The sequence below is a fragment of the Bufo bufo genome, chromosome 7 (assembly GCF_905171765.1).
Source record: "Bufo bufo chromosome 7, aBufBuf1.1, whole genome shotgun sequence".
Taxonomy (NCBI): Eukaryota; Metazoa; Chordata; class Amphibia; order Anura; family Bufonidae; genus Bufo; species Bufo bufo.
In genome coordinates this window covers 27,188,959-27,261,047 of record NC_053395.1, presented here as the reverse complement: position 1 = coordinate 27,261,047, position 72,089 = coordinate 27,188,959, and the positions used below count along the sequence as shown (strand labels likewise).

The 72,089-nt window shown below is 46.9% G+C and overlaps 2 protein-coding genes across 6 annotated transcripts in view; both read left to right on the top strand.

Annotated features, from left to right (window-relative positions):
* Positions 1 to 1,706, top strand: part of DECR2 (2,4-dienoyl-CoA reductase 2) — an 11,896-nt gene extending 10,190 nt beyond the window's left edge. For all 3 annotated transcript variants that reach the window (XM_040441042.1, XM_040441044.1, XM_040441043.1), the window contains exon 10: positions 1,406 to 1,706. In XM_040441042.1, the coding sequence (XP_040296976.1) occupies positions 1,406 to 1,479 (74 nt within the window). In that variant the 3' untranslated portion in view covers positions 1,480 to 1,706. The remainder of the gene's footprint in view (positions 1 to 1,405) is intronic.
* Positions 1,707 to 14,253: 12,547 nt separating this feature from the next.
* On the top strand, positions 14,254 to 69,983 carry RAB11FIP3 (RAB11 family interacting protein 3). Of its 3 annotated transcripts, XM_040441885.1 has the most exons (18): positions 14,254 to 15,770; positions 15,801 to 19,992; positions 34,099 to 34,192; positions 41,803 to 41,891; positions 57,647 to 57,801; positions 59,123 to 59,299; positions 60,712 to 60,852; positions 61,653 to 61,688; positions 62,094 to 62,181; positions 62,856 to 62,959; positions 63,053 to 63,193; positions 66,043 to 66,124; positions 66,273 to 66,410; positions 66,731 to 66,886; positions 67,083 to 67,223; positions 67,684 to 67,793; positions 67,916 to 67,998; positions 68,159 to 69,983. In XM_040441885.1, the coding sequence occupies exons 1-17, from the start codon at positions 14,638 to 14,640 to the stop codon at positions 67,995 to 67,997; spliced, it is 7,059 nt and encodes a 2,352-aa protein (XP_040297819.1). In that variant the 5' UTR covers positions 14,254 to 14,637; the 3' UTR covers position 67,998; positions 68,159 to 69,983. The 3 variants fall into 3 exon arrangements, with proteins under 3 accessions (XP_040297819.1, XP_040297822.1, XP_040297820.1); XM_040441888.1 differs by lacking the exon at positions 60,712 to 60,852; XM_040441886.1 differs by lacking the exon at positions 67,916 to 67,998.
* Positions 69,984 to 72,089: the final 2,106 nt, after the last annotated feature.

Genomic DNA, 72,089 nt, shown 5'->3' with positions numbered 1-72,089 from the left:
GATCACAGACATTTAAACCCGCAAATACCGAGGTCAAATGTGATCACGGCGTCTGAACAGTGAAGATACGGGAGCTGCGATCTCCTGCACCCGTAACAGTCTTTTCCAGCTGAGATCGGGTGAGCTGTTACATTACAGTGATAACCTGGAGCCTCAAGCAGGATCCAATACCAATCACTGGTATATACCAATACTGGCCAGCAGGTGGCAGCATTGTATTGGAGTACAGTGAATGGTGTGTTCTGTAATTGAGGCCATTCAATTCTGTGATCGATATACAGTATACCTATCACAGAATACAACTGACAATCTAATGATATAGTTGCCCTTCAAAATAAAAGTTCAAATCACCCCCCCTCCCCAAAATAAAAAAAAAACCTCATAGACAAACGCCCGTGTGTGTGTGTGTATGTGTGTGTATATATATATATATATATATATATATTTCTCACAAATGGCCAATTTGCCTTTTTTTGTCACTTTACCTCCCCAAAAAAGTGATCAAAAAGTCACACATACTTCAAAATGGTATCCCTGAAAAGTACAGATCAACCCACAAAAAATGAGCATTCACACAACTCCATACACATAAATGCAAAAAAAGTTAAAGGGGGTCAGAATATGGTGATGAAAAGAAAAAAACATTGTTTTGAAAGGTTTTATTTTTCCCCCCGTATTAAAACGCAAAAAATAAATAAAAAATACACAAATGTGGTGTCGCCGTAATCGTACTGACTTGGAGAATGAAAGTAACAGGTGATATTAACCACATAGGGAGCGCCGTAAAAACAAAACCCATAAAACAGTGGCGGAATTGCATTTTCTTTTTCCAATTCCACCCCATTTGGATTATTTTTTCCTGCTCCCTGCTACACCATGTGCAATATTAAATGGGGCCATTAGAAAGTACAACTTGTCCCGCAAGAACAGGAAAATAAAAAATGTTATGGCTCTGGGAAGGTGGGGAGTGAAAAATGAAAACTCGTAATCACATGGTCTTCTAAGGCCTCTATTGCACACGACCATAGGTGTCCTGTGCCCGTGCTGCGGACCGTATATGCGGATCCGCAATACACGGGCGCCGTTCACTTCAATGGGTCCGCAAATCCGGAGATACGGAACGAAAGCACTACAGAGTGCTTCCGTGGGGTTTCGTCCCGTACTTCCGTTCCGCAAAATGATAGGACATGTTCTATCTTTTTGCGGAATGGGCGGATCGTTGGCCCATTAAAGTCAATGGGTCCGCGATCAGCTTCGGCTGCCCCACCGTGGGTGTTCATGCATTGCGGGCCGCAGCACGGCCACGGGGCGCACACGTTCGTGTGCAGGAGGCCTAAGGGTTAAACTTGACATGGCCTTAATTTACACCTCCTGATCTAAAAAAATTTTTTTTCCCTTTTCACAGATCTCTGGTCTGAGATGAGGAAAGCAAATGAAGCGACTGCAGCCACTGATCAAGCAGGACCTGATCGACACTGATTGCCACCCTGAACATTCCCCCTTCACCCTAAGCTGGTGCTAATGTGACAATGGGTGACTGCTGGTCATAGCTGGACCGTGGCAGTATGTGCGGACACAGAATGGTTAGTTAGAAGCCCGCTTGTAGTCACTTTGGGGGGGGGGGGGGGGGAGGTGCAGGGTGACACGCCCTTGCACTTTAGATTATGGACAATGATTACCGGTAATTATAAAATTTGTATATTGTATCATTGCTTCCATGTGTGTTTAGTCATGCCGTACAGGATTGGTATATGCCAGTGGTGCCCACCCAAGCAGCTGCTTGTAACTCCCTGCTAAATAGCATAGGGAGCACGGTTGGGTACGTTTTTATTGGGGCTGATAACTATGGGGAGCTGTGGCTGCCTGTCAAGGGGAGAAGGGGCACTTTGGCTGTATGTCATGGGGGATCAGTGAGGGTCTGATCACGGGGCCCTCCACCAATCCCAAAAACGGGGATCCCCTTCCCTCGTATGCAGGTGTATGCGCTGTCCCAGCGGCGGACATGCCACTCCGTTCATATAGGGGGAATGTGACCCCCTGTTCTGGGGATCAGTGAGGATCACACTGGTCAGACCTCCACGATCAAATACTTAAGGTATTCCTTATGCTGTGGTGAAAGCAACCCCTTTATGTAGTGAACATATTACTAAAGATAAGCTCTACAGAAGACGTGAGCACCATACAGAGAGCGGATCATGTCAGGAGCACTTACCTTATCGGCTGAGTCCAGGGAGATACAATGTGTAAGCTCAAGAGTTCATTGCCGTGAAGATAGCGGAGAGTGAGAGGGCCCCATGCTGCTTATCTGCTCTGTCTGTGTGTAATATACCGTTTAGCCACTAGGTGTCTACAGCTCTTCATCCATTACTGGAAACTGACTGAAATTGCGGTAGGTGGCGATAAACATTAGATATCTGTTGGCCCAACGCTCATTAGGCGGACAACTATTCCTTGCCTAAGTGTGCATGTGTTCTTAATAGGAACAGGGGCACCTTTTAGCGGCGTCTTATTCAGGGGATCGGAGATACTGAAATCCAACATGCCCGATCTTTTAAATTACTCCGACACCTGCCATCAGAGGAGGGTGGTGGCACCTTCATACATATTAGATGGGTGGCTGCTGCTGTTGAAATCGGTGGGTTTGGCCAATGTTCATCTAATGCAGGGATGCTCAACCTGCGGCCCTCCAGTTGTTGCAAAACTACAACTCCCAGCATGCCCTAATAGCTGTAGGCTGTCCAGCCATGCTTGGAGTTGTAGTTTTGAAACAGCTGGTGGGCCACAGGTTGAGCATCCTTGACTAATGTATATGGCCACCTTTTTAGTTGCAAGTTCTTAAAGGGGTTGTCCAGCCTTGGACTTGTGCCCCTGAACATAAAGAAGAAGCCTCACCTGTCCGCGGTCCCGCCGCTGTTCCAAGAAGAGGCTGGGTCCTGTGACCGCTGCAGCCAATCACAGGCTTCAGAGCGGCTTGAACGGTACATCACAATAATGTTCAAGCTGATGTAACCACTGAGGCCTGTGATTGGCAACAGGACTAAGGCGCCTCTTACCAGAAGCGTCTGGGAACGGAGCAGCAGTGGGACCATGGACAGGCGAGTCTTTTCAGGGTCACACATCCATAAGCATAGTGGTTGTCGGCCAGAAAACCCCTTTAAGGCAGCCATATACATATCTAATGGGTATGGAGGTGCCCCGACTCGGGTGTCGGGGTAAAGAAGGACTGGGCATGTTTTAGTTGATCATACCCAGTGCTGTGTAACCTGGAGGAGATTGGCCTTCTATTCCCCTCTTCCCATTGAAAACACGTGCACCCTTGACGCGCTGAGCATGCATGTGTCGAGAGGAATAGCCATCGGCCCATCAGTCGCGTCAGTGGAATGGCCTGCCAGCTTGGACATAATGATTTCTATTGAGGCGCGGGCTGTGTGTGACCTCGATAAAATGTGGAAACCTTTACCTGCCAGCGCTAAAAATATAAGACTTCAATTATCGACGGGCGTGTCAGAGCCAATTACAGCACATTTACCTCTAATCATAGAGCGGATCAGGGCCCAGGCAGCGAAGCCTGGCGACTTAGTCACTAGCAAAAGTCAGAGGCTATGAGGGAGCAGAACTCCAGAATTATACCTCTGTGCCCTCTAAGGTTGGGGCACGACTTTCCAAATTACGCAATGGGGTCGCCTGAGCTGCATGCACGTCGGTAGGTAAAAAGTGACGCCATATCGCAACCTGTAGGTTATCCACCCCAAATCGCAAGCGGAATACAATCTCAACTCGCCTCCCATTGTTTTAAATGGGAAATCGGCGCTGTAGTTCATACAGAACGATTCACATTCGGATTGATAACCTTCATTGCAGAAAAAAAAGCGCAAGACGTTCATTCTCTGTGCCGATTCTGCATGGAAATAAATGGGAGTCCTAAAAACCGCATTAAAGTCTGCGTGAAAAAAACAGTATAGGAGAACCATGGGATTTGGAAGCAGATTCTAACATATCCAGACCTAGGGAAAACCCTCTAAATAAATCTACGCCCCGTGCACTTCTTTGCCTCCATTCTGTAGCTTGGACCATGAAGGTCCTTCTTCAGACAGACCTGATTTGCAGGCAAAACCACCATAGGACTGCAATTTGCATAAAGTGTGCCGCCCTAAACTGCCCATATTCTAATCCGCCATTGCTGCGACAGGACGACATTTGCTCTGCCTGAAATGGCTGATAATAGAGAACAAAAGATCCTTCTGTTCAGAAAGAAAGACCTTAGTCCACACATGAAATCCCTACTGTGACTGTATACTGTATTCTTCCCCAGGGGCCATGCTTCTAGGGAGAATGCCCCTTTTACCATAGTGATGGAGGGTATCTGTCAGCAGTTTTGTGCCTATGAAACTGACCTGTTACATGTGCGCTTGGCAGCTGAAGGCATCTGTGTTGGTCCCATGTTCATATGTGCCCGCACTGCTGAGAAAAGTGATGTTTTAATATATGCAAATGAGCCTCTAGGAGCAACGGGGGCGTTGCCATTACACCTAGAGGCTCTGCTCTCTCTGCAACTGCCGCATCCTCTGCACTTTGATTGACAGGGCCAGATGTGATCTCGTTTGCACTGCCTGGCCCTGTCAAAGTGGAGAGGTTGCGGCAGTTGCAGAGAGAGCAGAGCCTCTAGGTGTAATGGCAACGCCCCCGTTGCTCCTAGAGGCTCATTTTCATATATTAAAACACATAATTTTTCTCATTATTTTTCTGCCAAGCGCACATGTAACAGGTCAGTCAGTGTCATAGGTACAAAACTGCTGACAGATGCCCCTTTACATCCGTCTTTCCTCCCTACATAATGGACGTGTGAAGCAGACTGGGCGCTGACCTGTGAGCTCTCTGCATTGTGTCCAGATCTCATTAGACGAGGTCCTCTAATTTCTGTAGGTGTCAGCTCCACCTGGACTCTATTCACTGCAGCTCAGCATGGAACAATGGGTGCGAGTACAGAAAGCATGGCGGGTTCAGGAGGTGACATTGTGCCCTCAGCTTCCCTTAGAGAACGGTCACCTGGAGGAGACGCGTCTCACTAATGGCCTCCTCATCCTCCGCTCGGATGTGCTGCAAGTGTCACTCTAATTAGAACGCGGTATCCGCTTCCAATAATCAATTTCACACATGTAATTCTTCTAAGGGCTCGTGCACATGACCATACGTGATTTGCGGTCTGCAAATTGCGGATCTGTAAAATACGGAGACCGTCCAGGTTGCGTCCATGTTTTTTGCGGACACAATGACTTCAGTAGGTCCGTGTTCTGCACTTTGTGGCCAAGAATCACCGCGCAACAATGATTTTGCTACTGAGAGAAAAACATGTGATTTATACTAAATAAGAAATATGAACTCGGAATTTGCCTGACACGTCTAGATTTTAGCCCCTTAAGGACCATGGGATTTTCCATTTTTGCGTTTTCCTTTTTCCACTCCCCGCCTTCCCATACTCCTAACTTTTTTCTTTTTTCGTTCACATAGCCTTATGAGGGCTTATTTTTTGCGGGACAAGTTGTACTTTATAATGGCACCATTTACGGTTGCATACCATGTAGTAGAAAGCGGGGAAAAAAGATCCAAATGGGGTAGAATTGGAAAAAACACAATTCTGATAAAGGTTTTTATTTTTTTTACACTCTACACTATGCGGTAAAATTGACCTGTTATCTTCATTCTCCAGGTCAGTACGGTTACAACGATACCACACTTGTATAATTTTTTTTGCGCTTTAATACTGCAAAAAAAAAAAAGTTAAACCTTTGAGGGAAATTTATATATATATATTTATAACTATATTCTGACCCCTATAACTTTTTTGTAGTTATGTGTATGGGGCTGTGTGAGGGCTTAATTTTTTGCGGGACGATCTGTTCTTTTCAGTGATATCAATTTGAAGTCTGTGCAACTTTTTGATCGCTTTTTATAAAAAAAATGATTGGGTATTATTTTTTTTACCGTATGCCATTAATATTGTTATATTTTAATTGTATGGGCATTTTTGCACGCGGCGATGCCCATGATGTTTATTTTATTTTTTTATTGTTTGTAAGTATTTTTATTTTAAGGAAAGGGGGGTGATTTGAACTTTTTTTTTTTTTTTTATATATATTTGCAATTATTACTGCGCCGGTGCCGTGGTCACATATGACCACAGCATCTGAAAGGGAAAATGTATGTGATCAGCCTTAAAAAATAGCAGAAACCTGGCAGCTATGGCGCCCGCTGCACATGCCAGTGGGCGCCATGTTTGGGGACCGGACTTTCGTGTACATGTACGGCGAAGGTCCTTAGAGGGTTAAGTTTTACATGCAAAGCCTATTCAGTTATAATATTAATGCATTATATTGGAGATATTCCAATGGACATGTCCAGACCCGTTCGGACGCACTCAGGCCGATGTCAGCAGTAAGTACATGAGGCAAGCTGGACAGATTTTGATAAAGTGATCTGTTATAGTGCTATCAGTTTTGAAACTTAAGATGGATAAACACAAATGTGTTAACGATTCAGACAATTTCTGCTACATATGTGGCAAATACACTACTTATGATCAGCGCAAGAATCTGACAAAGCGAGTGCGTCTTGCAGCTTGGGAGGCATTTGTGCTAGTAGTGCAGAACTTCCTTGGGAACAGACGAGCTGCAAACTGCTGAATTAGTAGACAACGTGCTTACAGCATATGAACAACTTGGCTGCCGAATGTCATTGAAAGTGCATTTCTTACATTCCCATCTTGACTTTTTCCCACCCAATTTGGGACACGTAAGTGACGAACATGGAGAGCGGTTCCATAAAGATATTTCTACAATGGAGAACAGGTATCAAGGCCGCTGGAATCCCAACATGATGGCGGACTACTGCTGGTTTTTGAAACGGGAAAATATGACCGTTCACAAATGCAAAAGCAGATGCCTGAAGCGGTAACAGTATTGGGCCTTGCTCAAGTAAGACTGGTAAACTAAAAAACGAGACTTTTTGAAATGTTGTTATTCCATTACATTTTCATACACTGTTTACTGCGCAAACTTTGATGTAGATCCGGTAATTGTTGGAGTAAAACTTGTTCTGGTCAAATTTATTCCATGCTTTCCTTTTAGGCATACTTAGGCATAGCAAAATTTAGTGACGTGTTACAACAATTCTGACTATAAAACGGCTAGGGCAGCGCTAAAGCCCACCCATCAGAGCCGGTGACGTCACGGAAGCCTCCGCCCGGCAGTGTGTTATTGTAAATAAAAGATCCTTTGCCCTGCGCGATCCAGCGCAGGGCAAAGGAGAGCACCGGAGCATGAAATGCTCCGATGCTAACATCAGGGGGGGCTGCCTGGGTGAAATTATGGGTATGTCTGAACCTGGACAACCCCTTTAACTGGTAGACTTTATTATGCCTACTGCAGGGCCTGAGGGGGCGGAGCATGACAGGGATTCTCTCTCTGGTGTTCTTTAAATCCTTGTCAAGCTCCACCTTCTCAGTCCCTGCACAAGGCATAACACAGTGTTATGAGGCGTCCTTTAACCCTTTAAGGCCCAGAGGTTTTTTTGCATTTTCGTTTTGCGCTCCCTGCCTTCCCAGAGCCATAACTTTTTTATTTGTCTGTTCACATCGCCTTTTGAGGGCTTGTGTTTTGTGGGACAAGTTGTACTTTCCAACGCCACCATTTAATATGGCATATGATGTACTTTATAATGGCCCCATTTATGGTTGCTTACCATGTAGTAGGAAGCGGGGGTAAAAATTCCAAATGTGGTGAAATTGCAAAAAAAATTAATTTCACCACAGTTTTGCAGTTTTTATTTTATTTACGACGTTCAATGTGCGATAAAACTGACCGGTTACTTTTATTCTACAGGTCAGTACGAATCCGGCGATACCTTTTTATATGTATAGTTTTTCTTGCCTTTTGATAGTGATAAAAAAATTAAAAAGTGAGAAAAAAATCAGTTTTATTTTTTTGTCGCCATATTTTGACCCCTATAACATTTCTGTAATTATGTGTATAGGGGCTCATTTTTTGCGGCGCGATCTGAACTTTTCATTGATACCATTCTGGGGTGTGTATGACTTTTTTTTTTTGTAGAAAATGAAGCGACCAAAAACGGTGAATCAGCCATTTGGACGCTTTTTTTCCCGTGTTGCTTTTTGCCGTATGGGCGTTTTTGCACATCGCAACACCCATGATGTGTATTTTTTTTATTTTGGGAAAAGGGTGATTATGAATTTTTATGGGGTTTTTTTTGTTTTGTTTTTGTGTTTTACACTTTTTTTTTATAGTTCCCATAGGGAACTATAACATACAATCATCTGATTGCTATTATTATAGACTCCAATGCACTTGCATTGGAATCGATGAGGATTTTACTACTTTCCTATGGAGCCCTATTACAGGCAAGGGCTCCATAGGAAATGTTATGCAGCAGCCTTGTGTCATTCACAAAGACAGGGGCTGCTGCTGTATACACGCTCCGGCTCCTCCGATCGCCACACAGGGGAGCACTTTTGGTTTCAGCACGCTCAGATGCCGTGGTCAGGTTAAATGTCCGCGATCGGCATTACTGTCGGTTGCGGACATAAGCCGCGGGTGTCTGCTAAAAGAAGCAGGCGGCCACCCGTGGCTATGGCGCCCGCAGCGGGCACCATCTTTAAACACCCGCCCAGCGGCGTACATGTACGACTGGGCGTGAAGGGGTTAAAGGGGGAATTCCTATGAACTGCAATGTCTTGTGACAGATGCCTTGATTCCCTAACACAAGAGGGAAGGAATTTTAACCCTTTCTGGGCTGCTTAAAGGGGTTTTCCATCTTTTAGATATAGATGACCTATCCTCCCAATAAGTCATCGATATCGGTGGGGGTCCTACACCTTGAAGCCAAATAGGACGTGCAGCCTAAATGCTATATTTTATATGTATTTACACCAGACTGTGCCCAGATAATGGCTACATACTGTTCCCACCATGGTGCCCATGAAGGAATGTGGAACGAACTGCCTATCCCCTAGCAAGATGGCAACCTAGGGTTGGGTAGTCCCAAGCTCCCTAGGCACCTTCTTGCCACCCTGGAATGTATACAGTCAGATAGCGCCATCCTTGTGCCGTGATATGTCATTGCGCCCTCGTGCTGCCCATCCACGGGCCTCTCGGCCTCCACGGTGTCCAGGCCTATGGCCGCCCACTGTAACCTGACCGCCTCTGGCAGTGAAAGCATCCTTCACAGGCGAGGCTGATGTACGCAGGCTCTCCGCTCCCTGATCCAGAAACCAGGAACGCGCTGAATAATTGATGTGACATGTTGGAATCAATTATTTCAGCCCGGTTTGGCGGAGTAGTAAAACGTGGGAAAAAACAAGTGTAGACATTTTGGTGGTGGGTGAAGTGGGCCGTGAGGGGAGCGACGCCGTCACTGAGGGAGGGCTAAAAAAAAAAAAAAAAGGACAAAATGGCAACTCCTCAGATCAGGATAGAAGGCCCAGCTAAGATGGCTGCCTGCCGCAAAGCATTATGGTCCCATTTTCATATAGGCTGATGATCCATGGTTGCCGGAGGCCCAGCAGGAGAAGTTTCTGTGCCCAGGGCAAGGACTTTTTTTTGTTTTTATGACACCCACTAATGGCAGTGTCTGACAACACCCTGGTGACAACTGAATGAAGATTGTTTGTGTTCCTAGGTCCAACTGTAAATGAGATTATCCCCTTTAACCCCCTGCTGTCCTACCAGCACCTGCCCCTTAGCACTATAGGAATCACACAGTGCCCCGTCTAAGGCCCTATTCACACAGGTCGGGGAATGAAACTGGAAAACGTCGCCTTAGGCCATCGCCTCCCGATAGGTGGATCATCTGGAGGACCTAGCCTGTCCATGAATTACACGCTGCCCCCGTCTCTCCTAAACCTGTGGAGGCCCGGAGTGGCCAAGAAGACAAATGTAGTGCCGGCGCCGCTTATCTCCATAGAGAACAAAGCATAGGGCAGATTCAGACTAGTAATAGAGGCTGGATGACAACCTCTCATTGCAGCCATTACAGCAGCTTGTAGGAGTTGTCACCCAGATTTCCACGGCGTCTGAAGGACAGAAATGGACACTGTTCTGCAGTGACATCCCACTGCTTATGCTCTCTGCTTTTGTGTCAGTCTTCACTATAGTTCTGGCATTCTGTTCCTGGAGTAGGATGAGGAGTTCTATAGGTCGAGCTCAGACAAAAAAAAAAGAAAACCTTGACACTGAGGTGCAGAACTTTTTGGGACGGATTAGATAAGCCTGCTGGATAATAACGTGCAGGAAGGTGGGGGATGGGTTACATAACAGCGCAGGTATTAAGACACACAGAAACCTCCTGGGAAATGATGTAATGGAATTTCACACTGAAGCTCCAGCTGCTCCACTCCCAGGTGTGTGCTGCGGACCCAGGAAACCAGCAGCGGCAGGTGCACGCCCCACGCCTGGATACACCCCTCCATCAGCAGCATGCCTGCTCTACTGGATGGTTATAGGGAAGATGGCGGCAATACAGCGCCACAAAGAAGCTCTGACAACTTACATGGCCTGCAATATCGCAATGCTATATATATATATATATATATATCACTTTCCATTTTTCCATCCACAAGGAAGGGGGGGGGATATTTATCCAGTTTTTATGCCACTTTTTGGTGTGAAAATGTTGCACTTTGTGTTGCACACGCTTAGCTACGCCAAATTGTGCAATATCTTCTGGGTTGCACCACTTTCACTGAAAAAGGAGCAACTAGACTGCGCTTGCACCAGATTCATTATTACTGTGCGCCATTTTCATAAACTTGGCTCTGGTACGCATCGCAGCTCCAATCTAAAAACTAAACCTTAAATACACCCACAGCGAAACGCCCCTCAGGATTCTCTGCGAACAAAGAGCCATTGTCCTCCATCACTACTGATCCAGAGGATACTGGCACCATCTATGGGGGAAATGTTGCAGTAACACCCCCCCCCCCCCCATTTCCGTGCTCATCACCCCTCCATTACTACCCCCATTTCTACACTCATCACCCCATCCTCCTCTCTTGATACCCCCATTTCTGCACACCACCCCCATCCTCCTCTCTTGATACCCGCCGTTCTGCACTAAACACCCTCCTCTCTTGATACCCCCCTCTCTGCACTCATCATCCTCTCTTGATACCCCCCCTCTCTGTGCTCATCACCCCCATCCTCCTCTCTTGATACCCCCCCTCTCTGCGCTCATCATCCTCTCTTGATACCCCCCCTCTCTGTGCTCATCACCCCCATCCTCCTCTCTTGATACCCCCCCTCTCTGCACTCATCATCCTCTCTTGATACCCCCCCTCTCTGTGCTCATCACCCCCATCCTCCTCTCTTGATACCCCCCCTCTGCACTCATCACCCCCATCCTCCTCTCTGCGTTCATCACCCCCATCCTCCTCTCTTGATACCCCCCTCTCTGCGCTCATTACCCCCATCCTCCTCTCTTGATACCCCCCTCTCTGCGCTCATTACCCCCATCCTCCTCTCTTGATACCCCCCTCTGCACTCATTACTCCATCCTACTCTCTTGATAAGCCTCTTTCTGTGCTCATCACCCCCATCCTCCTCTCTTGTCCCTCCCCCTTGCGGTCATCACCCCCATCCTCCTCTCTTAATACCCCCCTCTCTGCGCTCATCACCCCCATCCCCCTCTCTTGATACCCCCCTCTCTGCGCTCATCACCCCCATCCTCCTCTCTTGCGCTCATCACCCCCATCCTCCTGTCTTGATACCCCCCCTCTGCACTCATCACCCCCATCCTCCTCTCTGCGTTCATCACCCCCATCCTCCTCTCTTGATACCCCCCTCTCTGCGCTCATCACCCCCATCCTCCTCTCTTGCGCTCATCACCCCCATCCTCCTGTCTTGATACCCCCCCTCTGCACTCATCACCCCCATCCTCCTCTCTGCGTTCATCACCCCCATCCTCCTCTCTTGATACCCCCCTCTCTGCGCTCATCACCCCCATCCTCCTCTCTTGATACCCCCCTCTCTGCGCTCATCACCCCCATCCTCCTGTCTTGATACCCCCCCTCTGCACTCATCACCCCCATCCTCCTCTCTGCGTTCATCACCCCCATCCTCCTCTCTTGATACCCCCCTCTCTGCACTCATCACCCCCATCCTCCTTTCTCGATACTCTCTCTGCGCTCATCACCCCCATCCTCCTCTCTTGATACCCCCTTCTGTGCTCATCACCCCCATCCTCCTTTCTCGATACTCCCTTTTCTGCGCTCATCACCCCCATCCTCCTCTCTTGATACCCCCTTTCTGTGCTCATCACCCCCATCCTCCTCTCTTGATACCCCCCTTTCTGTGCTCATCACCCCCCATCCAACTCTCTTGATACCCCCCTTTCTGTGCTCATCACCCCCCATCCAACTCTCTTGATACCCCCCTTTCTGTGCTCATCACCCCCATCCTCCTTTCTCGATACCCTCTCTGCGCTCATCACCCCCATCCTCCTCTCTTGATACCCCCTTTCTGTGCTCATCACCCCCATCCTCCTCTCTTGATACCCCCCCCCTTTCTGTGCTCATCACCCCATCCTCCTTTCTCGATACCCTCTCTGCACTCATCACCCCCATCCTCCTCTCTTGATACCCCCTCTCTGCGCTCATCAGCCCCATCCTCCTCTCTTGATACCCCCTCTCTGCGCTCATCACCCCCATCCTCCTTTCTCGATACCCTCTCTGCACTCATCACCCCCATCCTCCTCTCTTGATACCCCTTCTCTGCGCTCATCACCCCCATCCTCCTCTCTTGATACCCCCTCTCTGCGCTCATCAGCCCCATCCTCCTCTCTTGATACCCCCTTTTCTGCACTCATCACCCCCATCCTCCTTTCTCGATACCCCCTTTTCTGCGCTCATCACCCCCATCCTCCTCTCTTGATACCCCCTTTCTGTGCTCATCACCCCCATCCTCCTCTCTTGATACCCCCCTCTCTGCGCTCATCACCCCCATCCTCCTCTCTTGATACCCCCTTTTCTGCACTCATCACCCCCATCCTCCTTTCTCGATACCCCCTTTCTGTGCTCATCACCCCCATCCTCCTCTCTTGATACCCCCCCCTTTCTGTGCTCATCACCCCATCCTCCTCTCTTGATACCCCCCTCTCTGCACTCATCACCCCCATCCTCCTCTCTTGATACCCCCTCTCTGCGCTCATCACCCCCATCCTCCTTTCTCGATACCCTCTCTGCACTCATCACCCCCATCCTCCTCTCTTGATACCCCTTCTCTGCGCTCATCACCCCCATCCTCCTCTCTTGATACCCCCTCTCTGCGCTCATCAGCCCCATCCTCCTCTCTTGATACCCCCTTTTCTGCACTCATCACCCCCATCCTCCTTTCTCGATACCCCCTTTTCTGCACTCATCACCCCCATCCTCCTCTCTTGATACCCCCTTTCTGTGCTCATCACCCCCATCCTCCTCTCTTGATACCCCCCTCTCTGCGCTCATCACCCCCATCCTCCTCTCTTGATACCCCCTTTTCTGCACTCATCACCCCCATCCTCCTTTCTCGATACCCCCTTTTCTGCGCTCATCACCCCCATCCTCCTCTCTTGATACCCCCTTTCTGTGCTCATCACCCCCATCCTCCTCTCTTGATACCCCCCCCCCTTTCTGCGCTCATCACCCCATCCTCCTTTCTCGATACCCTCTTTGCACTCATCACCCCCATCCTCCTCTCTTGATACCCCCTTTCTGTGCTCATCACCCCCATCCTCCTCTCTTGATACACCCCCCCTTTCTGTGCTCATCACCCCATCCTCCTTTCTCGATACCCTCTTTGCACTCATCACCCCCATCCTCCTCTCTTGATACCCCCTCTCTGCGCTCATCAGCCCCATCCTCCTCTCTTGATACCCCCTCTCTGCGCTCATCACCCCCATCCTCCTGTCTTGATAACCCCCTTTCTGTGCTCATCACCCCCATCCTCCTGTCTTGATACCCCCCCTGCACTCATCACCCCCATCCTCTCTTGATACCCCCTTTTTGTGCTCATCAGCCCCAACCTCCTCTCTTGATACACCCCCCTTGCGCTCATCACCCCCATCCTCCTCTCTTGTCCCCCCCTTGCGCTCATCACCCCCAGCTCTCCGTTCACACATCCCCGGGCTGCTCTCCTCCTCTCCCCGGCCGCCATCCCCTCCTCCTTCCTCCCTCCCCTCGCTCCTCCTTTTTCTCCCAGCCTCCCCATCTCAGTATCCCGCAGTCTATCGGATGGAGGTGCCGCCGGATTCCGCCTCTCACCCGCTGGACGCCCGTACACCCGCCGCCAGGCCCCATCCACCGGCGCTGTGACCGCCCCCCTTGTCTGCCCGGGGCTGGGGGCTCCTATCTGTCGCCATCGCCTTGTGGATCCCGCTGCACCTTGCACTAGCCTGGATTACTACTGCCCTGCTGCAAACACGATGGGCCCCCAGGACAGGTGAGGGCCCCTGGCACAGACACCCTTCTCTTTGCATTGAGACGAGGGGGTTGCATCTGCTGAGGAGCTACTGTTTATTACCGAACATGGAGTATGATGCAGAGGAGCAACTGCTGAGGACATGATGTGCTGAGCCCAAGACACCAAGCTACTGATGAAGATGGAGGGGGACCCTCAAGTGACTGCCTGGGGTGTCATGAGGGGGCAAGCTCTGGACCTCATTGCCCCCCAGCAGGTAGTGGGGGGCTTGTTTCTCATGAACGCGGAGGAGAAGGCTTGCATTGCACTAGAAATCCTGGAGGAGCAGGGTGAGCTCATGTCTGTTCCCCACCCTCTCCTGTCCCAACATGAGGGGGCAGGAGAGGGGCAGCCGCTGGGGGCAGGGCGCTGCCAGCCTCGCCGTGCTACCGCTGAGCCATGGACAGGGGAGGAGGATGGTAGACTCACTCTTTACACTTTGAATTTAGCACCCCCAGACCCTGCACAGAACACCCCTATTTATAAACCCCCCACAGATGACCAGATGCCACCGCTGATCATTGTGCCACCTGAAAATGCCCACCTGCCCCCTTGCCCGCCTCCCTTCAGCCAAGAATCTGAGCAGAATCTTGAAGTGACAGATCCCCCGACGGCTGATTACATCCTAGGTGTCCACTCCTCGCTCTCCCCTGATAGCAAATCTGACCGAGACGCCTGCAATGACTCGCTGGTATCTGCCTTAGGTTCTCATCAGGTTCCTCTGCCCGTCAAGAGTTTGTCCTCCGATCTGGAGCAGAGGCTGCAGATCACAAGCGACGTGCACCAAGGTAGCGCGGTCGCAAATGACCAAATTGACCCCCTGGAGTCATGTCTACCTCTTAAAACTGACCAGCCCTGTTTTGTTGACCTTGACGTAGGACTGTTGCCCCACTTAAGCACCAACCATTCCCTACCCCAGTTAGAACCCAGTTTGGAACAATTGCCCCACTCTGAAACGTTGGTGGACAGGCAGGAGACTGAAAATTTAACCATTGACCAAGATACCCCACCAGAGTCGCCCCAGGGTGACCTCCATTTAGTCCCTGTCCGGTTACCCGAGTCTGAGTCCAATGTGGAACCCTACCCTAAACAGTTGCGCTTGACTGACTCTTTTTTAGACACCCAAATAATTCCCAATCATTCCCTGCCCCAGTTAGAAGCCAGTTTGGAACAATTGTCCGCCTCTGAAACGTTGGTGGACATGCAGGAGACTGAAAATTTTACCACTGACCAAAATTCCCCACCAGAGTCGCCACAGCATGACCCCCATGGACTAAATGGGGGTCATGCTGTGGCGACTCTGGTCGTTCAGTTACTTGAGTCTGAATCCGTTGTGGAACCCTACCCTAAACAGTTTCCCCTGACTGAATCTTTTGTAGACACTCAAATAAATTCATGTTTGGTTCCTGACCCTGATTTGGCCCAGCCTGAATCAGTTTTGGACCCTGAACATTTGCCTCAGCATGAATCAAATTTGGACCCTGACCCTGAACAGTTGCCTTCACCTAAGTCCACTGTGGACAATGAAGAGCTATCTCATCCTGACCCTGATAAAATGCCCCAGTCTGAGTCCCAATTTGACCTAGATCCTGAACAATTGTCCCTCCCTGTGGTCAACAAAGAGTTGTCCCAGTCCATATCCCATTTAGACTGTGGAACTGAGAAGGTGGCACAGTCTGAACCTTATTTTGACCCTGCGACTGACCATTTTCCTCAGTCTAAAACAGAGTCCTGCTTGACCCCTGACCATGACCTCCCTCGTCCTTCTGAGTCCTCTCTCAACCTCTGTGTAGACACAGTGGAGTCTGAATTGTTGCCTTCACCTGAAATATCTGTGACCCCTGACCTGTTACCCCACTCTGTATCCTGTTTGGACGCTAGCACTGACTTGTTGCCCCTCTATGACCAACTTTACAATAGTGAGACCTTAACATATTCCCAACCCCTTCGAGACTGTGAGTCAGACCTATTAGAATATTTTTGCCCAGAGATAACGCAGTCTAGTTTAGAAACCAGTGAATTTTTGGAACTTGATTTGGACCTTTCCGTTGACCATTCACATCACAGTTTAGACTCTGACATTGAAACTTTCAATCTGGCTGAATCCTTCATGGCCCATGATACAGAGCAGTCTGTAGTGTCCTCTTTGGTCCTCACCACTGACCAGTTAACCCAACCCAAATTGTTTCTGGACTCTAACTTACCTGACTTAAACCCTGGACATCTACAGCAGGACTTACCCCATCCTGAGTCCGACAAGGTTCCCAGTAGAGACCCGTTGCCCCACTCTGAATTATCTCTGGACCTGTTGGATCATGATCCGGACCAGTTGCCTTGGTTTGAAGTCTCTATGAGCTCCAATATTGCCCCTTTGCCTTTCTCCATGCACAGTTTGAATGAGGGTGAGTCATCAATGGCTTATGAGGCCGATGAATTGTCCCTTTGTGACCCTTTTCTGGCCCCAAACCATTCAGAGTTTTTAAAATCTGCAACCTGCATTACTGACCGCTTGACTTTAGGTAATACGTATTTGGAGCCAGATGATGGACAGTCATCTACATGTGAATCTTTTTCTGACGTGGTCCATAAAACACTGCCTGGTCCTCTCATGGTTCCCCAATTGGAGAACTTACACCAGTCTGAAGACTCTTTGATGCCTGACAGTGAACATTTGCACCAATCGGATTCTATTTTGGACCTTAAGACCAGCCGATTGACTGAATCCTGCTTGGACAAGTTGCCTAAAGCTGAAAATTCTTTGGACTCTGACCATGTAACTATACCTGCACCTTCTGAGACTCTTGACATTGAGCAGTTGCGAGGACTTGATTCTAATTTGGCTGATAGTGTAGACCTGTTGCAGCTACATGTTTCCTCTATGGTCCCTGTTTCTGACCAGTTGCTACTGGTCAACTCCTATATGGAATTGGATGGTGGCCCTAACTTTGAGTCTTGTTTGCCTATGGATGATGACTTGTTCTTTCTGTCTGAAACTTTTTTGGCTCATGATGTCGACCAGATTCCTGTACTTGATCAATCTAGGTCTCAAGAAACTGACCAGTTACCTTCTTCTGACCCATGTTTGAAGCCAGATGATGACCAGACTCTGACTTTAAGGCCTCTTGTTTATGTCCGATTGCCCCAGCTTGAAACTTGTATGAGCCCAGATAATGACCAGTTGCCCATGTCTGAATGCCCGTTGAGTCCCTGTAATGACGAGTTATCCCAGGTTGAATCGTATTCAGGCCCTAATACTAATCAGTTGATCAAGACCGAATATTGTATGCAGTCTGAAAATATTAGTGACCAGCTTGCTCAATCTGAACCCAGTTTGGGCACTGATGATGACCAATCAACTCTGTTGGAACCCTGTTTGAACCCTAATATTGACCAGTTACCCCAAATGGAATCCCGTTTGTGCCAAGAAAATGAACAGTTACCCCAGTTTGAATGCAATTTGGATCCCGATCATGATAATTTGTCCCAATCTGGTAATTGTTTGAGCTCTGATAGTGGGCAATTATCACATTGTGAGTCCTCATTGTATCACAGTAGCGACCAGTTGGCCCAGACCGAACCTCATTTAGTCCTCAGTGGTGATCTTTTGCCTGAGCTTGGAACCCATTTAGGCCTTAAGAGTGAAGAAGTGTCCTGGTTTGAATCTGAGCACCCATTTTCCCATGAGTCCGACTGCCATCAAGTCTCTGACTCTACTCAACCAAATGTTTTTGAATCGACCAGTAGCCCCAACCAGATCCATCTAGTTGCTTCTTCCCATGCCTTGTTTGAATCCCCTCTTTCTGTAGAAGCTGACCAACTGTCTTTGTCCGAATCCTTTGTGACCCCAAATTTAGATAAGTTACCCTTGGCTGAGTCTACTGTGGTTCCCAACACTAGAGAAATGCCCTTGGAGTTGTTAGAATCCTCTGTGCCACCTACTGCAACACAATTACTGCTGCTCAAACCTAATTCACATAGCACCATGCATTTGCCCCTGTTTGACCAGTTAACTATTTCTGAACCCACTGAGCCACCCACAACACCCCATTTTTATCCATCAGAAACCCCTGGAACCCTCCCCACCACCAATGTGCCCTTGTGTGATTCCTCCTTAACACTGAACACACCGTCTAACACAAATTTGTCCAGTATAACTCCAGAGGAATTCCAGTCTCCTTGGGACTGGACATTAAATTTGCACCCAATGGACTTATCGGAAGTGAGCCTTAACGGTGAGCTTCCACAAAACTCTGCCAAGCAATATGATGAACCTGGGGACAGCTTTTCAATATTTTGCTTAGACACCCCTCCAGACTCTACCGATGTGACACCCAACCTTTCCCTATCAGAGGACCTACTGTCCCTTTGTGATGTTTTTTCAAATTTACAAACTAATGATATAATACACTCACAAAGTGACCAGTCCACCACTAATGGTCTGACAGACTATCCTGCTGAAGGCGACCAATGTTTTAATACCACTTTTCAAAAAGACCTTGAATCAAGTACAACTTTCAAATCCTGTAGCCTTCATAGTGCAAACCCTGCCCTCGACCATGGCTTCCTCAATTCCGAGAGTGACCAGTCAGACTTTTATTTCTTGGATTTATTGTTTGAGCCCTCCAGTGTGTCCCAAGAACCTGAAAGTTTGGCCAGTGAGACACTTCTGCAACCCAACCCAAGGACATATACAGAAGGTGTGGTGGTCTCCACCAGTTCATCTGATCCATCATGGTTGTGCTCCGAATCACAAATTTGCTGGAATGGGTTATCCTTTGTGGAAAAATCCCTTACTAGCAACAGTTTGGACGACTCCTTGTTGTCTCAGTCAGAGTCTACCTTTATCTCAAGCCGGTTTGGTCAGTCTAGCTCAAAGCCAGTCATTGACCTGGATTCCTTAAGTTTAGAGTCGCCCAGTGAAAGTACACAGCTACCTGTGATTGTTGTAACAGATCCTTTTGAGTTTTTGAGTAGCTCGGATGACCACACGGATAACATTTTGTCTTCAAATGCTTTACTGTTGGACATGTCTACATCAACCAAGCTTGAAGTGGATGGTGATCTTCAGGTTGTGGAGGTGCCATCACTTGAGATAGCACCAGAACTGAAGAAGGACAGGTCTGAAGTTTCAGATTGTCTGGACTCCTCTGAATTGTCCTTGTGTGATGGACCTCCTCGGTCAAATCAACCTCAGTCAGATTGTGTTCTTGGGACTATTTTGCCCTCATTTATGTCCACTGGGGAGCTGCCGGGTTCACCATTTGAAGGTATCAAGCGGAGATCACGTGACTCCCAGGATTCAGCCTCTGTCCTCTTGGCGTTTGGGGAGGGTGATCCCTTTTTGGCATTTTCTCTGGACAATGACTCTCCTTGTGCTGGGGACGAGCTGGCCCGTCTTCGAGCAGTATTTGATGCCCTGGATAGAGATAAAGATGGATTTGTGAAAATGGAGGACTTTGTTCAGTTTGCCACCGTTTATGGGGCCGAGCAGGTAAGATGAGATTGTCTTGCTGTAGAAGTAATGTATTTGTATACCTCGAGAATTAGTGGTCATGTATGAACCCCTTACTGAGGCCCCCATAATCTGTTCCATTTGTATTTCGTAGCCATTAGTCCTCTTCCCATCTGGGACATGCATATCACTGGGATATGTCATCAATGTCCGATAGGAGTAAGTCCTACCTCTGGGACCTGCTTCTAGCTCTAGAATGGGCCCCCCAAACTGCAGGAAGAGCAGCCGTGCACCCTCCGGTCTCCACTATAGGAATGGCTTGGCTATTTCCAGTAGTCCCATAGTGGCACAGCTTGCTCTTCATTCCCCGCCATGGGACCTCCGAAAACACCTGCTGTTTTTGCAACTCCCATATCTGTGCATGCCTGATGTGCTCACCTTCACTTCGGAGATGGGTACAGGTTCCTCCTCTGGGAGTCGCTCCTATCCGACATTGATGGCATACCCCTGCCATATGCCACTAATGTACCAGATTGGACAACCAGTGCAGCATCATAGGGGTCTATAATTTTGTAATTTTGGGCTGAGACTTGATGCCGTAATAAGAGCATGTGACCATGATCATCATTAAATATTTTATGTATAACATTTTTTGTTTTTAAATTTCGATGGATTGTATTCCCACCCCGGCCTCCTGTCTGCAGGAACTCGCCCGGTCGGTGGGTTTTGTGTTTCAGCAGTGTGTAGTGTATATGTGTGTGTTTGGTCTTATCAGCTTTTACCATGGAGAACAATGGCGCGAGGAACTCTGTGATGTTTACTCATTACTTACCTTTGTTTGCATATAATGGCGACATTTACTTGATCTTTTCTCTGTGGCTTTCAATGTGCGGTTTTTGTTTGGGTTTTTGGCCCTAAATCCAGATCTGTTGCTCTGTTTCAGACATCTTGCAAATTGCAAAATATATGGTAATGGATGGCGTTTGCTTGCCTTAAGACTTTCTCACCCTACACAGATATGCTAGGGTATTGCTTTAAAGGTCACCTGGCAGCAGGATCAACCCCATTAAGTCTGGCATACTATCTGCCGATTAAAATGATACCTAGCCTGTGAAACTCGGTTGGGGTGTTCCGCAATCCGATTTTCACAAGACAGGTATCCTTTTAATCCAGCAAGATCAACCCTACCAGACAGTGTGCCAGATTTAATAGAGTTGGTCCTGCTGACAGGTGCTTTTAAAATAGCCTTTCCTACCCTTAGCAGGAAGCATGACGATGGCAAGTAACGATTTGTTAAGGTGGACACATTGCGACTTGACATAATGAGACTTTTAGATACTTGGTTGCAAATTTGGCGACTTTACTGTAAGGCCTCATGCACACGACCGTAGTTATGGTCCGCATCCGAGCCGCAGTTTTTGCGGCTCGGATGCGGACCCATTCACTTCAATGGGGCCGCAAAAGATGCAGACAGCACTCCGTGTGCTGTCCGCATCCGTTGCTCCGTTCCGAGGCCCCGCAAAAACAATATAGCATGTCCTATTCTTGTCCGTTTTGCGGACAAGAATAGGCATGTCTACAATGGGCCGCCCGTTCTGCAAATTGCGGAAGGCACACGGGCGGCTTCCGTTTTCAATACCGGAAAACTTTAACGCTAGTGTGAAAGTACCCTAAAAAAACGGATCTCAGACGGAAATAGCTCAAATGGATGACAACTGATGCAACAGGATCTCTTTTTTTACTGGATCCTGTAAAAAAACGTATCCTATGCAGTAAGTGATGCAACAGGATCCGTTTTTTTTTAACAGGATCCTGTGTTTTTAGTTTTTTTTTACTCTCTCTCTCTCTTCTTCTGACTGATCTGAAGAACGGAAAGCTAAACGGTGATGTGAATAATGCACCCTAAGTCACGCACGACACGCGGCAACTCTGGTTGCACAGCATGAAAGTTGCATGTAACAATTGTGAAAATGGTCGGCCGTTGAAAATCCAAGCCTGTCACATGCCACCTTGCTGGCCTATTAATTAATAGCGTGTGACGGTATGTCTGTTTTCGATACATATGGACGCCACAAATTCTGAACTGAACGTCTCGGCAAGATATCGTGATTTATTGATTTTTTTTGCTCACGCAACTTGCTGCTGCATGGCCAGTACCGCCATATAGTCCTTTCCTGTCTAATGATGCTCGACTCCAGCCAAATGGCGCACTTTTTTTTTTTTTTTTGGTTGTCGACTGTGCATGACCAAAGTCGCTCTTCTTTCCTCGTCTTAGCGCATGGCTGAAGATGTCTTGGCACCTGTGGATTTTTTTTTATATATTTTTTTTTTTCCAGTCAGAGTACTGCATTATTATCTCTGGCCCAGTGTTTACATCTACATAGACCTGCACACCCGGCTGTGAACCTGTTCTGCCAGTGCAGCACCGTCCTCCCCTCCCCCCAAAATATGCGAGTCAGCTGCAGAGCCCAGTCGGGTGTTTGGGTAGCGCTCATGGCTGGACACATCCCGAGAAGCAGGTGACCAATGCATCATACCGTTGATTCTGCTATATACTTGTAGTAAAGTCGCCCCACAGTCTATAGGTCAGCCCAACTTTAACCGATGGGGGGTCCTCTGACAAGCTCCCGTCTTTTCTACAACCCTGTTGTCAGCCATGATTGTACAGGTTTAATTTTACATTTTTTTTTACCCAAGATAAGCGGTGCCCCGGATGCACCCGGCAGCCGTTTGTCTCCACCCGTATAGAAATAACTTGCCTTTTGGATGTACGTGAATGTGCACGCCAACGGGTGAGCCGGAGAAGAATGTCTGGACTAGATCTTGAAGTTGTCTTGATGCTCATGCTCCATGGGAGTCGCCCTTTAAGCCCCTAAACTATGTGTGCGAATGTCCCCTCCAGTCTCGCCTGCTTAGTAATCCGTTATCAGCGCTCGGCAAATAATAATTACTTTTCCTTAACACTGCAGATAAAATCATCCCCTCGATGGACTCGGGGTAGTCAGGGGGCTTCCTTTATGATCACCGATGATAGATATAGCGCCGTCCTAGTCTGCGGAGAGGTACAAGGTGACAGCGGAAAGATGTAATTGACAGAACTGACCATGTCATTGTTTGTATTTTTAGTGTCTGTGACCGGATTACGTCTTCAGAGAAAACCTCTGGTCTTCAGGCTTTAAAACCTGTGAAGAAAAGCTAATTATATCGCCGGTTATTTCTGCCGGTGGGAGGAGGGTGGGCTTCCTGCATTCAGGGTGTGCTCCTCTTCTCCTGGCAGATTTCACATCAACGCCCCCTACCAGGCAGAGATTATAGTAAAATGATGGGGATTGTAGTTCCACAGCACCTGGTTATGCTTGAAGGCTACCAGAGCTGGGCTGTGAGGTGACCACTTGTGACCCTACTCCTAGAGAAGAAGGAAAAGGGCGATTGTGTGGCGCTGTATGACCTGTGCGGTAGCCAATAGTGGGCGTCACTAGCCCTGATTGCTTTGGCACCCCTTGAACTAGATCCACGCTCTAGTATCGATTGGGCTTTGCTATTTAGGCAGCCGCCTGGCCATGGCATTTGGGCACCGTAAGGCGGTGTTAATTGGGCGCTGTATGGAGGGCATTGGTCTCCAACCTGTGGCACCTCAGAGGTTGCAGAACCTCAACTCTCAGCGTGCCAGGGCATTGGGAGTTGTAGTTTTACAACAGCTGGAAAGGGACGGGTTGAAGACCACTGCCTGGCTGTCAGAGCACGCTGAGAGTTGTAGTTTTGCAATTCATGGAGAGGCACAGTTTGGAGACACTGTCCACAGGATCTGATGGCGCAGGTCTGACTGCTGGGAGTGTGTGTCCCGTTTCCCCCATATGAGTGTAGCAATAGGATGCGCATGCGCGCCACAGCTCCGTTCATTCTCCATAGCCCTTCCAGAGATGGCGGAGTACAGAGAATGAATGGAGCGGTAGTGCGTATGCTTGACCTGTCGCTCCTCCATTCATTGGGGGAGGGGGCAGTGGGGGTCCGATAACATGGATCCGATACTTATTACCTATCCTGTGAATAGGGCATAAGCTAAACAAGTTGGCACAACCCCTTTGTCTTCTGTCTAGGACATGTTTTGTGCTGTATTCTTGTCTGTACAGGTGAGTTTCGTCATAAGGTGTAAGACGCAAAGCTGACTGATACTAAAATGAACCTTTTGTTCTCGGCGTGACCCGGGCCTGCAATGGGCGACGTCGCCTCTTCTCAGACAGGAGCTTTGGCTTGTGTTATCGACTTTTGTCTCCGCAGAATAGTTTTTGTCATGACAGAATGTGACCCATATAATGTTTTTTTTATGCCTCCCGTCGCCTTTGTGACACCTAACAATGGCGTTCTGTAGTTCAGCGTTACCGGCTGATTTTGCGCCTTAAATAAGAAAAGCTTTATTATTTGGTCTCTGCTTTGTTTTAGTTTTTATCTCCCATTTTGTCATCATGAAGTGGGAGCAATGACAGTAGCAGAAGGGTTTGCTGATTTTGGGGGGAGGCAGTGACCTGTCCACACAATACATGGAATGGACTGGAGACAAGATGGAGGAAGTAAACTTGAGCAGGATCTCCCAGCATCGCAGAGTGTTTCAGGAGACCTGTGTGGGGATCCCATATGAGGCATTCTTGTGTCCTCTTCGAGTTAGAGCTGAAGGGGAATGGCCGAGCAAGGAGATGGGAAGACCTGTCTATTCCATAGGCTGTCTGCCCCCATGCCTTTGTTCTATTCGTGATGACCTGCTCACACACTCCTCTCCTGAAATGCTTTGTGCTGCTGTGGGGAACCTGGTACTTTTTTTTTTAAATCAGTCTATGTCCTCCTTCCCTCCTGTCTTCATTACACTCCATCGTTCGATTGCTTCATACATTCATCTCCTGAAATAATCTGTGCTGCTGGGAAAGCTGCTCCATCCACCAAGTATTCCAGCCTATTGGCACATGATCTAACGAGAGGCATTTATCTCTTTACTAATGAGAGGGTTAAAAAGGGCTGTGTGTGACCGGTGACAAGGGCAGGCGGGACAGGTGGTTGAAGGATCATGGTAGCAGTGGCGTGTCATGTACAAGGGGGCGCCATGTTGTCGCAACAGGTAAAAAAAACAACCCAAATCGCGTTGTCAGTCCGTTGCGAGCACTGTGGCCATACACAGACGATTCTCAAAGTATATGTGTTTGGTGTTGGGTGTCGTCTTCTAATATATGGTGGCAGATAAAGGACTGGCAGCCATGATGGGTAGTCTCAGGGTAAACAACCGATCTATCTGGGTACACGCTGGAATTAATGTCGTAACACTGTGTGTAAACCCTAATCAAAGATGGCCGACCCTTGTTTACCTCAGATTGAGCTGAGGTCATTGTTAATGGGCTAGCATGGCTCAATATGAAGAGCTCCCTGAATTCCAGATAAAGGACTGGCAGCCATGTTGGCTAGTCTCAAGGTGAACAATCTAACAGGATAAAATCATGGGTGTCTGTCACCGATCTATCTGTACGGTGAACTTTCTGCGAATACTCGCTGGAATTAATGTCCTAACACTGGGCAAACCCTAATCAAAGATGGCCGACCCTTGTTTACCTAAGATTGAGCTGAGGTAATTGTTGATGGGCCTCCACGGCTCTCCGAATTCCAGCGTGGTCATGTAATAGGATGCCACCATTGCCATAAATCACTTCCTAAAATGTCTTCCCTCCTAAATATTCCACCATCACCTGTGTAAAGTGGATGGAACCATAGCCACAAAATGGAGGCCACGTAAAGTTACAACAGCTGTATGACAGTCTCTACAATGGCGGCCATATTGGCATCTACAAACGAATACCGTTTCCCCCCCACCTTGTTAAGAGGAGCCGTGCGGTTTGCATTGGGCTTATTGACGTGAATTGGCGTGAAAAGACGTCTCAGCTGGTGCGCCGCAGCTGTGGGACTGTGGTGAAATCTTTACCGTTTTCCAGTATTGTGCGTGTAATGCCCCAAAGGGATTATGGGAGGTAATGAGAACCCAGTGGGAGAGGATCTGATTTCCACGCTATTGTCACCCTGCGGTGTGTCATGCGATGCTGCGCCATGGAGCCAGGGGAGGAGAAGCTATACAAGAGTACATTTAGCATGGAGAGCACCACCGGGGTCCCCGCCGTCGTTACACGGCACTTGCCCCAACGCCGTCATATCTGGGGTCAGTTGCAATGCCATGGCAGCTTGGAGTTTTGGGGAACTTGTAAAGTATAGACATGCACCCCTATCAATGCTCTTAGGGGAGAATACGTGGCGTTGTGCGAAGTCCGCGGCCAATGATCGCACCAGCAAAGTGAATGAGCACCGGTTAGCTCTTCCGACATGTCTGTCTTAGTAATTACTTGCATTGAAATAATAATTCCAGAGTGGTGCATTGTGATGTTACTCTGTTATTCCTCCTGGAAACGTGTGCATCAGACAGACACAGCTGGCTATTAAAGGGGTGTTCCAGTAGGATTCAATTTTTAAAGGATTGAATTGAAGGGAAAGAAAAATTTGCATTGTGTTGCTACTCTGTTATTCCTGAGATAGAGACAGGTGGGTATTAAAGGGGTGTTCCAGCAGGATTACATCTTCAAATCCGCGTTGCCCACCATCAAAATCCCCTGCCGTTGTCGTTCCGATGCTCACTGGGTCCCAGCTGCTCTCCGCGTCCTGGTTCCAGCTCGACGCACAGGAAATGGCAGGAGATGCCCGATCAGCCAATCAGTGGCTGAGCTGGGTCACCACTACAGCCGGTGATTGGCTAATCGGGCATCTCCTGCCATTTCCTGTGTGTCGAGCTTTGGACCAGGAAGTGGAGAGCGGCAGGGGATAGGGGAGGTGAGAAATGCAACTTTTATTTTTTATTTTTTTTAACCCATTCTGAGTCTCATTTAAACATATTTGTATCCCCTCCTGGACCACCCCTTTAATACACCCCTGTGAAAAGGATGTGTAATGAGCGCACTTAGTTGTCAAGATGCTCATACATTTCCAGGTGGAATAATAGAGTTCTCTCAGAATTGTTATTTCAAGAGGACTGCAAATATTTACTAAACCAAAGATGTCAGGAGAGCGGATCGGTCCTCTTTAAAGGGATGCTTCAGACAGTAAGGGGTATTTATTTAACTCAATATTCATGGCTTTTCATTTCGGTAGCGCTATATCACAGAATATTACATGCAAGTTATTGTCTTTATGTAGCAGTCAACACAAATGAGAAGACCTCCTATATAGATAGGTAATCCATTGTCAGTTTACTGCTGCTGTGAGGGGAATCTGCAGTGTAATCCTTGTGATAATAGTAGGCGTAGAATTTGGATAACAGTATGACTGCTCTATTGTTCTCTTGATAGGGCTAGTTAAAGTTGCCCACAGAAGGGCATTGCATTGATAGGTGTGATGTGTGATGCTCTAATGGAGTCACTACAGGGGGGTCTCTCTGGCCGCAGTGATGGTCAGACTGAGAGAGTTAACGATACTGTCTTCCGTGCTAAATGTCCAGAAAAAGAGGAAGTTTAAAGAGGACAGGAAGGAGAACACATGGTGTAACTTCAAAAAATGATATCCAGAAAACCTTCCCCTGTACTTTATTTAAAAATAAAAGACATCCAATAGTCACCTGTAGGCTGGTAATAGGTGGTTAAGACATTTTTGAAGGACTCTTCCCTTTAAGGACATGATAGATTAATATTTTCAGCACTTTGGAGTGTGGGAATTATACTGCCTTATAAGTGATGACTCGGGAAGAAGAAAAAAAAATTAGATCCTAGAGCCGGTATTTTAATCTGGTAGCAATTACGGAAGAGCGGATGCGAAGCTCGATAATAGGCACAGTCAGCGGCATTAGCATAAGACCTGACTAACATACCGTCATATAGCGGAGCTGTGGCTTACGGGCCCCAAGTACTAATTTCATCTGGTTTTAGCGCCCCCTCATTGGTGCCCTTGTTATGTTGCTGCTTTCTTCTGTACAGAAGTCGCTTGACTGGCAATCTCCTAATGTGCCGTTATCATGGGAACCGCTCCTGTAGAACGGGAGAGCCGTGCAATAATCACTCCTATGCCCTAAAAAAGAAGCTGTTATGACCCCCCGGCGGGCGTTGCCCCAGCGGTACATCATCTGGCACAGTTACGGACCGTCTGAAACCAAAAAGTATTGGGACCCTGGTGGGAAGGCGCCTACGCTCAATGTCGTCCGAGTCCGGGTCTTGTGATGGGGATGAATGAGTTACTACAGGGTTAACACGTGCATAGAGAGAATGAATGAGGCCATTGTATGGGTGAGGTGTATCACCTAGCTGAGACTATACCGTAATCCTGTGACAATAGCCCCTCTATACACCGCCACTGAATAGGGGAAAACCAATGAATCCGTCTTTTTCACGCACCGCTGAGCCATACAGGGAGGTGGCGGTTATATTTATCCCTCCTCATTCTCTGGTAATAGCAGCTCTGGGTTAAGCTGTGAACACATCTGCGCCAAATGAATAGCGTCGGGACTAGATGTGGCACTGGATTAATTGCATTGTCCTGTCCCCCTGTTATTCCCCCTGGCCAGTATACAAATAATTTTGACAACTTGGTGTCGCCCCTCAGTAGGGTTCCTGCAGGGTGCTGTCAATTCCTTGCTGTCTAGTGTCTGTAAGACCCTATTAACAAATGGGACAGTTGTCAGTTTAGAAATGCATTTCCAGGAGGAATAAAGAAAGCAACATCACAGTACAGTGGGATTAGACAAACATGACTGCTTTCTTCCAAAAACGGCACCACCCCTGTCCATAGGTTACGTCTGGTATTGCAGCTTGGCTCAATTGGAGTCAATGGGGCTGACGTGCAATACCGCACACAACTTATGGACGGGGTGTGGCGCTGTTTTTGGAAGAAAGCAGCCGTATTACTCTAATCCCGGACACCCCCTTCAAGGCAAAGGAAGTATTTACAAGTCAGTTGGAGCTTGTGTACTCCCATTTACATGGCACATTTATCGTCGGTGTATGTTCCACCATGCGCTCGTTCATACCCGTACAGTGTGCATTCCCCGTGTAATAATAGTTCTGGAACGTCTACGGTATTCTTTTGACTCTATGTTGTGCCATTCCTTTATTATTTCTGCTAGAAGTTTAGGGATGAGTTGCCAGCAGACTGCAATGAAGGTCTGGATGGGTTTTACCAGTTCGGGGTGTGTCCCTGCCAGTGTCAGATTGTGCAGGGACACTGCCCCAGTTGGTAACACCCATCTTAAAACTTCATTGCAAACTGCTAGTAACAACTTCTAGCAGGAATAATAGAGGAATGGCACAACATAGAATCATAAGAACAGATGCTCCAGAATTGTTATTACATAGGGAATGCAAGTAGTTACTAAAACAGACATGTCGGGAACGGGGGCAGGTCCCATGTAAACATGTCCACCAATCAAACCAACATGCCACTTTGCCGACCGGCACTCTTTAGGGACAGTAAGGGGAGATTTATCAAAACTGATGTCAAGTAGAACTGGCTTAGTTGCCCCTAGCAACCAATCAGATTCCACCTTTCATTTTTCAGAGCTCTTTTGGAAAATGAAAGGTGCAATCTGATTGGTTGCTAGGGGCAACTAATCCAGTATTCCTTTACACCAGTTTTGATAAATCTCCCCCCTAATAATATCTACTGTGTCCTTAATGAAAATATGGATTCTGTGCGGAATCCATCTTGTTGCCTGCGTCCCCTGCGGGTTTAGTCATGCGATCCAACATGAGGATCATCTCCTCTGAAGGCAGCGAGATGCAGACGAGCTTCACACAGGAGGTGTTCCTCATCTCGCTGCTTTCCAGAGCCGTGTCTCTTGCCGACTGTTGCTAGGCTGCGGCGCTGTGTGGGATAACGACACGGATTTTAACGGATGTGTCCCTGACAGGACTAGGTCAATGACAAACCGCTTGACTCATTAGTTCAGTCCTAAATTTCAGTATTTTTATTAAAAAATTTTAACTCTGATGGCCTTTTTTTTTTTTTTCTTTTTTTTTTTCTCTCTCTCTCTATGTTTACGGTCAAATCTATTGAAATTCACCTGGCAGTGACTGCAGCGCGCTCCTATTCTACTGTTATCCTGTCAAATAAAAGCCAGGGGCCTGTGATGAGGAGAGCAGCCATTTTATGGCTTTATGAACCAGGCACGGTCACTTACCCACTGTGTTGCCCATAGCAACCAATCAGAGTTTAGCTTTTAGTATGCATTAGAGATGGGGAAACCTGAATTGACTGCTATTGGCAACAAGGTCGCTTTGACGTCGAGTCGTAAAGGCATTAGCAGTGCCGGCGCGCCATGGCCGTAACCTCGAACCCAATGGCTTTACGTCTCGGCGTCAAAGCGACCTTGTTGCCCATAGCAACTAATTCACATTTCCCCATCTCTAATGCATAATGAAAGATGAACTCTGATTGGTTGCTGTAGGAAACGAGGCGTGTACATGACACAAGGCCTGGTTCATAAACCCTCAAAATGGCTGGCCCCTACCTCACCTGATGCCTACCTCACTCCCACCCCCTCTGTCTGCCTCGCTGCGCCCCTTCTGTCTGCCATGATACCTACCTCACTCCCGCCTTTGTTTGCCATGATGCCTGCCTTAGTGCCACCCCCTCTAATTGCTGCCATGATGCCTACTACAGTGCCACCCCTTTAGGCATCATCTGCCATGATCCTAACCTCACTGCCGCCCCTTTAGTGTCTGCCATGATGCCTACCTCAGTGCCGCCCCCTCTAATGTCTGTCATGATGCCAACCACAGTGCTGCCCCTCTAGGCATTATCTGCCATGATGCCTAACACAGTGCAACTCCTCTAGGCATCAACCTCGCTGCTGCCCCTTTAGTGTCTGCCATGATGGCTAACTCACTCTGTCTGCCATGATGCCTACCTCAGTGCCGCCCCCTCTAATTGCTATCATGGTACCTACCTCAAAAATGCCCTCTCTGTCTGCTATGATGCCACAGTGCCACCCCTTCTAATCACTGCCATGATGCCTACTTCAGTGCCGCCCCCTCTAGTGTCTGCCATGGCCACTATAAGAGACGTCACTTAGTAAGGTATCATTCACATGGCAGAGATATATACTGTACCTTCTGTGTGAACGCCCTATGTTTTAGGCCAAAAGTGAGACTAAATACCCATTTAACAAATCGAGGATACCAGTACACCTGAAAAGTGGTCTCTGAGTGCGCTTTACATTTAGGAGGAAATGACTCCATGATCCGGCACACCCCACAAGTCAGATGAGCCAAAGGGGTTTGGTGAGATACTCCCCTGTAATCCAGCACAGTCATCAAAGCTACACAATACGGAAAAAAATGGCGCCATCCTGAGCCTGTGTCTGTGCAGAAGCGATGATCAGCGGCCATGTGTGTGGGTTGCATGGAGTGTAAGACGTTGCATCATCGTTGCATCTTACTCTCCTAGCATCCACGACTGCCACCGGCAAGGGTAGGGTTAATCAGTTCAGTCTCAGTGACAACCAGTAAGGCCGCCCTTGGAGACGTCGCATAGCTGTCGCAGACTCTGGTATAGCAAGTCAGTGTAGTTGGGAAAGCAGGGTGACTACCCATGTGGGCGTTTTAATGGCGGTCATGCTGGTTGTCACCCAGCTTTCCCAAAACACTGTGCTGATGTAAAGGGTTAAAATAGCATAGGCAGCGTATTCAGGATGTATCCGCTGTGGACCTCACATCTTCTGGATGCATATTTACCCTATTTTGACATCTAAGGACTAGTTTGATTGGCCCTGCCCTCAATTAAAGGGGTGGTTCACAGAGGGGGGGGCTAGTTTGCTTGTCCTCGCCCACAATTAAAGGGCATGCATCCTAAATATATATCAGCCAATCTCCCATTAAGGCTACATTCACGCGACCATAGTGTTTTGCGGATCCGCAAAACACAGATACCGGCCTGTGTACATTCGGCAAATTTGCGGACCGCACATAGCCGCCTCTATCATAGAAAATTGCGGACAACAATAAGACATTCGCTTTATTTTTTGCGGGACCGCGGAACGGAACTACGGATGCGGACAGCACACGGCATGCTGTCCGCATCTTTTGCAGCCCCATTGAAATGAATGGGTCCGCACCCGTTCAGCAAAATTGCATAACGGATGCGGACTCATTTATACGGTCGTGTGAGTGAGCCCTAACATGTATTTTGGACTCTACTACTACTACTACTACAAGAAAATTTAGACTAGCACATTCATAATCACAGGTGCATATCCATCAAGCAAACATGGTTGATAAAAAAAATGGCTGCACTACATTTCACATGCAAACAATAGAATTGAGAAATGGGGATCATTCTAGATTAAAATGGTATTATGCCTACTATAAATGAAAAAATAGAAGCTCTTTGCGCACATTTTTGATTAAACGTGTTAGAGATCGACCGATATTGATTTTTTTTCGAGCCGATACCAATAATCTGTGAACTTTCAGGCCGATAGCCAATAATTTATACTGATATTCTGTGCATTTTCAAAAAAAATTAAAAATTCCTACACAAATCTGCTGAAAATTAACATTTTTTTTGTAAATCTTTATTTTTCATTTATACTTAATATTTTGGTGTTTGTGTGGTGTTTTTTTTCCATATTTTTTTTTTGTTTTTTTTTTACTAACTATTAGCCCCCTTAGGGGCTAGAACCCTTGTCCTATTCACCCTAATAGAGCTCTATTAGGGTGAATAGGACTTCACACTCTCCCTGCTGCTCTGTGCTTTGTGCACACAGCAGCAGGGAGCTGACTATGGCAGCCAGGGCTTCAGTAGCATCCTGGCTGCCATGGTAACCGATCGGAGCCCCAGGATTACACTGCTGGGGCCCCGATCGGAAGCTACCACTGCACCACCAATGAGGAGAGGAGAGGGGACCCTGTGGCCACTGCCACCTATGACTAATACGGGGGGCTTCGGTGGGGGGGGCGCACTGCACCTCCAATGTTTTTAATACTGGGGTTGGGGCGCACTGCGCCACCAATAAAGATAACTCGCCCATTAATTCAAATGCAGGAGGCGGGAGCTGGCTGCAGAATCATATAGCCGCACCCGACCTCTATGAGCGGTAGCTGCGATCCGCGGCAGTTAACCCCTCAGGTGCGGCAGGGGTTAACTGCCGCGGATCGCAGCTACTTGTCATAGAGGTCGGGTGCGGCTATATGATTCTGCAGCCAGCAGAATTTGAATGAATGAGTGAGTTAACATCATTGGTGGCGCAGTGGCCACAGCCCTTCCCCTCCTCTTCTCCTCTCTCCTCTCATTGGTGGCAGCGGCACAGGGGGGAGGGAGACACTGCTTCCTTCTCCCCTGTGCTACTGAGGGAACATGGATCCCGCTGAATATCGGCCGATAATATCGGTAAAACTGATAATCGGTTCGATCCCTAAAACGTGTGTTGGGCCCATCTACCAGGCGTCAAGGTGGCTTCTGCAGGGCAGTGTAGGAACCAGCTACATTTATACTCTGCTCAGTCGAAATCGAGGAAACGTCCATCTGCCTGGGGCTTCTAAGCAGAGTATAAATGTAGCTGGTTCCTACACTTCCCTGAAATTGGTAGGCTTAGGTAAGTCCAAGAGAGGCGGTATATTAGTGTTAGGTACCCATCTGCAGAAGACGCCTGGTAGATGGGCCGACACACGTTTGATCAAAAATGTGCGCAAAGAGCTTCTATATTTCCACTTATAGTAGGTATAATACCACTTTAATCTAGAATGATCCCCATTTCTCAATTCTATTGTTTGCATGTAAAATGTTGTGCAGCCATTTTTTTTATCAACCATGTATTTTGGACTCGTCAGATGTAATAGAGTGGGGGGATAATCGTGTCCCAGACATCTGGCACCGCTTATCTCCTGAGAGTCTGTTAACAGCCTAATATACATGGGCCTTACAGATCCGCTATTGAGTGCCGCTATTGACGTGGGGATCTAAAATCGGATGGGATACTTTTATAAAAAAACAATGGCACCACAGGTACCTGGCAGCCGCTTATCTCCGCCTGTTCTGTGCACAGTTCGTCCTTATTGGAGTCTTCAGGTTTTGTATTCTCACATCTTGGATCGTATCTGCCTTAATCCCTGCCATTCATTCCGATTTTCTTTCTCCTAACAGGTAAAATATCTTACTGGGTACCTGGATCCAGCTGGCCTGGGGGTTATAAATTTCCGTGATTTCTATCGGGGCATCTCCGAAATCCAGAATGAAGGTGAGAACTTCTGTATTTGCGCCAAAAGATGCGGGTTTCCGGGTTACACGTGTCCGGAAATGCAGCGGTCTCTGATGTACTTTGTGTTTTAATTCCACTTAGTTTTCAAGATCTCTGCTTGCTGTCGGTGAATGAGAACGTTTATTTCTTTCCAAAGATACGGGTCCCGGAGCTCGTTACAGTAGGGTTGTCAGCACCCTCTCTTATAACGAGCCGTCCTGCTGTGTGAACAGAAGTTCAACCTCTGGAGATAGACATTGAAGGTTCCTATTAAATACCTGCAAGCAAAGGTCTTGAAAACTATGATGAATTGATGAGTAAAAAGTTTCAAATAATTGCCTAACTTTTCAACGTTTTATGAACAAGGTGTCCAAAAATCTTTCAGTGAGTATGATGGCAGCCATTTTGGGCGCTTAACCAATTTGCATAGCTTAAAACCAAGACTTTGATATTTATGGCCTATGCTCATGATTGTTGGGGTCCGACTTCCGGGACCCCCGCTGATCAGCTATTTTAACCACCTGCGGACCGCCGAACGCAGGATCGCGTTCCGGAGGTGGCAGCGCTGCGCACAGTCACGCATATATGCGTCATCTCGCAAGACGCGAGACTTCCTGTGAACGCGCGCACACAGGCGCGCGCGCTCACAGGAACGGAAGGTAAGAGAGTTGATCTCCAGCCTGCCAGCGGCGATCGTTCGCTGGCAGGCTGGAGATGTGGTTTTTTTAACCCCTAACAGGTATATTAGATGCTGTTTTGATAACAGCGTCTAATATACCTGCTACCTGGTCCTCTGGTGGTCCCCTTTGTTTGGATCGACCACCAGAGGACACAGGTAGCTCAGTAAAGTAGCACCAAGCACCACTACACTACACTACACCCCCCCCCCCGTCACTTATTAACCCCTTATTAGCCCCTGATCACCCCATATAGACTCCCTGATCACCCCCCTGTCATTGATTACCCCCCTGTCATTGATCAACCCCCTGTAAAGCTCCATTCAGACGTCCGCATGATTTTTACGGATCCACTGATAGATGGATCGGATCCGCAAAACGCATCCGGACGTCTGAATGAAGCCTTACAGGGGCATGATCAATGACTGTGGTGATCACCCCATATAGACTCCCTGATCACCCCCCTGTAAAGCTCCATTCAGATGTCCGCATGATTTTTACGGATGCACTGATAGATGGATCGGATCCGCAAAACGCATCCGGACGTCTGAATGAAGCCTTACAGGGGCATGATCAATGACTGTGGTGATCACCCCATATAGACTCCCTGATCACCCCCCTGTAAAGCTCCATTCAGATGTCCGCATGATTTTTACGGATGCACTGATAGATGGATCGGATCCGCAAAACGCATCCGGACGTCTGAATGAAGCCTTACAGGGGCATGATCAATGACTGTGGTGATCACCCCCCTGTCATTGATTACCCCCCTGTAAAGCTCCATTCAGATGTCCGCATGATTTTTACGGATGCACTGATAGATGGATCGGATCCGCAAAACGCATATGGACGTCTGAATGAAGCCTTACAGGGGCGTGATCAATGACTGTGGTTATCACCCCATATAGACTCCCTGATCACCCCCCTGTCATTGATTACACCCCTGTCATTGATCAACCCCCTGTAAAGCTCCATTCAGATGTCCGCATGATTTTTACGGATGCACTGATAGATGGATCGGATCCGCAAAACGCATCCGGACGTCTGAATGAAGCCTTACAGGGGCGTGATCAATGACTGTGGTGATCACCCCATATAGACGTCATTGATCACCCCCCTGTCATTGATCACCCCCCTGTCATTGATCAACCCCCTGTAAAGCTCCATTCAGATGTCCGCATGATTTTTACGGATGCACTGATAGATGGATCGGATCCTCAAAACGCATCCGGACGTCTGAATGAAGCCTTACAGGGGCGTGATCAATGACTGTGGTTATCACCCCATATAGACTCCCTGATCACCCCCCTGTCATTGATCACCCCCCCTGTCATTGATCACCCCCCCTGTCATTGATCACCCCCCCTGTCATTGATCACCCCCCCTGTCATTGATCACCCCCCTGTCATTGATCACCCTCTGTAAGGCTCCATTCAGACATTTTTTTGGCCCAAGTTAGCGGAATTTTTTTTTTTTTTTCTTACAAAGTCTCATATTCCACTAACTTGTGTCAAAAAATAAAATCTCACATGAACTCACCATACCCCTCACGGAATCCAAATGCGTAAAATATTTTAGACATTTATATTCCAGACTTCTTCTCACGCTTTAGGGCCCCTAGAATGCCAGGGCAGTATAAATACCCCACATGTGACCCCATTTCGGAAAGAAGACACCCCCAGGTATTTCGTGAGGGGCATATTGAGTCCATGAAAGATTGAAATTTTTGTCCCAAGTTAGCGGAACGGGAGACTTTGTGAGAAAAAAATTAAAAATATCAATTTCCGCTAACTTGTGCCAAAAAAAAAAAACTTCTATGAACTCGCCATGCCCCTCATTGAATACCTTTGGGTGTCTTCTTTCCAAAATGGGGTCACATGTGGGGTATTTATACTGCCCTGGCATTCTAGGGGCCCCAAAGCGTGAGAAGAAGTCTGGTATCCAAATGTCTAAAAATGCCCTCCTAAAAGGAATTTGGGCACCTTTGCGCATCTAGGCTGCAAAAAAGTGTCACACATCTGGTATCACCGTACTCAGGAGAAGTTGGGGAATGTGTTTTGGGGTGTCATTTTACATATACCCATGCTGGGTGAGAGAAATATCTTGGTCAAATGCCAACTTTGTATAAAAAAATGGGAAAAGTTGTCTTTTGCCAAGATATTTCTCTCACCCAGCAAGGGTATATGTAAAATGACACCCCAAAACACATTCCCCAACTTCTCCTGAATACGGCGATACCACATGTGTGACACTTTTTTGCAGCCTAGGTGGGCAAAGGGGCCCATATTCCAAAGAGCACCTTTAGGATTTCACAGGTCATTTACCTACTTACCACACATTAGGGCCCCTGGAAAATGCCAGGGCAGTATAACTACCCCACAAGTGACCCCATTTTGGAAAGAAGACACCCCAAGGTATTCCGTGAGGGGCATGGGGAGTTCCTAGAATTTTTTATTTTTTGTCACAAGTTAGTGGAAAATGCTGATTTTTTTTTTTTTTTTTTTTTCATACAAAGTCTCATATTCCACTAACTTGTGACAAAAAATAAAAACTTCCATGAACTCACTATGCCCATCAGCGAATACCTTGGGGTCTCTTCTTTCCAAAATGGGGTCACTTGTGGGGTAGTTATACTGCCCTGGCATTCTAGGGGCCCAAATGTGTGGTAAGGAGTTTGAAATCAAATTCTGTAAATCCGAAAGGTGCTCTTTGGAATATGGGCCCCTTTGCCCACCTAGGCTGCAAAAAAGTGTCACACATCTGGTATCTCCGTACTCAGGAGAAGTTGGGGAATGTGTTTTGGGGTGTCATTTTACATATACCCATGCTGGGTGAGAGAAATATCTTGGCAAAAGACAACTTTTCCCATTTTTTTTTATACAAAGTTGGCATTTGACCAAGATATTTATCTCACCCAGCATGGGTATATGTAAAAAGACACCCCAAAACACATTCCTCAACTTCTCCTGAATACAGAGATACCAGATGTGTGACACTTTTTTGCAGCCTAGGTGGGCAAAGGGGCCCATATTCCAAAGAGCACCTTTCGGATTTCACAGGTCATTTTTTACAGAATTTGATTTCAAACTCCTTACCACACATTTGGGCCCCTAGAATGCCAGGGCAGTATAACTACCCCACAAGTGACCCCATTTTGGAAAGAAGAGACCCCAAGGTATTTCGTGATGGGCATAGTGAGTTCATAGAAGTTTTTATTTTTTGTCACAAGTTAGTGGAATATGAGACTTTGTAAGAAAAAAAAAAAAAAAATCATCATTTTCCGCTAACTTGTGACAAAAAATAAAAAGTTCTATGAACTCACTATGCCCATCAGCGAATACCTTAGGGTGTGTACTTTCCGAAATGGGGTCATTTGTGGGGTGTTTGTACTGTCTGGCCATTGTAGAACCTCAGGAAACATGACAGGTGCTCAGAAAGTCAGAGCTGCTTCAAAAAGCGGAAATTCACATTTTTGTACCATAGTTTGTAAACGCTATAACTTTTACCCAAACCATTTTTTTTTTACCCAAACATTTTTTTTTTATCAAAGACATGTAGAACAATAAATTTAGAGCAAAATTTCTATATGGATCTCGTTTTTTTTGCAAAATTTTACAACTGAAAGTGAAAAATGTCATTTTTTTTGCAAAAAAATCGTTAAATTTCGATTAATAACAAAAAAAGTAAAAATGTCAGCAGCAATGAAATACCACCAAATGAAAGCTCTATTAGTGAGAAGAAAAGGAGGTAAAATTCATTTGGGTGGTAAGTTGCATGACCGAGCAATAAACGGTGAAAGTAGTGTAGGTCAGAAGTGTAAAAAGTGGCCTGGTCTTTCAGGGTGTTTAAGCACTGGGGGCTGAGGTGGTTAAAGAGGCAGGCAGTTCTAGAGTGAGTGCTACAGCCTCTTCCTAGGTCAGTGACGTCAGCGTTCATCGGTCACTTGGCCTAGGTGCAGGTCAGTCCCTTTCAAGTGAATAGGCCTGGGCTGCAATACCAAGCATAACCACTATACAGTGTATGGCGCTGTGCCTGGTAAGCTGTGAGGAGGCCGTGGCGCTCACTGGAGTGCCGCGGCTTCTTCAAATGGCTGATCGGCAGGAGTCCCGGGTGTCAGATCCCCACCCATCAGATATTGATGACCTATCCTGAGGACAGGCTGTGAACATCAAATTGTTGGACAGTCCCTTTAGCTAGCAGACTGGTAACATAATATAATATTAGTTTGAAGCCAGCCGTCCACCTAGAAAAACACTTTTGGGGTCGTTTATCAAACCGGTTTAAAGTAGAACTGGCTTAGTTGCCCATAGCAGCCAATCAGATTCCTTCTTTCATTTTCCAAAGAAGCTGTCAAAAATGAAAGGTGGAATCTGATTGGTTGCTACGGGCAACTAAGCCAGTTCTACTTTACACCAGTTTGATAAATGACCCCATTTATCTTGGTGGGAATTGTACAGAAGGCTGATTGACTGTGTAGAACTCGGCTACCAATTGGTTCTTCAGCTGATGCTGAGATTTCCCGCCATGAGAGAGGCAGAGAGAGCTGTACTTTCTATACCTGTGAGCAAAAACCATAGTTTCTGGCCATTTTCATATCCTGTTGGTGATAGAATTTACTGTCTAACTACCAAATGGTCTGTCTTGTTAGTTTCACCCCTTTATGTATCTGGATGGTTTTGCATAGAGAACACTTGACTTGAGAAATGACTGCAGGACGTCTGTAGTCTACATTAGAGTGAAGGCAGGTGCAGCCATTTCCATACTAATCTCCTGAGACCAGGAATATTTGCCTGCTCCTGGCTTCATCCTCATCCCCTTGAGTACGTGAGGCTAACCCATCATCCATTAGCGGCTTAAATTTGCATTCGGAAAGTTACATGAACAAGTCAGTGGTTTGTCGTGGGACTGATGGGGTCAGCGAGCCAGGAAATCTGTTTCCTCTACACTCCCGCGACTGTCGGAAACTTGAAGGAGGCACAAGCCTCTCCTAGGCGGGGCGGGACGTCTTCTTGGACTGGGAGAGCTGTATGATTCCTTTTGTATGAGGGAAAACATGGCTGCCAGAGCTGTCCTTGCTAAAGGGTGAAGCCTTAAAGGGGAGGTCTTGCCTCAATAATTGATATTTATGTTGTGTAAAAAAGACATTTCTCCAAATACTCTCTGTAGCAGTAATGCCTCTTGTTTTGAAATTTGTGTTTGTTTTAATAGACTGCTAGGGGTTACGGCCATCGGTGCAGTGCAGCAAATGCACATGCGCAGCAGTCCTCAACCGCTTCAAATTGACTCTGTAGCTCCCCTCCAGCTCTTATGTCCTCCAGTTTTTAGTTTAGAACTGCTCCAGGGTATGCGCCAGCTGTAAGTACACCTCGGGGGCGTGCACACGCAGGCAAGGGGCGGAATTACATCATCACAGCCTGTGCCATCAGTCAAAGGAAGAAGCAACGCCCCCTACAGCACTGAAATCGTGCCTGGAGACCAGCAAGGAAGCACTAAAAGAGGCAAGGGAGACAACTCCTTTAAATAGCATGGTAACTGGCTGACCCGTTACATGTGCGCTTGGCAGCCAAAGGCATATGTGTTGGTCCCATGTCCATATGTGCCCGCGTTGCTGAGAAAAATGATGTTTTAATATATGCAAATGAGCCTCTAGGAGCAACGGGGGCGTTGCCGTTACACCTAGAGGCTCTGCCCTCCGTGCTCTTCACTTTGATTGAGAGGGCCAGGCAGTGTAAACATTTACACTGCCTTGCCCTCTCAAATTGGAGAGGACGCGGAAGTTGCAGAGAGAGCAGAGCCTCTAGGAGTAACAGCAACGCCCCCGTTGCTCCTAGAGGCTCATTTGCATATATTAAAACATCATTTTTCTCAGCAATGCGGGCACATAGGAACATGGGACCAATACATATGCCTTCAGCTGCCAAGCGCACATGTAACAGGTCAGCCAGTGTCATAGGTACAAAACTGCTGACAGATGCCCTTTAATTGTATAGCGGTATTATTTAGATGCTGTATAGTGCGGTCATCGTATTACTTCAGTTTTTTTTTTGTCGATATATGAAGGTATTATTTGAACCTTGATCCTAGCGCTCCAAAAAGAGGAAGGAGACCCCCGTAGAGCTAGAATTGACTACATTTTCTCTGCCCACTGGGTGGGGGAGGAAAGGCGACAAAAAGACTTAACTCCTTCCTGTACGTGGCGTATCCAATTCCATCTACAGCAGAAACCACCTCAGACCCGGCAGCGTCTACCTCATCCTGATGACTGGAAGTTTCCTTAAAGAACGCCTGGAGACCGTATATCATAAAATATTATTTCTGGCCCCTGACTTGGAAATTTAGGTAGATCTGAATGTTCTGTTCCCAGTTCGAAAAAAAGTTCTGCATTTTAGTCAATTGTGTTCACGTTCTCCTTATCATTTAGTAGCATAGCGATAGGAATGCACAGCACGGCCTCTCACAAAGATTATCTTGAAATGAGGCAATTTACTCCCGGGCGTCTGCAGGTTTAATGGACAGGGTGGAACGGAGGAGTAAGTGACACAGATGTATTTGGGTGGTGGTAGAAGGCTCCATGATGAGCAGCTGATTGTGCCCCCTGCTGAGACCTCTATCTAACAGCTGTAAACTGCAGGAGAGCATGACAGCGGGTGGTCAGTTTTCCTATAGCACCTCCACAGGAGAAATATGGTATTACACAGCAGTCAGTGCGTGGACATGTCTGGTCCTCCAGAGCGAGATACTCTGTGCAGCCGATATGGCTAAAAGGTGAGGCTCTTGAAATTACTCATTTTGTAGGGATTTCGCTTCACAGGTTTGTCTATGACGATTAGAGAAATTTGGCAAATATCTGATTTCTGGCTTTAGGCAGCGATGTCTTGATAAACTTGATGAATAAAGTCGCCAATCTGATCTTGCCTCTGATTTACCCCATAGATTTAGACATGCAGCTGTACGACATGGGATACCCATCTGAGGAGGAACCAGCCTGCTCTGTCGATTTTGATGATCTGGCGGCATTTGAGGTTAGTTTTTTTGGCTGCTAGCCTGGCTTTCAGTGCATTACAGAAACATAAAGTTACCTGTATAAACTGATCCTGAGTTACATTCTCCATCATACTCCAGAGCTGCACTCACTATTCTGCTGGTGGAGTCACTGTGTACATACAATACTTATCCTGTACTGATCCTGAGTTACATCCTGTATTATACTCCAGAGCTGCACTCACTATTCTGCTGGTGCAGTCACTGTGTACATACATTACTTTTCCTGTACTGATCCTGAGTTACATTCTGTATTATACCACAGAGCCGCACTCACTATTCTGCTGGTGCAGTCACTGTGTACATACATTACATTACTTATCCTGTACTGATCCTGAGTTACATCCTGTATTATACTCCGGAGCTGTACTCACTATTCTGCTGGTAGAGTCACTGTGTACATACATTACTTTTCCCGTACTGATCCTGAGTTACATCCTGTATTATACTCCAGAGCTGCACTCGCTATTCTGCTGGTGGAGCCAGCTACCTCCTGTATTATACAGTAGCGCTGCATTCACAATCCTGCATGTGGTAATTGGAAACAGCCAGCAAGCTCGTCACCAGATACTCTTTGGCTCCTATACTGTAATGGAACAGTTGTGGGAGATTTCAGCTCTGATGCTTGCAGAATTGTGAATGATTTTCTGAAGCATAATGCAAGCTGTAATTCCTATATTTTACTAATAAAGTTATTGCAATTAATACAAAGGAGGACATTGTTCTGATGTCACTCACAGCCGAGATTGGTCATCGACCACAGTCATATAAATGACTGTGAAGGATCAGTGGGACTCTTAAAGGGAAAGTATCCAAATGTTTAATGTTTAATCTTTAAGATTAACAGATTGATGCTTGTTGTACAGTTTCTGTCCTGTAGATCTTGTCGACCCCCCCATACTCTGCACTCTGATCAGTGCTGTTTTTTCTTTTTCCTACTATCTCCCCCCCCCCCCCCCCCAAATAGAAACTCACAACTTTTTTCTATTGTTTTCCCTCCCCCACCCCATCCTCACTCCTTCTTATCTTGGTTTACTTTTCCCCTCTCCCCAGCTCATTGTTGACTTTTGCCCTTTTACCTCCTATTCATTATCACCGTACTTAATTTATGTAGCAAATAGAAATTTCGCAGTGGTTTACAGCTGACATTGAGCTATAGCCATATAGATGATGTTAGGTGGCAGGTTGTGTATCCAATCACCTCCGTTCTCCATCTTTCTGTCCCTTGGTATGCATGTGCCAACTTCTTAGCATGCCAATTGACCCATTATCATGAGGGTGAAACCTTGCCACTCTTGTTCGCATTTGCTATTACAGGTCAGACCTTTTTCTAGCTGCAATACCAGACATGGCCTATGGGAAAAAGTGGCACTGTTTCTGGGGGTGGTGGAAAAAATCCTGGGCAACATGGTGACTTCTGACGCATATCTGTGTACTGCAGATACGAGAATGCAAATCAAGAGGATGGGATCTCAAATGTGACTAACGTTTGCAAGTCTCCATGCTGCCGCGGCCTTGTATTTAGGTGCACACTTTGGAAATCGGTTACTTACATGGCGTGTAAATAGTCCAATCCTTCACATCTGTAACCATATGCTCCATTCTAAATTCCCTTTAGTTTCCCTCTGCTGCCCTCTGCTGGTGTGAAGTGGAAATGCACAAGTGACTGCCATAATGGCACGTCCCCCTGGAGAGATCAGGCTGGTCGTGCATGAACATTACAATATATTTTCTGCCGGTTAGCATGCCACCTGTGCTACGGCAAACAACAGGTTAACTTATTTTAAGCCATTATTCATAGGATGGTGTTCACATGGTAGTTCCTCTTTCCACAGTTCTGTGTGGTTTGACTGTCTTAAAGGGTTGTTTAGGTTGGAAACGCTTTTGCAATTATTGGGTAAGATAATTGGGTGATGATCCCTCTTCAGAGCCCACCAGCCGTTATCAGGAACCTGAAACCTTTAACTTGCGCCCACCCCCCATGACAGCACTTCCTGTCTGTGTTTTTGCATTGAGATGCATATTGCCATCCACATCGACGCCAATATCCTAATTAACTTGAATCGTTATGCACATTGGCCTGGAAGGTGATACAGATCCATACAATGTTCCTGTGTCAGCAGAGAATTTCCAGATCACACACCGGTGGGGACTTAGGCAAATTTGTTTTTTTCACAGAAAGATGGAAATCCCCGTAAAAGACACCAGTATCTTTTAAGGAAGACAAAGACATTTTATCAAAGTAATTATAAGGAAGCACCACAGGCAGAAAAAGTTTTTTTTTCGTTATGAACTACTATAATACGCCCTCCTATGTACAAGAATATAACTGCTATAATACTGCTCCTATGTACAAGAATATAACTGCTATAATACTGTCCCTATGTACAAGAATATAACTACTATAATACTGCTCCTATGTACAAGAATATAACTACTATAATACTACCTCCTATGTACAAGTATATAACTACTATAATACTGCTCCTATGTACAAGAATATAACTACTATAATACTGCTCCTATGTACAAGAATATAACTACTATAATACTGCCTGCTATGTACAAGAATATAACTACTATAATACTGCTCCTATGTACAAGAATATAACTACTATAATACTGCTCCTATGTACAAGAATATAACTACTATAATACTGCTCCTATGTACAAGAATATAACTACTATAATACTGCCTCCTATGTACAAGAATATAACTACTATAATACTGCTCCTATGTACAAGAATATAACTACTATAATACTGCCTCCTATGTACAAGAATATAACTACTATAATACTGCTCCTATGTACAAGAATATAACTACTATAATACTGCTCCTATGTACAGGAATATAACTACTATAATACTGCTCCTATGTACAAGAATATAACTACTATAATACTGCTCCTATGTACAAGAATATAACTACTATAATACTTCTCCTATGTACAAGAATATAACTACTATAATACTGCTCCTATGTACAGGAATATAACTACTATAATACTGCTCCTATGTACAGGAATATAACTACTATAATACTGCTCCTATGTACAAGAATATAACTACTATAATACTGCTCCTATGTACAAGAATATAACTACTATAATACTGCTCCTATGTACAGGAATATAACTACTATAATACTGCTCCTATGTACAAGAATATAACTACTATAATACTGCTCCTATGTACAAGAATATAACTACTATAATACTGCTCCTCTGTACAAGAATATAACTACTATAATACTGCCTCCTATGTACAAGAATATAACTACTATAATACTGCTCCTATGTACAAGAATATAACTACTATAATACTGCCCCTATGTACAGGGATATAACTACTATAATACTACTCCTATGTACAAGAATATAACTACTATAATACTGCCTCCTATGTACAAGAATATAACTACTATAATACTGCCCCTATGTACAGGGATATAACTACTATAATACTACTCCTATGTACAAGAATATAACTACTATAATACTGCTCCTATGTACAAGAATATAACTACTATAGGGGGGCGGAGCCTAGCCACGCAGCTGAATGGCCGCACGAGCTTGAGCTCCTCCAGCATTCCGGCTCATTTGCCCTATATAAGCCTATAATTTACTTTATTATGGGGAAACCTGGCAAGGAGAAGATCAGAGGAAGTTCAGAGTCGACCCCACGGCACTCCAAACAGCCAGAGATGGAGAAGTTTCTCCGGAAAACGCCGAGAGCTGCCACACTGAAAGGCGCCAATATGGCGGCGTCTAATGCTCATGACTCCGACGCAGGAGAACTATCCGATGCGGGCAGCGGCTCTGATATTTCAGATAGAAGGCCCAGAGAGCCACCTCTGTCGGAGCGGACCCTTCGCCGGGTTCTTGAATCGGCCCTTACGCCTCTCAAACAAGATCTGGCAGACATCAAAGACGACATAAAACATCTAGGCCAGAGAGTGGTCACATTAGAAGGCACGCAAGAAGCCATTTTGACCTATGAAGGCAAAGCATCAGAGGTGCTAGCATCCCACAAGGCCCTATTGAACGATGCCTTCTTGAAACTGGAAGACCAGGAGAACCGGAGTCGCCGGCGCAACATCCGCATACGCGGCCTACCTGAATCTATTGCGGCAGAGGCCTTGCCGACAGTGGCGCGTGAGTTATTTTCCATGATGCTTGAACCGGAAAGAGCAGAGGGAATAGTGGTGGAGCGCATACACAGGGCGCTGCGCCCTAGGCCCAAACCTCAAGAACCGCCACGTGACGTGATTTGCGGCCTACTAAGTTTTGTAGATACCGCGGCACTGTTGAAAAGGCAAAGAGAAATGGAGGTACTAGAATATGAGAATACGCCGATTCAGATGTTCCAGGATCTAGCGCCATCTACCCTGGCTAAGCGGCGCTTATTTAAGCCCTTACTGGAAGTCCTCAGGAAGACGTCGACCCCGTTCAGATGGCTATATCCATTTGGGCTGGCGATCTCCAGGAATGGAAAGCTACTTACAGTTCGCTCTCCCGCAGACCTAGAGTCAGTTTGGAGGTCCCTGGATGTCCCTCCGGTGGAGATCCCCTCGTGGCTACCAGCCGATCAAGATGGCCCCCTGCCTATTCCGCCACGTGTGTCCTCTTGGCAGACGGCATCCGCAAACAAGTCAGATCGTTTGGGTCGCAGCAGGATGGACGGAGCCCTTACCTGAGCTCAAACCAAGGTGACATTAGTATTATTTGTCTGCTAACATGGACTGCCAATATTAGGTCCTACTTCATTTTTCTACTATAGAGATGACTGTCTCCCGGCCCCTCGGCATAGTGTTTTATGCGGAGGGTAGTGGCCTGTTCACGGTTGTCCTGTTTTTGAGCCAATTTTTTACTTTGGGCTTAGAGTTTTGTATGAGAAACCAGACCTTAACCGGGACACTCTTCGGCTGTTTTGGAACTCTGCCTCCATGAAGGCAACTTTTTCTTTCCCTATTTGCAGGGTAATGTCCGGATAGATTCCGGTGCTGGAAGTATTTTTTGTTGTTGGTCTCCCCCTTTTTGTTGTAGACCAAAGGTGCTTTACCTGCCCCCTCGCCAATCCAACCCTGTCTTGGATGGTGATAGGTAGGCACCTACTTTTCTCTAGATGAATATTTCATCTGAGCTGGTTTTATACCAGCCGGACATGTTGTTGGTTATCTTTCTCATTTTATATTACTTTATTTTATTCTATTTTACTTGTTCCCCTTTCCCCTCCTTTCCTCATCCTGCTCATTTATGCTGTGCTCTCTCAGATATTTCCATGGATAATATGTGCTTTTTCTCCTTAGTACATATATTGTCATGTCCTCAATTGTAGTCGCCTCTCTAAACGCACACGGGCTGAACGAGCCATGCAAAAGGTCTCAAACCATCTCTCTCCTTCTGAGGGATAAAGTCTCGGTAGCCTTCCTGCAAGAGACACATTTCAGGACAAATAAAATTCCTAATCTTCCTCCCAGGAAGTTTGCTCAGTGGTTTCATAGTACTCATGATTCCGCCAGTAGAGGTGTCAGTGTAGCTATACACAAAAATCTTCCCTTTAAGCATACCGCTACTTCAGCGGATCTTGAGGGCAGGTATATTTTTGTAAAGGGGGTAGTTGGTGACTCTCCAGTTACATTCGCTAATCTATATGCGCCTAATAGAGGCCAAGTACCATGGCTCGTTCAGACCCTTGCTTTATTGTCATCTTTTTCTGATGGACTGTTAGTTTTGGGAGGCGACTTCAATGTTGCTCTGGAACCGGCAGTAGACACGTCAGTAGGTAGACCATCTGTGTCCTATAAGCTTTTGAAAAGGCTTAAAACTTCTCTGAGAAAACGAAAGGTCCTCGATGTATGGCGTACTATAAACCCCAATGGTCGAGACTATACATTTTATTCACATGCCAAGATGTCATTCCACAGATTAGATTATTTGTTCTTGTCTGACTCACATATTCGCAATGTCTCTGGAGCCCGGATTGGTAGTATTACGTTATCCGACCATGCCCCTGTTATCATTAACTTCTCCCTGTCCGGACCACAGAGAAAAGAACGCCTATGGCGTTTGAACGACACCTTGATTTTGGACCCCACCCACGCGTGCAAAATCAAGGCCTCACTTTCCGAATTTTTTGCGCTAAATGATACACCAGATTCCCCGCCTTCTCCTTCCATACTATGGGAATCCCATAAGGTAGTTATAAGGGGGGAACTAATTGCACTTGGGGCCTATGTAAAAAAGCAAAGAACGCAGGCATTAGACGCTTTGCTAGCGAAGATTGCTCGCCTTGAATCCTCTCAAAAGGAATCACAGGCTAAGCGCACCCTGACCGAACTAACTGAAGCTAGAGTGCACTTAAAAAACCTATTAAATATTACCTCTGCAAAGCTGATCCTACGCTCACGATTTAAAGCCTATGCACATGGGGATAGAGGAAACAGACTGATGTCGGCCATTGCCAAGAAGCAGTTCTCTGACTCCTTTGTTTCCTCTATTAAGGACCCCAAAGGCAAAATACATAAATCTACCCCAGATATAGCTAAGGCATTCTGTACTTTTTATGAGACCCTATACAATCTACCCCCCCCAGATGGTGCATCTGTTAGTGATCTCTCAGAAGCTACTGATAAATTCCTACAGAATTTAGATCTCCCTTCTATAGCCCCGGCCAAGGCATCTCAATTGACTAGACCTGTCACTGATCTAGAGATTCACAAAGTACTCATGTCCATCCCCTCGGGCAAAAGCCCAGGACCAGATGGGTTCCCCATCACTTATTATAAATCCTTCAAAGATATTCTAATTCCCCGCTTCAGGAACCTGTGCAATTATCTTCTCACTGGTGGCTCCCTTGCCCCTCATTCCTTATTGGCACATATTACTGTTCTACATAAGGAGAATAAGGATCCGACATGCTGCAGCAACTATAGGCCGATCTCTCTGCTAAACTGTGATGTGAAGTGGTGGGCGAAGATCTTGGCCACTAGGCTTCAGGATGTGCTGCCTGACATCGTCCATGAGGAACAGGTGGGTTTTGTCCATGGCAGACAGGGGTCAGAAAATACAATAAGGCTTCTTCATCTTGTAAATTGGGCTAAAAGATCATCTAAGCCCTTGGTGCTGGTAAGTACGGACGCGGAGAAGGCCTTCGACAGGGTCAGTTGGCATTATATGTCGCGGGCCCTGTCGAGGTTTGGCCTACCTGACCAATTCATTACTGCCATTTATACGTTATACTCGACCCCCTCTGCCATGGTCAAAGTTAATGGAACACTGTCACCACCATTTCGCATCACTAACGGGACAAGGCAGGGATGCCCTTTGTCTCCTGCACTATTCATCTTAGTGATGGAGACCCTTTTATGTAGAATAAGATCGGACCCAGAGATAAAGGGCTTACAAATAGGTTCCTGTACACACGTTGCTGCAGCATTCGCGGATGACCTTTTAATCATGACCTCAAACCCCAGGGAAGCCTTGCCCAGATTGCTGTTCATATTTGAAGATTTTGGGTTTATATCGAATTTTAAAATTAACTATGGGAAATCCATGGCTCTCAATATCTCTTGTCCACAAGCAGTGATTAATGATCTTAAGCGTGCTACTCCATTCACTTGGGCCTCCAGAGACATTGTGTATTTAGGTACTCATGTTTCGGCTAATGTCCAAGATCTGGCTTCCCTTAACTACCTGCCGCTCCTTCAAACGGTCCGGACACATCTCCAAAACCTGAAACTCCCATTTGTCTCCTGGGTGGGACGGAAAAATTACATCAAGACCTTTATCCTTCCCAAATTTCTGTATTTGCTACAATCCCTCCCTATTTGGCTTCCAAATTCATATTTTACTGAAATACGTAGGGTATTCACACGCTTTCTTTGGAATGGCAAGTCACCGCGTATTGCTTACTCTGTCCTCACAAGGGATAGAAGGTTCGGAGGTTTTGGGATGCCAGATGTGAAGCTTTATTATACTGCTGTACAACTAGGCAGATGTGTAACTATTATGTCTCGCCAATCTAGCTCTCTTTGCTCCCGTCTTGAAAATGCTCTATTGTCTAACCAAGAATTGCTTACTTTATGGGGTATTAGGCCTATCTCTGCTAATCATTGTTATACGTCCCCGGTTTGGAAGGGCATGTTGGTGGAATGGTCCAAAATGGTTCAGTCCCGTTTCTTTAACTTCCCTAACACTCGTATGCCGCTTAGACTACTGCAAAGCCACATCCATCCAACTGTGTTAAACCCCTCCGGGATTTGGTCTAAGCTCGCTGATATTCCTCTGCGGGATGTCCTTCTCCCGGATGGCTGTTTAAAATGGGATTCAGTAATGGACCTCCCTGAGGTCAAAACAGCACCCTTTTTTCACCTAGCAAATTTCCAAAGAGATACCAAACTGTGTATCGGACCATTTTCTGATAGTAGCTCGCCCTCCTGGCTTGAAAAGAAGGTCTTGGCAACAAAACCCCCCCTTAGGCCATTATCTCAGATGTATAAAGAAATGCTTTCCTCCCTGCCCCCGGAGCTTCGTTTTGTGGCCTCATGGGAACGGGAGCTCTCTATATCCCTTACAGAGCCAGAGAAAGCGTTCATACTAGCTCATTCACACGGCTTCAATCGTTGTGTGAGGATTCAGGAGAATTCCTTTAAACTCCTGTGTAGATGGTACAAAACACCTGAATTCTTGCATAAATTGAACCCAGAAATTTCTGAAAAATGTTGGAGATGTGGCCTGGACACTGGCTCCTTGTCACATATTTGGTGGCTCTGCCAAAAGATTCAACCGTTCTGGACCTTAATTGAGGCTTTAGTTAATCAAATATGTAATACTAAGATATCACTGGATGCTAAGCTTATCTTGCTATGGTGTCCGAACAATTCCCTCACACCCACCAAACATGACCCTCCAACGATGCTGCTCACAGCAGCTAAATTACTTATTCCCTTCCTGTGGAAGAATGACTCCCCACCAACTCTACCTATGTGGACTGATAAAGTAGACCAGATCTACCGTTTTGAGGAGCTAGCGCACTGGGAAAATAACTCACGCCCTCGCTTCTTAAAATTGTGGTCTCCATGGAAAGTCTATAGAAACTTTACATAATAGAGCAGAAATTTATCACCTCCTTGTTTCCCTCCCCTCCTTCCCTTCCTGATCCCCCCTTCCCCCTTCCTTTTCTTGGTTATCACTCTAGGGTCAATGATAATAACTGTTTTGTATTGCTTACACTTGACATGTATGCTGGATAACTATTTGGTACCATATTGTCATCAATGTAATGTCTTGTGTGGGTCACAGCCCTGATTTTTCTTTCAATAAAAAGAAATATGGTTAAGAATATAACTACTATAGTACTGCCTCCTATGTACAAGAATATAACTACTATAATACTGCCTCCTATGTACAGGAATATAACTACTATAATACTGCTCATATGTACAAGAATATAACTACTATAATACTGCTCCTGTGTACAAGAATATAACTACTATAATACTGCTCCTTTGTACAAGAATATAACTACTATAGTACTGCCTCCTATGTACAAGAATATAACTACTATAATACTGCCTCCTATGTACAAGAATATAACTACTATAATACTGCCTCCTATGTACAAGAATATAACTACTATAATACTGCTCCTATGTACAAGAATATAACTACTATAATACTGCTCCTTTGTACAAGAATATAACTACTATAATAATGCTCCTATGTACAAGAATATAACTACTATAATACTGCTCCTATGTACAAGAATATAACTACTATATTACTGCTCCTATGTACAAGAATATAACTACTATAATACTGCCTCCTATGTACAAGAATATAACTACTATAATACTGCTCCTATGTACAGGAATATAACTACTATAATACTGTCTCCTATGTACAAGAATATAACTACTATAATACTGCCTCCTATGTACAAGAATATAACTACTATAATACTCCTCCTATGTACAAGAATATAACTACTATAATACTGCCCCCTATGTACAAGAATATAACTACTATAATACCGCTCCTATGTACAAGAATATAACTACTATAATACTGCTCCTATGTACAAGAATATAACTACTATAATACTGCTCCTATGTACAAGAATATAACTACTATAATACTGCTCCTATGTACAGGAATATAACTACTATAATACTGCCTGCTATGTACAAGAATATAACTACTATAATACTGCTCCTATGTACAAGAATATAACTACTATAATACTGCCTCCTATGTACAAGAATATAACTACTATAATACTGCTCCTATGTACAAGAATATAACTACTATAATACTGCCTCCTATGTACAAGAATATAACTACTATAATACTGCTCCTATGTACAAGAATATAACTACTATAATACTGCCTCCTATGTACAAGAATATAACTACTATAATACTGCCCCCTATGTACAAGAATATAACTACTATAATACTGCCCCTGCGGACATAATAACAAGCGCTCTGTTTCTTGCTATTTTTATCCCGTTTTGCTCTGTACTGGTTGCGCTGCGCTTGTCTGGCTGGGAACAGCTTGTATTTCGGAATACTTTCCCCTGCCGCCGCCTGCCGTAGAATGTAAACACTGTGCAGAGACATATGAGGAATTTGGCTTCTATTCACTTCTCGCTACAGTGGGCACCTTAGCTCACCAGCGGTTCTCCGGGCATGCACTTCTTCCCTGAAGTCAGTGGGTGGAAACTATTGGCAGGGGTAGGACTGGCATGCTCTGTACCTTAGTTAGCGCCAGTCCTGTTGCGATCTGTGATGGGTTTGGACGCTGTGGTAAATACAGTTGTAGTTGGCGGTTGTAATACACTGTTGCCGCAATGGCAGCAACCCATGGGGCCTCCTCTATTACAGTCAGGACGCCATGTCTTTCCTTGTACATTGTGCATTTCATGACTGTTTTTAAAGAGCACTGCTTGCTGTCAGTGAACAGAAACAGACTTGTTTGCAAATTCTGAGGCCGAAAAACCTGTAAAGCCTCCCAAGGGCACGGAAGCCCATTGTGGATTTTTCCACCATGTGTAAATCCACCCTAAGGCCACGTTTACACGGATTTCTTGTGCATCGCGCTGCAAATCCAGGACGTGCGGACTCCACATCAAAAAGTGACCGCTACTTTTTTTTTTTTTTTACAGATTCCAAATCCGCCCATAAAATGTAAACAAAAATGAACGTGTCCGAATACCACTCACAGCTGCAGGTTCGTTGTGTCGTTCCAGGTTAATTCCAGTGACACATTGTAGCAAACCCTCAGGGCTGTAAAGAGCTTTATGCTGCTGGTGTTATTTTGCTCACCGAGGATTGTCTAGACCGGATGCCATTGTTGCAAACTCTCAGTTGTAAGTGGTGCTAGACCGAGATGGATTTTCACCCTCTTGACAGCAAGCAGAGATCTTGAAAACCAAGTTTGTTAGAAAGTTGCAGAACTTTTTATTGCACGCCTTAGCGATTGTTCCGCCTGATCGTGGTTGTGTCTGTGGGCGGCTTTACCCCATGCAGCGGAGGCTGCGGTCTCCTGTGTACTGCTGGAGGGGTTAAGTGCAGGAGGAGTGTACCTGAGTGCACGTGACACCGGACGGGTTTGTCCCCTCCCAGTTCAAAGAGACGCTGCTCCAGGTTGCAAGGTCAGAAATAGAAGCCACTTTCTTCAGGCACTTCTACCTGTTAGTCACCCCCTTTACGCTCAGGCTGTTCACCACAGAGGATATGTCCTAGTCGTGCCCGGAGATGCCATGCTGGTGCGAGAAGGGCAGGTGTCTGGCCCTGTGAGGATGGCGCTACAGGTGAGTCCACCAGGAAGGGGCACCTGCGCCGTTTAGTGTACACAGCTGTTGCCGGTGTAGTGTGGTTGTGTGTACATAGCATCAGTCATGTGTGAAGACGTCTGGAATATGTGACGTAGTCTGTATCGTGCATAGGGATGTAGCAGAGCTGAATTTGTCATCATTTTATTTTTTTATATATATAATACAGTATGTAAAAAGGATATCTAACATCTCTGCTACATCTACATGCATAGTCTAAAGACGTGACCCTGAGCTGGACACTAGGTACCAAGCCCAGATACCTATAATGAGATGCCCACTTACCATACAATAACCTGGTATGCCATTCCAGAGTCTGGGAAAGCTGGGTAAGGGTCATGGCGGCCATACTGGTTGTCACAAAGATTTCCCAGGAATGGAAATGACTAAAAGCTGATAAACTAGTTTTCCATGTGCTGCTCTCTGATGGATCAGGAAGTGTCTTCTCTGCAGTCTAGTGTTCTCTCTTATCAGTCTGAAACACCCCCCCCCCCTAAAAAAAAAAACCAAAAAAACCTCAAAGAGCCTTTACATTCAGTCTAAAGGTGTGACTGCCCGCCGCTCCCCTTATAACGCTGCTGAGCTTTTATATGCTGCCATCGCGTTAGGCGTGGTGCCGGCCCTTTAACACTTGGTTGGACTGCTGGGAAAGCAGGCTTCACTGTGGTGGTTCAGCGGCAGCAACCGGGACTGGCGTTGGTCATTACTGCCTGTTGTCGCTGTAAAAGGGGCACTGTAGCTGGCACTTTAAAGAGGTTAATATGATGGTCACCGTTTTGGGGCGCACCGTGGCTGCCGCTGTTTTAGGGGGCGAACCGTGGCTGCCGCTGTTTTAAGGGGCGCACCGTGGCTGCCGCTGTTTTAGGGGGCGCACCGTGGCTACCGCTGTTTTAGGGGGCGCACCGTGGCTGCCGCTGTTTTAAGGGGCGCACCGTGGCTGCCGCTGTTTTAAGGGGCGCACCGTGGCTGCCGCTGTTTTAGGGGGCGCACCGTGGCTGCCGCTGTTTTAAGGGGCGCAGCGTGGCTGCCGCTGTTGCACGTTCAAAGGGCATAGTTTAGGGGCACGACCTATATTTTAAAGGGTCGGGACTCTATTCATACAATATCTCAATAGCATCCATGTAGGATTTGCGGCGTCCATGCTGATCGTCACCCCCACACCACTGCACAGCAGAGTCCATGTTACTGCCTCCGCCGCTCTGCAGGAAGCCTCGGGGAGAGGATCTTGTTGCACTGAGATTAAATGTCTCGTAGATCTTTCCTCCAGCAAATGTCCAGAGATCACCGGGGATTTAACCTCATGTTCACAGATCCATGACCTGCGCAGAGTCTACACCTGCCGTCTGTATACAGGTATAGGCTGTGGGCGGCCATCTTGCCGACCGGGTCACTGGTGTCCAGAAACCCTTGTGATGACCATCAGTACACACCACCACCAGTCACTGCTCCGTCAGTAATACCGGGTACATGGAGGGTGGTGTTGTCACCCGCCACTTGCACTGTCTGTTGCTAAGCAACACCACACACAGGATCTGAAAGATTCATCCCAAACTGTTGCTATGGGAGGCTCTTGTTTTTTTCTGTGCAGTTTCCCTTTAAGAGCCGATTCGATATATTTAAAAATACAATGAAGGAAATATACAGTATATACAAATAAAAAGTCATATTTGCATTCGTTTTCATAAATTTCCCTCAATGAATTTACCATTTGAACTTTTAGCATAGCTGGGTGGGTCCCAGGAATGTCCTTAATTACCTTTTAATTAAAGGGGCTGTCCACTTTGGGCAATCACTATTTGTTCGAAAAGTCTCTGCCTATAAGCCTGTCGCAAGGTGTCCTGCTGCTGCCATCCTCGGTGTGAAGCATTACACAGTTCCTTTTGAAATCGGTGGTCTGTCCTGGGTTTTCACTTCTGCTGTGAACAGGGCCAGAGCTATTCTCGCACAGACGAGGCAGACTTCAGAGTCTGATTCAGATTCATGCGCCAGAGAAAGTACCACAACTACCCCGCTACCTGGTGTGTGCGCTAACTCCTGAATCCGCCTCATCTGCGCTTGCGTCAGGGAGAGGAATAGTTCCGGTCCCGTCCACAGTGGAAGTGAGGTCCCATCCACAGCCCAGGCCAGAAACCTGGTAAAAGGACGTGACGTCAGCAGAAGCTGGATTTTCAGAAGAGTAGCATCGCGTGGCTGGGTTCCTGAGCTGCCGATCCACACAACTTCGGAATGGTAAGTATATTATGCGTAATTAAGGTGGCCTTGCAAGACCCACTGGGTTTTGAAAACCCCATTAAATGGGAACTGTATAAATGTGTTTTTAATGAGCTCCCTCTAGTGGTGGTTGCAGACAGCATGATTCTCATCATCTAATGCTATACAGTGAGCTCCCCCTAGTGGTGGTTGCAGACAGCATGAATCTCATCATCTAATGCTATACAGTGAGCTCCCCCTAGTGGTGGTTGCAGACAGCATGAATCTCATCATCTAATGCTATACAGTGAGCTCCCCCTAGTGGTGGTTGCAGACAGCATGAATCTCATCATCTAATGCTATACAGTGAGCTCCCCCTAGTGGTGGTTGCAGACAGCATGCATCTCATCATCTAATGCTATACAGTGAGCTCCCCCTAGTGGTGGTTGCAGACAGCATGCATCATATCATCTAATGCTATAAAGTGCGCTCCCCCTAGTGGTGGTTGCAGACAGCATGATTCTCCTCATCTAATGCTATACAGTGAGCTCCCCCTAGTGGTGGTTGCAGACAGCATGAATCTCATCATCTAATGCTATACAGTGAGCTCCCTCTAGTGGTGGTTGCAGAAAGCATGAATCTCCTCATCTAATGCTATACAGTGAGCTCTCCCTAGTGGTGGTTGCAGACAGCATGAATCTCATCATCTAATGCTATACAGTGAGCTCCCTCTAGTGGTGGTTGCAGACAGCATGCATCTCACCATCTAATGCTATACAGTGAGCTCCCCCTAGTGGTGGTTGCAGACAGCATGAATCTCACCATCTAATGCTATACAGTGAGCTCCCTCTAGTGGTGGTTGCAGACAGCATGCATCTCACCATCTAATGCTATACAGTGAGCTCCCCCTAGTCGTGGTTGCAGACAGCATGATTCTCCTCATCTAATGCTATACAGTGAGCTCCCCCTAGTGGTGGTTGCAGACAGCAAGAATATCATCATCTAATGCTATACAGTGAGCTCCCCCTAGTGGTGGTTGCAGACAGCACGAATCTCATCATCTAATGCTATACAGTGAGCTCCCCCTAGTGGTGTTTGCAAGCAGCAATGTTCTTATCATCTAACTCTATGGCTAGGCAGAGGATCTGGAGCTCTGTCCCAGAAAATTTGAGCTGCAGCTCGAAGGTGAGCATTGGAGTTGGGTTCTTTTCTTCCTATGAGCAGTGTGATTGTGCATGTTTTTTTACCCCTCTGTATATGATCCTTGCATTGTGTACCTTTATAAAGGTGTTGTCTCGTGGCCGGGTGTAATAATGCCGCCTCCGGCACTGAACTTTGTCCTGATAAAGTTTACGCTGAGTAAGAACATCATATGGGTCCAGGAAGGGCAGCGCGGGGCTTATCCTTCCTATGGCTTGTCATTCTGCTGAGCGAGGACAGAGACCTCTCGCCGCTCAGGCAGCCATTAACAAACCCCCCGGCAACAAAGTGTTTTAATTATAAACCCAACTCTGTTAATCCTGTTACGTATAAAGCCTACAAGGGTTATCGAGAAGACTTGTTTTTGCCGGACTGGCATGAATTAACCCCTTCATGACTCACGAGATGTCTATACCCTCCGGTAAGGTAGGGCGAGTCGATAGACGATCAGGGCTATGCGCTGACCCCTTCTGCATTAGTAGCTGTGGTGACAGATTTCTCCTGGCAGGTTACGGAGGTGACGGACAGCGCCTATGTGGGTTCGGAGAGCGCCTATAGTGAGTGCGAGACCTTCACAGATGAAGATACTGGAGGGCTAGCTGCGCAGGAAGACCCTGAGACTGAAGGAGATGGGGCAGGCTCTCGTGGACATGCACCAGCAACGTAAGAGAAATTCCTACTTTTTTTTAAATATATTTTTTGTTTTGTTTTGTTGCAATGAGAATGTAATAAATTATTTAGCAAATCTTGCTAAGATAATTGAGCACCCAATATGTAGACATAGAAGCTGCTATGGAGTTGGGGGGAGGATGGGGGTGTTTAGGTCTTCACCATAAGGTTTGCTGCATGGCTAGGATACCTGAGATATGCCTGTAGAGCACAGTAGACGTACAGCAGCCTAAAGGTGGTCATACATGTTAGATCCATGTCCAATGTGTATCGGGGAAGGGGTTCTCAATGCCTCCCCTTTTGGTAGATGTTGGGGGGAGGAAGGGTTGCCGCTGCTGGAGGTGTCTTGACTGTGACTTTCTCCAATCCCCCTGCACACTTAGTACAAAGTGTATTTGGGGGATAGATGTCCACCTTTATGATGGTGACCTATGAGAACACGACCTCCCTTCTCCTCCACCAATACTTGCATGGTGCAACCTGGAAATGTTGTTCAGAGAAGGTAATAGCAATTGCTGGGATTTGTTGTTCTTCTAATGTTAAAGGGTGGAAACTGTACAACCCTCGGGATCTGTGTGCAATAAAGAACAGTTATTTACCTGCCAGAGCCCTTGTCAGGTACACCACTGAGGCCAGCGATTGGCTGCAGTGGTCACTTGTTGAGGTGACATCACTTCTGCATCCAGGATCTAGCACATAAGTACTTACCGTTTCCTTATTGCAGGTGGATCCCTTTTTAAATGGGGACAAAATTCTGCTTACAAAGTGGTGCAGTGTGAGGAGAGCCTTTTAAAAATGTTTTCTCAACTCTGACCCAACTCTGGGATCTGCACCTCGGCTGAGAAAAGGGGTCCTCCGACCCCCTTCTAGCCTGATGAGAAGCGGAGAATGAATGCAGAAGTGACCGCACAGGTGTGCGGCTCTCCCCATTCACTTCTGCGGGAGTTACGGAAACAGGTTAGCACGTTTGGGAGCAAAACCTATCAGGAACATACAGTTTTGGGGATATGTCTCAAATGCCTGAGATAAGAGTACCCCTTTAAGGATTAAGTAGGCTCATACTTCCAGTTTGCATCTCCACCCCACTGTCGACTGTAAGGGACACCAGTTTAGTGGGCACAGGTCCTGTACACCAGGATGGTACCCATAGTTCATAGTGGAACTCTGATTTTAAAATGCTGCGTATAATTCAGTTGCTCCCTAGCAATAGACTATAATGGGGACTAGATTGCAACTGACCACATTTTAGGTGGACCATAGAAGGCCATCCCAGCTCCCTGTCTCGTCTGTACACCTTCTATATCCTCTGTTTCAGACCTGAAGGATTGGAGCTGTCCCTCTGTGATATCTCGGGGGTCACGGTCACTGGGCAGGAGGAACAGTTTGAAGATTTTGGCGAAGGAGCAGAGCCAGACCTGTTCAACAGCCACTGCGAGGAAGAGCAGGAGAGCTTCACCCAGATGACAAACACCTCCCCGCGTCTCACCTCCAGGTGAGGTTATAACGCTTCCTTCAGCTTAATAATTCCGGGTGCAGACGATGAACGCACAGGAGCGTGCTGCGGCCTGTCAGTGTCTGCCAGGGCTTTTTTCTTTACAGGTTGGAATACAAGCAAATGAGCAGAGTAGTAACCATAGGGGTATGTGGTGGCACCCCAGCCCTGGTGCCGAAAAAGGCCCAAATAACACACTGTCACATAGGAGGGCAACAGTAATGTAAATGGTTTGTGGGGCCCATTACAAGTTTTGCATTGGGGCTCTAGAGCTCGTTACGGCCCTGGTTGGGGAATACGACACATTTTCCTATGCAAAAGATTATTTTGGCTGTTCACAGAGTAATTTGTATATTGACACCGTAATTGTGACTTGTATGAATAGTGAACTGTATTGTAATATCAAGTGTGTATGCCTATTAGGCGCCGTTCTAATGTTATATATAGAAATAGTCCAGGTAAAAAGTCTCTGTGTGCATACATTACTTATCCTGTATTATACTCCAGAGCTGCACTCACTATTCTGCTGGTGCAGTCACTGTGTACATACATTACATTACTTATCCTGTACTGATCCTGAGTTACACCCTGTATTATACTCCAGAGCTGCACTCACTATTCTGCTGGTGCAGCCACTGTGTATATACATTACATTACATTACTTATCCTGTACTGATCCTGAGTTACACCCTGTATTATACTCCAGAGCTGCACTCACTATTCTGCTGGTGCAGTCACTGTGTACATACATTACATTACTTATCTTGTACTGATCCTGAGTTACATCCTGTATTATACTCCAGAGCTGCACTCACTATTCTGCTGGTGGAGTCACTGTGTACATACATTACATTACTTATCTTGTACTGATCCTGAGTTACATCCTGTATTATACTCCAGAGCTGCACTCACTATTCTGCTGGTGCAGTCACTGTGTATATACATTACATTACTTATCCTGTACTGATCCTGAGTTACACCCTGCATTATACTCCAGAGCTGCACTCACTATTCTGCTGGTGCAGTCACTGTGTATACTATATACATTACATTACTTATCCTGTACTGATCCTGAGTTACAAAATGTATTACACTCCAGAGCTGCACTCACTATTCTGCTGGCTGATACTGGAAACAGTCAGCGCCTCAAATTTGTATGTAGATTCTATCTATCTGTTTATAGGTAGACACATACTGTAATAAGGTAATGTTTTACTGAGACAAAGTTGTCAGAAGGCGCTTACGTAACCTGAATATCTGCCACATCCCATAAATAACTTCTGTTTTTGTGCAGTAGTTAGCAGACGGTATCCGTCCGGATGAATAAGTCAGGCATGTGGTATAATCAGTAACCTCTGTGTCCATTCAATAACGTGGAGCATTCCTCATGATTTACTTTTACATCCCCCTAGTGGTGCACCCGTGTCAGAGCGCCAACTTTTGGCACCACCACCTTGCTCAGGCCTGGGGGGGCTGTACTGCAGCCAGTGCCACAAACATATCAACCGTCTGGAAGATCTGTCCACCCGTCTCCGCTACCTTGAGATGGACAGGTGACATTGCATGCCCGTTACCCACATGGGACGGGGGGAGGCTGTTATGTCGATGGAGACCCTTAGACAAGGCTGTGCACATTGGTCGGTCCCTAAATCCACTCCCATGATCCAGTGCCACAAATTGACCGGAGGTGGTGCTCGGAGCCTGGAGGAGTCTTCTGTCCGGGATCTCCATTGCCCTTTGCTGCGGGTGGGCTCTGGTCTCAGTCTTGTAAAAGGGTCTCCAGGGTTCCTCTCCCTGTCCAATTTTGACTGGGCTTGCTGTGCATGTATGCGACATTGCATGTGGAAGGGGGTTCCGCTTCATCATCTAGGGGGCGCTATACTCTGCTATGAGTGATGCATTTGATGTGTTTTCAGACAATGCTCTGCCAACCCCAGTGCAGGGGATGACAGAATAATGGAGAGGAGAGCTGGCGGGGGTGGGGGGGGTCAGCGCTGTGGTTGGACATACTTCCCTCTTGTTATTTCCTGGGGCAGGAAACCGATATCACCCCAGCTCTTCTCCTGACAGATCCCAGCGCTCATTAACCCCCTCCTGACCACTGCTAACTGCAGCATCAGCATTTTCCCTTCCACCTGTCACTCACAATTTCCTCTGCCGCTGCATCAACCCGCCATACACAGGATGTCGGTGTGTCTCGTTCACCGACGCTCCAGGCTTTGCATGCTATTGGTGTTTGAGTTGTTTTTTTGCTTCCATGTTATCTGCAGGTTTTCCCTCCCCTGTCCCTTCATACTTTCCTTCTGGTTTTATTTTCCACTCTCACTTACTTATCCTTTTGTTTTCCCTGCAGCCCGGACAAGAGGACGTCGAGCAGAAAGGAGGCCCGGTGAGTGGTGCTACAAATGCTAATGTTGCATGCCGGCGCAATAGGGTTATAGATATAGGTTAAAGCTGCATGCCAGCGGCAAAAAGATTATAGATTAAAGTTGCATGCCAGTACAATAAGGTGATAGGTTAAAGTTGCATGTCGGCGCGATATGGTTATAGATGTAGGTTAATGTTGTATGCTGCCGCAAAAGGGTTATATATATTAGTTGCTAGCTAGTTATGAGTGGCGTAATGCTCTGGAGCTTGTGGCATAGGAGAACTGTGCCGATAAGCGCGCTGCGTCCAAGAAGAGGAATATTTTACAACACTGCAACTGGTCGTAGATAAGGCACCGCAAACACGGAGCAGGATGTTCATTATCTCCGTACGGTGGAGCTTCTATATCCATGTCTTCTGTCTCTAGGAGGCTTCATCACAGTGGATTCCTAGAAGATCAGGGAGAGCAGCCGCTCACCAACATGGCGTTCGATGACACCGATCTGACAGACAAGGTAGTACGACCATTGGAGGACTGTCTTAAAGGAGTATTCCCAAATCCTGAAGTGATGGCGTATCATTAGGACAGGCCGTCATTTTATGTCCAGTGGGGGCGGGTATGACCTCTAGTAACGCAACCAATCCGGAGAAAGAAGAGATTGTGGTGGTCCCTTCAGTGTCTTCCACTGCACAGCGGCTCTGAATCTGTCCTGAGCCCCCTTTATTCTTAGGGGGTGGGATTCTCACCGGCCTATCCTAGTGATATGCTTCACTTTGTGAGATGGAAATGCTCCTCTAAGGGGTCACCGAGCCTTCACTAAAGCTTTGATATGTCAAAGTAGCTTCTGATCATTGGGGGTCCGAGTGCTGAGACCCCTAACGATCGCTAGAAAGAGGAGAGAGAAGCACTCGCATATCGTGCGCTCTCTTCTCGCTGCAGAAGATGGGCCCATAGACTTTCCACTGAGTCTGTCTCCTGCAGCGAGGTGGAGTGCGCAATATGTAAAGCGCTTCTCTCTCTCTCCTCGTTCTAGCGATCGGTGGGGGTCTCAGCACTCAGACCCCCCCACCAAGTAAAACCTTTGTAAAAACTCACTGACCTTTGCTCAGAGTGTGTCAGGCTTCATTCCCTTAGGAGAGGCCATTTTTGGAGCTACCTACACCCTTTGCATCACATTGTCACCCACAGGTCCTCTACCTGGAACAGCGGGTGAGCGAACTCGAGAGAGACGCCGCCATGACGGCGGAACAGCAAAACCGCCTCAGACAGGAGAACCTGCAGCTGTTACACAGGTGAGCTTCCTACTGAACATTGCCTCTAGTGATCGGCCATCCTGCATTCTTGACCCGCTGTTTCTCATTTGACTCCCTTCTTCTCCTGAGCAGAGCCCACGCTCTTGAGGAGCAGCTGAAAGATCAGGAATTACTATCGGATGAGGTGCAGAGCGAGGAGACGCGGAAACACAGGGACGAGCTTCGAAAGATGGACCGCGACCGAGGCTTTCAGATGAGCAGTTTAAAGGCCAGGTAAAAAAAAAAAAAAAGGAACGCGGCATCCAAAAATTTGCACCAAACAACTTTCGATTGGTCCAGATCATAGGATAAGGTGGTCATAAGAAGTTCTGATAATGAAGTGGCAAAGAAAGAATTTAAAGGGTTGTGCACGGTTAGAAAACGTGGCTGCTTTCTTTCAGAAATAGTGCCACCACCGGTCTATAGTTTGTGTTTGGTATTGCAGCTCTGCTCCATGGAAGTGAAATGAGCTGAATTTATGTAGTTGTGTTTTTTTATTTTTATTTATATTTTTCTAGTTATATTTTACTTTAAAGGGGTTGTCCGCTTTTTTACTATTAATGACCTATCCGCAGGGCCCCCTGCTGATCAGCAGTTTGAAGAAGGTAAACCGAGCAGGAGTCGGACCCCCACCGCGCTAATATTGATGATCTATCATCAGTAGTAAATAGTGGACAACTTTTAAAGGGGTTGTCTTATCTCAGATAATGGGGGCATATCGCTAGGATATGCCCCCCATTGTCTGATAGGTGTGGGTCCCAGCGATATCGAGAACGGAGCCCAGAAAGTGGTGGAGGGTACACTGTGCATGCGCAGCCGCCCTCCATTTTCTATGGGGGCGCCAAAAATAGCCGGGCGCTAGCTCGGCCTCATAGAAAGCGGTGGCCGGTCATGTGCGGTGCGTTCCCATTCACTTCTGTGGGAAGAGCGCTTGGTGGTGCCCGGACCGGAGTCCTCCAGCCACCACTTTGCAGGGCTCCTTTCCAAATATAGGTGCGGGTCCCAGCTGCCCAGTGCCCCCATATATGCCCCCAGACAAAGGGGGCATATCCTAGCAATGAGACATTTTGATATAGGAGATATATGGGTTACGGTAGCTTAGGGGCAGGGCTAGAAACTGCAACTACCCGGGCCCTGGCGGTCACTAGGAGCAGGAAGCGGCATTGCGCTTATTGTGTATACAGTCATAGAGAAGACAGGGACGGTAATAAAATGTTTCCGCCTTCTCTTCAGGCGTCCCGGCTGTCATGACAAGGACATTCAGAAACGTTGTTGCAGAGTTAAATGCAGGCCGGACGTATATAGTGAACTTTATTTTTCTGTTTTTGAAGCTATCTGAGGGCTTCTTTTTTTCTGCATGAGCTGTAGTTTTTATTGGTACCATTTTGCGGTAAATTGTGTTGTTTTTTTTTTGTTTTTTTTTTATTCAGTTTTATTTTTTGGGGCGGGAAGAGGAAGACGACATGGTGAAAAAAAACTATTTACAATGTTCACTATGTGCTATAAATTCCATGATATTGTAATATTTCAGACCTTTTCGAAGGCGGCAATACCAGTTATGTTTACTCTGTATGTCACTATGCGGGCTACTAACAGCTTAACAATTGTAGTTACAGGCCCAACGCCCGAGGCTGCACTACTTGGGCTACTTTCACATCTAGCGGTTTTAATTCAGGTTTTGAGATCCGGCAAAGGATCTCAAGACCTAAATTAAACTGATAATTTTTGTCCCCATTCATTATCAATGGGGGCAGAACTGATCAGGATGCATGCTGCGGTATTTTCTCCGGCCAAATACCGTAAGAGGGACTGAACTGAAGACATCCTGCAACATCAGTTGCGTTTTGGGGCCGGACTCAAAACTGCTGCAGGCAGCGTTTTTGTGTCCGGTTTGCAAAACTGAACAAACCTGATCAGGCATGAAAATCAATGCAAGTCAATGGTGCCTGATCGTTTTTTTTCATTAGGCAACTTTCACCCTTGCGTTAGAGGATTCCGGCAGGCAGTTCCGTTGCCGGAACTGCCAGCCGGATCCGGAAATCCGTACGCAAGCGGATAGCATTTGTTTCCGGATGCGGATCCGTCTGACAAATGCATTGAAATACTGGATCTGTCTCTCTGGTGTCATCTGGAAAAACTGATCCGGTATTTATTTTTTTCACATTTTTAAAGGTCTGCGCATGCGTGTTTTCTGGAACACTTGGTACCGGATCCGGCATTAATACATTTCAATGGAAATCCGGCATTCCAGCAAGTGTTCCCTAATTTTGACCAGAGAAAATACTGCAGCATGCTGCGGTATTTTCTCCAGCCAAATACCGTAAGAGGGACTGAACTGAAGACATCCCAATGCATACTAAACGGAATGCTTTCCATTCAGAATGCATTAGGATAAAACTGAAGCGTATTTTTCCGGTATTGAGCCCCTAGGACGGAACTTAATACCGGAAAACTTTAACGCTAGTGTGAAAGTACCCTTACTGAAAAAAAAAACGGATCTGGCGCCCATTGACTAAGGCTACTTTCACATTAGCGTTAGCAGGGTCCGGCAGGCTGTTCCAACAGGGGAACAGTCTGCTGGATCCGCACTAACGCTAGCCCATGTGTGCCGCCAGAAGTATGCTCCGGCGCCGTTCACTATAACTGGGACGGGCCAGAGGTCCGGCCACAGCACGGCCGGACAAAAACTGCAGCATGCATGTGTCGGGTGTAATGCTGTCATGGGTAACTTGTACGGTTGCAGGTTCCGGTTCGGAAGTAGATATTGATGTATTTGGATCTACACAAGGCCTCCATGACAACACTGCACCAGACGCAAAGGTCTGCATGTGTTTAATGAATGCCATTGATTGACAACCATGCTACTGTGCGGTATACGTTTTTTTTTACTGAATGACTCCTTTAGAGGAGACCTTCCTAACAGAGGCCAAAAGAGCACTTTTTTGTTTTCCGTCAGTACAATGGGGGCCTATGAGTCCATTTAACGTATGGGGCGGGATGTCTGTGGGGTTTTGACATTGTTGGGATGTTCCTCTGGTTGTAGCCAGATCTTCAGTATACTAATGATCGATCTTGTTCTGCAGGGTTCAAGAACTGGAGAGTGAGAACACAGAGCTCCTCTCCCAGCTGCCCAGTGCAAGGGCCACCACACAGAGACTGGAAGAGGTGAGCAATGTCTAATCAGCTACCTGCCAGTGACACCACTGGATGGAAACACGGAGGTTTCAATTCCCTGACTGCAAGCAGGGCAGTATTACATTTGTACAAAGGCCTAGATGCAAATAATTGCATGCCAGGGTGTTCATGTCTGCAGGAGAAATATAAACTGTTGGATGAAGTGGAAGAAGTGCAGCGTCAGCTTAAGGATCACCAGGAGCAGAACAAGAAGCTGGGAGGGAAGCTGAGCAACGAGATGCATAAACAACAGCTCGAGAAGGAGCGCTGCCAAGAGGTACGAGTGACCATGCTGCGTGCCAGTGTCCCCGAGTGATCCCTGTCTGACTTTTCACTTATTTCCTGAGATGCTGAAAACATGCAAAATCTGAATTCTCAGGCCACTTTTACCCATTCAGCCTGGCAATATTGTATGGGGATAAGCGGCAATAAGACTCAATCTGATGCCGCTTATCCACAGGGTAAACAAAAAAGAGCAAAAATGTTCCGTGTTATCTGCCCAATCAGGCTGAAAGAGTGGTGGTGTTCATATCATGCAGCATTGGGTAAGGCTAACCTTATATCCTCCTCCTCCTCCTCCTCTTCTTGTAACGACAGGTAATAGAGGAGCTCCGGCGGGAACTAGAGCAGACACAGCTATTGCGCCTCGAAATGGAACAGCGAATGGGACTGGGAAACAGCGCCGCCCTGCAGGAGTACAACAGCCGCACAAGGGAGGCTGAGCTGGAGCATGAAGTCCGGAGGCTCAAACAGGTGCTGCTATTACTTCATAAGACGGAGGACGATGGAGAGACAGGGACGGAGAAGCAAGGACGGACGAGCGGGGTTGGACGGAGAGGCAGGGAACCACAGGCGCGGATGGACGGAGAGACGGGGACAGACAGACGGCTAGATCTAGATAAAGGTGTATTGTCTATAGATGACCATTCCAATATATGACTCTTTGTAGGAGCAACGGCTTCTCAAGGAACAGAATGAAGAACTGAACGGCCAGATCATTAACCTCAGCATCCAGGGAGCCAAGAACCTGTTCTCCACCACGTTCTCCGACTCGCTGGCCGCTGAAATCAGCAGTGTTTCTAGAGACGAGGTATGTAAAGGCCGAGGCATTACATTAGCCACATGCTTCCTTCATAAGGGCTCATTCACACGACCGTATGTGCGTTGCAGTCCACAAAACACAGATCCGCCAAAAATACGGATGACGTCCGTGTACATTACGTATTTTGCGGACAACAATAGGACATGTGCTAATTTTTGCAGAACGGACATACGGAAACGGAATACACACGGAGTAACCGTTTTTTGCGGACCCATTGAAATGAATGGTTCCCCATACGGTCAGCAAAAAACAACGGAGAGGACACAGAAAGAAAATAAGTTCATGTGCATGAGCCCCAAGAGATCCATTCAGATGTGATTCGCACATGTAGTTTATCCTGGCCTGACCTGGGATTATATATGGCATCTGGGGGCTTTTCGCCGTAGACCACACACAGACGCCTAGAGCCACGGCCGTCTTATTGCGTTCTCTCTCTCTCTCTTTGCAGCTGATGGAGGCCATTCAGAAGCAGGAGGAAATCAACCTTAGATTACAGGATTATATTGACCGGATCATCGTGGCAATTATGGAGACCAACCCAGCCATATTGGAAGTGAAGTGAGTTTTCGAGGGTGGGCAAACATGAAAGGCTCGTCCTATAATATGGTCTTGTGGTGTAGTTAAGTAGTTGATAAATTCTCCCAGCGAGCTCAAAACTTAAATTTACCATTAAAAACTAGGGGGGAATGCTGGTCTATGATCTCCCCGTGTGCTGCTGGAGGCTGCGCCCAATTTATGACACTTGCTCACGTCTCATCATAAGGTAGGCGCCACTGCAGCAGTCTGTGCGCTGGCGTAGATTTCAGTTGTCTTTTATGCCGGAGTCGCCGGCACTGCCCCTCCCTACACCAACTGGATCTCCATAAGGAGAACCAGAACCGCCAGGAAACTTTCCTAAAAGTTACGTTTTCTCTTCATTGCAGGATACATTAACCCCCACAGGTCAGTCCACAAGTAGAAGCCGCCCTGCCCGTGATCCAGAAAGCAGAGGAGGAGGCAGGTACGACCTTGACCGCCGGGCACTCGGGCCGATCAGCTCTGGCGTGCGAACCTCCCCGGGCTTCCATGGCAAAAGCTGTCTTGCGTCAGAAAGTCGTCTGGTCTTACACTTGTGTCTTAACGGAATGCACAAAGAGACTGTGGGACTGAGCGGCGCACGGGCCGGACATCATCATGGGCCGAACCTGCTACATCTCGAATTCTCCTTCACCTCGAAGACCCCGCTCACACATCACCTTAAGACAATGCACAGCTGTCCACTATTGTGGGCCTGTGAGATGGCCAGCGTGGATTCCTGGACCATGGACTTGAAGGCGGTTGTTTGAGTAAATGTGTATATAGCGTTGCCTCCATGCACAGATGTATATAGGCGTCGTATAGGTGCACATGGGATCTGTATGTAAAATCGGCATTGGGGGAGGGGGGGCGTCGAACAGTAATAATGTCAATAATTGGACGGGTTTCTTATTCATTTTAACACGCGGAGTAAAGAAAGTTGCAGCTCCCTGGTCCCCTACCCCAGCATGCACTCCCAGCAAAAGGAGTGCATTCTGGAATAATGGCCTGCTCTATTTGACTACACCAGAACTGCCCCCTCCCCCCCAGTATGCATATTATTTGCACAAAATCCATGTCATTCCAACAGGTACATGCATATAGGGCCGTGTACCAAATCACGCAGGCTGCTACTGTGAACCCCCACTATTTGACTTCATGGTGCTGCATCTGACGCCTGACCAGCCTGGGGGGGGGGAATATAAATGACTCCTAACGAGCTTGTGCGGCTTATTATCTCGCTTTCTCCTTTTTTTTTTTTTTTTATATGCAGACAAATCACATTTTTAGACACTTTTTTTGAAGAAAGTTTCTATATGTGTATGTACATAAGTAGATAGAAAAATTCTATATATATATATATATAGAGAGAGAGAGAGAGCTGTAAATATACAGGTATATGGACGGGATCCTCCGGGATGACGCTTTTCCTGTCGAGACACTGGATATGAACATGTCGTGGCCAAGGGCATAGCAATACAATCCCCGCGCAGATTAGTTTTGTTTTATTCCGCTCCGTGGCGGTGATGCGGTTAAACTATCGAGTAAGAGAAAAGTCCTACAAAAAGGGTCTCCGGTACGGCGGCCATTTTGTTGAAGACCAATTCATGCCATGAATTACAAAGAGACGACGGTTAGGGAGCTATAGGATAGTCCTGCTGTTGCTGAATTAAGAGGGGAGGGTGGAGGGGTTTCAGTAAATGTTAGGACTACTCCGCCTACCTTTTAGGACTCTGCCTACATTTAGTGGTCAGTACCCCTCTACCCTTTTTTTTTTATTCTTATGGTCACATTTTAGGTGCACATTGAGTTGCAGTTCTGTCACGTAGGCTTTCATGCAAAAGAATACATATAAGGATGAGGGTTTCCACAGCATACTTATTAAGGGGGCCCTCTTTTTGGTGCTAGTTCACCCCACAGCGCTTTACTCCCCCCCCTCCTGACACTAGAGGGCGCTGCTGCTTTTGTCTTCACCACCACTGGTTGTTAACGTTGGTTTGCTTATGGAGACGCACTACATACAAGGAATCGATACTGACCCACTGACTGTACAGCTGCCACCCCCTCTCCGGGGTTGTCATGATGAATGCTCCCCCCCGTCCCCCATTAAATCCACTCCCTATTACCAGATCTATTTAAAAAAAATATCCGCTCCAAGTACCCGGAGGAAATCGCATCCGTTCATCTAGAAATTCGAACGCACATCCAGGTTCAACGGCTTTGGTGACATGGCTGGCTTCATATGTGACGGGCCGATGACAGTCGTACGCTGCGCTACGCAGCCGAGCAGACAGAGGGCGCTATGGAGCATGAACGTACATTTTATGTGTAAAAAGAAAAGTTTATTAATTTAATTCTGGGATCATTTGCTTTATCTTTGTGTATTTTCAGAAATTTCTGGTGAGGAATAAACTGATTTGATTGCAGTAACTTTTTCCCGTGTGCTTGATTTTTAACACATCAGAGGATGCCAATAAAGAGCCGTAGACAGGGTAACGTTTTTTGGAGTGGAGATAAGCGGCAGTCAATGTCTGATGCCGCTTATCTTCATGGGAAGATTCCAACTTGCATCTGGCAGCCTTTAAAAACGGTGCCACTCTTGCGGGCTGTGCTTGGTATTGCCAGAGGTGCACCACCAATGAGGCCAGCTGAGGCGATCGCCTCAGGCAGCACCAGGTGGGGGCAGCAGAAGGGCCATGGGCAATGAGCGCTTTCATTGTGGCACAGGGGTTAGGTTAAGAAATTGGCGTGGGGGGGGGTCCAGTTTTCGCCTCAGGCAGCAGAAAGGCTAGGTGCACCCCTGGGTATTGCAGTTCTGTCGCAGTCACGTGTAGATTTTGATATTAATGGTCATCGGTATCTGATCAGTGGGGGTCCAACTCCCGAGCACCCTTGCCTATCAGTTGTTTGAAGAGGCTGTGCGTCTCCTAGGCCAGTGACGTCACGTTTATCGGTCACATGACCTAGGTGCAGCTTCGTCCCATTCAAGTGAATGGGGCTAAGCTGCAATACCAAACACAGCCACTATACCATGGGTGGCGCTGTGCTTACTCTTCAAAAAGCTGATCAGCAGGGGTGCCAGGAGCTGGACCCCCATCAATCAGGTATTGATAGCCAATCAATATAAAATTCCTGGGAAAACCCCTTTAAGGGGAAGTGCTCTATAAAGGTGTTTTCCCAAGCAAATTTTCTGACGAGTCATAAAATTCGGTGGGGAAAACGCCTGTTTAAAGGATAACTTCAGACAGGGCTTGACAAATTTCCTTGGAATCTAGGAGCCAGCTAAAAAAGTTAGGAGCCAGGCGGAGACGCGTCATAAAATCTATATTGCGATATAACTTTAAGCATGTATATCGCAATATATTGTTTTCTATATTGAAGGGGGGGGGGGGTGTTTAAACTTTTTTTTTTTTTTAACTTTATTTAATAACTATTAGCCTTCTTAAGGGCTAGAACCCTTGTCATATTCACCCTAATAGAGCTCTATTAGGGTGAATAGGACTTTACACTCTCCCTGCTGCCCTGTGCATAGTACACACAGCAGGGAGCTGACCATGGCAGCCAGCCTCTGATCAGCCCCTCCAGCCTCCCTCTGATCAGCCCCTCCAGCCTCCCTCTGATCAGCCCCTCCAGCCTCCCTCTGATCAGCCCCCCTCTTCCAGCCTCCCTCTGATCAGCCCCTCCAGCCTCCCTCTGATCAGCCCCCCTCTTCCAGCCTCCCTCTGATCAGCCCCCCTCTTCCAGCCTCCCTCTGATCAGCCCCCCTCTGATCAGCCCCCCTCTTCCAGCCTCCCTCTGATCAGCCCCCCTCTTCCAGCCTCCCTCTGATCAGCCCCCCTCTTCCAGCCTCCCTCTGATCAGCCCCCCTCTTCCAGCCTCCCTCTGATCAGCCTCCCTCTGATCAGCCCCCCTCTTCCAGCCTCCCTCTGATCAGCCCCCCTCTTCCAGCCTCCCTCTTCCAGCCTCCCTCTTATCAGCCCCCCTCTTCCAGCCTCCCTCTTATCAGCCCCTCCAGCCTCCCTCTTATCAGCCCCTCCAGCCTCCCTCTTATCAGCCCCTCCAGCCTCCCTCTTATCAGCCCCTCCCCCCTCTTATCAGCCCCCTCTGGTAACAAACCCACCCCGCCTCCCCCCCCAGTATTAATCATTGGTGGCAGTGGCCACAGGGTCCCCCTCATCATTGGTGGCAGTGGGCAGTTCCGATCGGAGTCCCAGCAGTGTAATGCTGGGGCTCCGATCGGTTACCATGGCAGCCAGGACGCTACTGAAGTCCTGGCTGCGATGGTATGTTAGTAAGCAG

Coding starts and splice junctions, on each gene's coding strand:
- RAB11FIP3 (XM_040441885.1), top strand. CDS start 14,638: ATGAAGATGGAGGGGGACCCTCAAGTGACTGCCTGGGGTGTCATGAGG. Junction 57,802..59,122: donor CGTGGACATGCACCAGCAAC/GTAAGAGAAATT, acceptor CCTCTGTTTCAG/ACCTGAAGGATTGGAGCTGT. Junction 61,689..62,093: donor TCGAGCAGAAAGGAGGCCCG/GTGAGTGGTGCT, acceptor TTCTGTCTCTAG/GAGGCTTCATCACAGTGGAT.